At 45.8% G+C, this 72,089-nt stretch overlaps 1 long non-coding RNA gene across 5 annotated transcripts; it reads left to right on the plus strand.

Moving 5' to 3' along the window:
- Positions 1–17,586: 17,586 nt before the first annotated feature.
- On the plus strand, positions 17,587–53,401 carry LOC142496442 (uncharacterized). Of its 5 annotated transcripts, none has more exons than XR_012801991.1 (5): positions 17,587–17,672; positions 36,322–36,448; positions 48,166–49,133; positions 52,144–52,254; positions 53,025–53,401. It is a non-coding gene; the product is annotated as an uncharacterized LOC142496442 (long non-coding RNA). The 5 variants fall into 5 exon arrangements; XR_012801990.1 differs by lacking the exon at positions 17,587–17,672 and adding an exon at positions 32,015–32,129; XR_012801988.1 differs by lacking the exons at positions 17,587–17,672; positions 36,322–36,448 and adding an exon at positions 42,932–43,076 and having other exon boundaries at positions 48,166–48,249; positions 48,832–49,133.
- The last annotated feature ends 18,688 nt before the right edge of the window (positions 53,402–72,089 follow it).

Consider the following 72,089-nt stretch of genomic DNA (forward strand, 5'->3'; position numbering starts at 1 on the left):
CCCTTTGATGCCGGGTACCACATCCAAGTCATACTGAGCTTATCGGGACCTTAATAATAATAAATAATACGTTTATTTCATATAGTCGCTTTTTTCTCAACGGGAGCGCGTCACAATGACAGTATAGCGCGCAGGACGCAGCACACAGGAATGTTACAGCCACAGTCCCTGCCCAGATGAGCTTACAATCTATATTTTTGGTGCCCGAGGCACAGGCAGATAAAGTGACTTGCCCAAGGTCACAACGAGCTAACACCTGGTAATGAACCAGGTTCCCATTATTTAAACTCGTGCCATTGCTTCCAGAGTCAACATCTTTACTCACTGATCTGCTCCTTCTCCTTTATGCAATCAATGCTTTCAGCACCCCCCTCCCCGCCCCCTCTCCCCCCCCCCCCCCCCACACAACTAAGGAGTTAAACCGTGTATATTAGCAACATTGTTCCTGCGGAGGGCGAGTTCAGACTCCTGCTGTATTTTCAGTAACAGAGGCAGAGAGGGAGAGTTGTAGTAATTGGCAGAGAAGCGAAGTGCCGACGTTATGATTATTCATCTCATCTCTGAGCCGCTGAAAGCCATTGGGGAGACAGAGAAACACAGTCAGCTGCTGAAACTCTACATGGTGTATGCCAGATGGTAGAGGAAGAGGCCCAATCCCCTCACTGCCAGAGGGGCCCAAGTATAACGGACTGCGATGTAAAGCATTGCTGGATCCTCTTGCACTGAATGGGTTAAATCATGGCCATTTGCTTGGCATCTAGAAAGGGGCAGTCCCACTTAGCACCAGTGTGTCAATAGCAATGATATCATTGATAGATTAAACTAGGTACCTTTAACACACACATATTCCCAGTAAGCTCAAACTCCTACACCCGCCACATCATGAATATATATTTATGTCAAAATGAGTGCTACTGAGCATGGCAAATGTATACAACAAAAGACAGGGGTGCCCAATGCTACATCCAATTGACAAAACATATATGGTAATAAGTATAAAGTTAAATACATCAATAATAATATTTTCTTGGTTATTTAGTTAGACCCTTTGGCCAAAGCATCATAAACCTGCATACCAATGTCAAGGCATAACCAAATTTGCAGGTCCTAACACTACACTGTGGATCTAACTAAATAACCAAGAAAATATTATTATTGAAGTATTGTTGTATAGGTACCTTTAACCCTTTCAATGCCCCGCGAGGTAACGACCGCTTCATGGGCTCTGGATCTCCATGGTGCATTGCTCCGTCACGGGCTTTTAGCCCGTTTTCTAGCGCCGAACGCAGGGAGAGGGGGAAATACCTGCTCGCTCCGTTCACCAGCAACGCCGCGGCCAAGATGGGCCGGGGCATGCCGTGGCACCCTGCCGGCACTGACAGGGTTAACGAATAAAACCAGGTGCCGTATTTGTTTTCAGAATAGGATCAGCGGGAGGACGATTGTCAATCTTGTTTGTACCACTACAGTGACAAGGTAATCAGATTTATTGATGCCCGCTACGTGCCTGAGAGCCATTTAAGCAGGAGGACCATGTGAAGGGAAGATAAGGGCAGTGCGTGTTAATGTTCATACACGCACCATGGTTACAACCTCTGTTAAGGACAACTTTTATAACCAGGGTGAAAATACTGGATGCTTTTTTTAAAGGCCACACATGCCACCGAGGTCTCCTTGTACTAAATGATTAACCTTTACACTGCCCTTATACCAGGCATGACGTGGTCATGTGCTCGCTTTCTTGGGGGTCCCTGGCCAGACGCCAACGGAGTGGCCAACCAGATCGAAAATGGACGTAGAACCCACCTCCACTTCCAGTACCCCGAGCCTTGTGTGATCAGCCCTGGAGCGATCACCTGATGGGGAATGTGCCGGAGGTCCGGTAGTACTGTCAGAACCGTGGCACTGTACAAGGTAACCCTATCTTTGTCATTAGTGCAGTTGGGTTCCTCATGGGGCTGCACCTTTAAACCAGTGAATGCAGGGGTCCAAATGTGAAGGCAAAGACCCGATAATCAGGTTTCCAGATCACAAGCCTTGAGGTGGTCCCCCGGCCCACACAGTTGTTGAAGGGTGGAAAAGGGGCCAAGTTGATGGGTGGTGGGAGAAGGGGGCACCCTGAATCTAGAGGACCTCACTTTGACTGGCCTATTCAGTCATCAGGGACAGGGAGCCCGTCTTGCACCAACTTCCACAGTCAGCCGAACCCCTTTCTCCGCAGGCCTTCAGGACAGCTGTCCACTCCTGGCAGCCGCCCTGGGTATTGAGTATCACTACCTTTTTATTTATAAACCCACACATGACCACTACTAGTTATTTACACAATTAAACGGTTACACTTTTTCTTTAAGAAAAGGGATTTATTTGAGAAAGTCTTGTCTTTTCAGGCTCTGGTTCATATTGTAGAAATTGTTGGGGAGAGATTGTCCCTCCAAAGAGAGAGGGAAGAGAAATTACCCAATAGTGCTGGGGTGCGCAAACTTTTTGGTTTGTGCCCGCTCTCCCCCAGTGCTTGCCCCTCCTCCCCCTCCACCGCTTACCATTTCTCCGGCATCGGCTGCGTTATGTGACGTCGCACTGCCATTTGACCCCGTGGTGTCATTTATTTGACTCCACATTGTCATTCCTACGCGTCGCCAGAAGCCGTCGGAGAGAAGTAAGAGACGTACAAAGGCCTCGCGTGCTCCCCTGGCATGTTATTTAAATGTTGCAGGGCCTCTGTAAGTGCTGCTCCCCCTCCCGCCTGAAAACGTTGCCCCGGCAACAGAGTGCACTCTCCAAACCACAGATAATTACAAACAAATGGCACCCATGGGTGGTTTGAAGTGGATGTCGGGTAAACATGACCCCTAAGATAATGCGTAGGTAATTAATGAGGGATAACCTCTCCCCAACTACTTGTCACAATTACCATAGTGCACCTAACTACAATATCGGTCCAGCAGCTGGATTCTCTAAGTCTACACATATTGTACAAATCTTTATTTACTATGGGCCAGACAGCTTTGCCCTAATGATTAACACATTTACATGTATTTCTTTCAATTAGGCACACTACTTTTTAAGCCACTCTGAGCCCTGAGTGCATCCTGTTATCCTGAAAACGCTCTGTCTTCCTTGCTGCAAAGCAAAGAGGACTCACGTTTCCAGACTACGGAATAGATTTGTAAAATGATAGGTGTGTGTATATGTTTAGAGTGAACGCTGCTTCTGACTCACAGAGTCGGAAATGATCCAGTGCCCAGCCGGGCAAGAATGCTGTGTGAACCTGGCACAGGGAATGGAGTTGGCACAACGCAGCAGATCCCCAAATCTTTGACGTAACTTGGTAACCTGGTAAACTTGTGCATGAAACTCCGGAATCCAAACACGGCTGATCCTCAATGTACCAGACCCCAGAGGAAAGCACACTTTGTTATCGTCAGTATAGGTCACATCAGGACTTGGGGAAGGCAAAATAAACTATCTCCGTCTTTTACAGTGAATGGAAAAGCCAGAGATTGGAGCAGGAATCTGAGCTGCTGCTTTCAAAACAGCAACGTTTAAACGTCCTACACCGTTTATATCCATGCGCAGAGATGTCAACGAAGCGAAATCTGTGAAATAGAGTATGGGGGTTCTGGACAAAAAATAATATATGTTTTATTTGTATTTCTTTATAAAAAATGTTTTAGCAGGAAGTAATACATTGAGAGTTACTTCCCGTTTTCCAGCATGTCCTGGGCACAGAGATATGGTGACAATAAATGGTTACATTATATCAGCCGAGGTTATACATTATATTTACATGGGCAGTTAGAAATAATATATGTTAAAGGCAGTTAAAATGTGGAATTCATTACCCAGAGAGACTGTGATGGCAGATACAATAGATATGTTCAAAAAAAAGGTTGGAAATCTTTTTAGAAAGGAATGTTATACAGGGATATACCAAATAAGTAAACATGGGAAGGATGTTGATTCAGGGATTAATCGGATATTTGGTCAGGAAGGAATTAATTTTTCCCCTTATAAGATCATTAGATGATATTTCACTAGGGTTTTTTGTTTGCCTTCCTTTGGATCACTATACTGTAATATCAGATAAAGTATCTGTCATCTAAATTTAGCTTAGGTTGAACTTGATGGACGTATGTCTTTTTTCAACCTCATCTACTGCTGTATGTAACAGCGGTACTACAGTATGTACAGTAGTATGTTATGGGCGTATGTAACAGTTGCAGACAAGATTAAAATGTGAGACAGCTCAAGTCTTCAAAGAGCTTGAGGCGGATGTGAGAGTCTCCGGTACACTGTTCTAGTTGTGAGGTGCACAGTAAGAGAAAGAGGAGCAGCCGGATGCTTTGTTAAACCTCGGAACAGTGAACCGTCTTTTGGAGTCAGATCTCAGGTGATAACTGCTGCGTGTATTTAATAGAAAATAATTCATTTTCATCAGTAACGTCTACGATGCAGCTTTTGCCAGAAAACAGTGAGACTGGCTTCAAATCAGTGAGAGCTGATATGTCCCCTACAAAGAACAGCCTGCCAGCAGAGGTGGCGGAGGAAATGAAAATTGCTTTGAAAATGGGAAAACACAGGTGTTACGTGAGGTTTGAGGTTTTACTGCCGCAGGGAACAAGAACATCTTGACCCATTTCTTTCTGCCCGTTTCCCAAAGTTTTTTTTTTGGAAGCAATGCCTTGCAAGGCTCAGCGGCTGCTAAGTGGTTAAGGGACCATTGCAATCTGTGATTGTCTGGGTGTTAACACCCCTACAAGACTCCAGCCGTCTGCAAGATGGATGGGCGGCCGATTAAAGATGGGATATGAAACGCAACGCGGAAGGCAGACAGTAACCTCTCTGTTTTGCAATTACTTAGCTGAGTGCCTGGAAATGTCTAGGAACAATTTGATATCCCCTGTGTGTTCCCTTCCAAGCTGCGCTCGTCTCAACGGCAAAAAAAAAAAGAAAGAAAAATGGAGTGTAGGAAAAAGAGAATCGGATAAATAACTTAACACTTTTAGTTATAAATCTAATCTCCTAATCAGAGCCATTACACAGATGGTGAAGGAGAAAGGCTCAATATTATCGATCCGTTCTTTGTAACGTTATTGTATCTGAAACATGCATCCGTAGCGGTGGGTTTTGTGAGCCAGCGCTCTGCCGCTTGTGAATTAGTAACATATGTTCGAGTTGCAAAGGAAAGTGAACTCAATCAGCCATGTGACACCTTATGCACTGTTTCTAATTGCTGTTTCTTAGACCAGGGGTGCTCAATTCAAGTTCACAAGACCCTCCAGCAGGTCAGGTTTTCATGATATCCCAGCTTCAGCACAGGTGGCTCAATCAATCCCTGCTTCAGCACAGGTGGCTCAATCAGAGGCCCAGTCTTTGACTGAGCCTCTGATTGAGCCACCTGTGCTGAAGCTGGGATATCCTAAAACCCTGACCTGTTAGGGGGCTTGAGGACTGGAGTTGAGCACCCCTGTGCTAAAGGACCTGCATGCAGAATGGAAATGTTCACATGTATCAAAGCTTTTAACGGGTTACAGGAGGGAGAAATATTTCAGAGGAAAGAAGTGTTAGAACACAAATTCATGCTCCGAAACTAGTGGGTGGGAAGCAGAGAGGAGATGGTGGGGGATTTGTGGAACAGCCTGGGGATCACAAACACCAGGCAAAATGCAGAGATTAACCAAAAAGTTTATTTGGCCAGAGCCAACTGAGAACCACGTGTACAAAACACAGCAAACACCTTCCCAAAACGGCTAATACGGGGGGCTCGCTAGGTGCTAGCACTGCTGAAGCTAATTTACCCTGGATGCCGCCTCAATAGTCTGTTCCATGATCCTAGTAACTAGGAATGACCACCGAGATCTACATGATTCTCGATAAAGTTGGTCTTTCGACACCGAGACCAACCTAGAACAACCGTAGAGCTCTGATTAGCATCAGCTTGTATACCTTCCTGGCCTCCATATGGAAACAGTTAGAACTGTGTGCCGATCAATGGTAAGTAATGCACTCCGCTGAGCCAATCAGGAGCACGGAGACGTCCAGAACAGAGCACTCAGGAGAGGTGGTAGAGCCAGTGCCGAAGGACTGGGACTGTGGGAAATTGGACCTGATCAATGGGAACCTAGCCGATAGGGCTAGGACCTAAAACCTGGTCCCCGAATTCAGTTCTAGGCCTCCCCGCCAGGGAGAAAACATTGCTCCGGGCCTTTCAGAGTGTACTCCCCCAGCAAATGGGCATGTTCTTCCCTATTCTCCCATTGTCCCTGTGTACAGCACCTGGCCCCACACAAAGGGTAGCCCTCTGATTTAAGGTGTGCCTGGCACTCAGCCATTATTGTTAGCCCAGGCACACATAGTGTAAAGCACATAGAAATATATATATCAACCTAAATTAAACCAGAGCTGGGATATTTTCCAGTACGGAGATGGTAAATTAGCCCCCTCAGTGGATCGCCATCTTGACTGGCAGAGAGCAGAGTTAACCTTTATTTGGGAATGCGATGCTGCCCGTGCCGTCACACTTATACAGAGAGGTTATAGTCTGTGTCGGGACGGAAGGGATCCTTTGGGCCAGACGTAGTTGCAGAGTCCAGGATAGTCCAAGGAGAGGTTCACGACAAGCCCATTTGTTTACCCCGGGTGAATCTGAAGGTTTTTCTCTGTGCAGGCACTTTTCAATCTCCCACCGTGATAGAGAAACTTTGACATTAGTTTTTGTCCAATCAGAAAGGTCGAATTGTAACTGGATCGATCCGACGGACAGAGGGGCTCCCCCTCTATTGGCCCTTTCCAGGGCCTGGGTGCCTGCAGCAGCCAATGACAGAGCTGCTGATGGAGCCAAGAGCCAGAAACCCAGATCAGGAAAACTGTAGCACTATGGTGGGGAAGGGGTTACTGATCCCTTCAGGAGAGGGACAACAGCGGAGATTAAAGCACCATTTGGGAACGTTTTTTTTGTACATCTCAGCCAGGCACAGGATAGAGGAAGCACTGCAGGGGTCTCTGGTGTATGTTGGAGGGTGCAGACAGTCATGCCCAAGTGTGCTCCCTCATTTCTGATATCTGTATTGTTTAAACATGTGTATGCATTCTATAGAAAAAGCTATACAGTATGGAAATACATTTTTACTTCTATTTCTTGCCCAAAATGAATGTAACTGACAACTTTGCCTCCACTCCCCCACTCCTACACTACCCCACTCCTCCACTCCCCCACTCCCCCACTCCCCCACTCCTCTCTTTCCATAAACCACCCATAGGACAACCCTTGTACATAGAGTTTAGCTATTTACACATAAGTACAGCCTTTAAAGGAACAAATAATGCAATTTTTTAACATAGGTGAAAAGCAGGGGGTCTCTGGAGCTGAACCCCATACATTGCAGCCCTGGGGACCCCCTGCTTCCTGAGATACTTACATCTGTAGGGGAGCGAAGGGAGGTGTGTGTGTTTGTCTCTCTCTCTCGAGTGTGTCGCATCTTTCACCATTGTGTCCAATAATTTTGGAGAAGCCACCCAGCAACCCTATTTATTAGAAATAAACCATGCAGGGTAATAAAAGCAGTGAAAAACAGAGAGATGTGCAGTATGCTTGAGGAATATTTAGAGTAAGAAAAAACTTACAGTATGACAACTGTGCCCAAGGGAAATATTTATAGGCAAGGAGCAATTGTAGGTTTTAGTTATCTATAAGTAGTCCTATACACATAAAGGTATATACATACATACATACACATATATATATATATATATACTGCATGTTTAAGGTTTAGAGAACTGTGTATTATTAATGTGGATGTGATTGTGTATTTTGTTGCTCACTGGAAAATGTGTGTAAATATAAAACTAATACATTCACCTTTTTTTCCCCCATTCATGGACATTTGACATCATTAATTAACTCCGGCATTGCTGTCCCAACCATAGACGTGATAAGCTCGGTCTTTGTATAAATAAGGCCGGTATGTAAAACACCATTCATTATTGTGATATTATTACTATTATATACATTGACAAGATAGAATGCTTTTATTACCTGCCAAAAAGTATTTATGGTTTTTTTAATTGGATTGGATAGTGTTAGAAATTAGGTTTGGAAATCCAACCTCCTTCAGGTGTAGTTTTATATTGCGATGTTTTATCTCTTTCACTTGCAGAGGGACCTGCAAGGGACCTGCAGGGCCATACACAGTAGAGAGAAATTAGATGATTAGAAGCATTTGAAAATATTTCAAATATATGTTCCGTTTTTCACAGGGTAATGTGACACTTGGGAGGTGTATCCCTTGCTCCTGTATCTATTACATCACTGCGTCGACAGTGTGATGTCACTGACTCCCCCTTCCATGGGCAAAGTGCCCTCCACTGTTCCTGCTTTGAGTGAGCGGTGTGCAGAATTGTCAGGAGGGTTTGGTCGAGACGGGGAGGGGGCGTTGGAAACGAGTCATTGTCCAGCAGTCAGATAAAAGAAACACAGATTGTGTGTTTGAGAAAGAGCCAATGAACCCACAAAGAGTCATTGCAATTACATGACAATACGTATATGGTGACGGATGGTGCTCAAAAAATCACATGTGGCTCTATTAAGGAGGGAAAATCCTTTGTTCTCCATGTGTAATGAAGATTTTCTTCTTCGATTCTTGAATATTTAAAGGATGTCCAATATGAAACATGTATAATATAGCATAAGGAAGGGTCTGTGTCTAGTAGTGTCCACTTGACCACCCACAGAGAACAACACAGCAATAAATACCCAATCCAATGTAGCAAAGTAGTGTTCATAAAAATCTTCTACATGACAATAATACTGGCTGCCCGTATTACAATATCAACATATATTGCATTATACAGGTGTAGCCAGGTCTCCCCAGCGCTACCGCACCCCCCTCACCTGACTGCCGATCGCGGGGGCCGCCGCGTCCAATGGCGGCTCCGTTCGGCAGTGGCAGGGGAGAGGGCGGTCAGGTCCCGGCTCGGGGGTTGCCGGGGACGCGTGCGGCCGGTTGCAAAGGCCGCACGCGCATCTCAGGGCTCCCGGCGCTCCCGGAGCCGGGCGGATAGGGCGCCGCCATTGCGCTTCAACTCGCGCATGCGCAGTGAGTCCCCGGCGGCCCAGTTAGCTCGCACATGCGCAGGGAGGCTGCGAGAGACAGGGCAGAGTCGCGCATGCGCAGGGAGAACCCTAGAGCCAGGGAACAGTTGCGTGAGGGCAGGGAAGGCGCAGGAGAGTCGCGCGAGAGTAGAGGAAGTTAGTGAGAGGTTGCGGCGGCCATTACAGGTTTGTGTAGGCAGAGGGAAGGCACGCACGCGGCCTCAATGTTATTGTAGGGGCCTCGGGACTACAATTCCCATGAGGCATAGCGAGGCAGGCACCAGGTGCTTGATAGGAGCCAATAGGGCTGCAGGACTGCCCTAGAGGAAAGAGATACATTTTCCCGGGCTTTGCATGAGTCACGTCAGTTGGAGCAGCGGAGCTGAAGGGGAAGGAAGGATGCGGGGAGTGAGTGCAGCTCCTGCATCCTGATAGGTACCCTCACCCTCCAGGTAGGCCCCAACTCCCCACCAGGTTAGTGGGTAACTGATAAGGGACGGCCCTAGATAGGAAGGTCACCCTTAGTGTATGTAAGGTGCAGGTTTGGCAGTGCCACAGCGGGTAGTGCTGTGCACACTGGCAAATAGGCACAGTGTGTGCAGTGTGTTTGCTGCGGGTTCCAGGTTGCTGTGTTGAGTGTTGCATGTTGACGCTGCGTGTACTGAGTGCAAGTGCAGTGTGTGTGCAGCGTGTGTTACTGTCTGCAGGCTGACTGTGAGAACTGTGTCGGCTGCAGGCGTGTTAGTGTTAGGATTAGTGAGTTAGGAGCTGGTGGTTAGTGAGGTTTCTGGACTTGGGGTAGTAGGGGAGGGGGGTAGGTTATTAACCCCGCAGGCCCTAGAAGTTTCCCCAAGTCACCTCAGGTTGCGGTACATCAGGGACAGGCCCTAGGTTAGGGACCCTGTCATGTAGTGCCAAGGTTAGATAGGGATCAGCGGATGCTGCAGTTCCCATAAGGCGACTTGGGCTCAAGTCGGTGTTCAAAGATAAAGACTATCTCCCGGGTGGGATCACCCCTGGCGGACCCCAAGCAAAGATTCACAGCACCGGATCAGACGGGATCCAGGTCGACAGATCCTTTGAGAAGTAGTTGCAGGCCCGAGTGCAGGAGCACTCGGCAGGTACTCTACAAGTGCACCAACAGATCATAACATTCTATTAACACATAGTGGCAGCGCTGACCACGGGACAAGGGTTGGGCTGTGGGCACCGTGTGGGGATGTTATACTGTTGTGATGGTACTAGAGATGATGTAATAGTTGTCCTTATAAGTGTTTGTTCATTCAGTAAACCTGTTATCCCTAATACTGGTGTATCTGGTTTCTGAGTGGGTTCCTATGTTAGGGTCATTCTACATTTCCCTAGAATCCTACATAGGTGGAGGCGCTGAAAGAAGATTCGTTCCAGAGGATTCACCCCAGGCTCTCATTAGCGGAGGCTCAGACCTCCTGTGAGCCTGACAGGTATACGCACCACACCGGTAACACTACATGTTCTACTCACCCACACTACATATGAGATTGGGTGGGGTGGAATACCCGTTACACAGGATTTTTTTTTATAGCTGATACCCCTCCTTACATCTCAGCCCTAATATCTCGCTATACTGTACAACTGCCCAACTCGTGCTCTGCTCAAGGATGTCTTCTGTGTACCCATTTGTATCTAAAGCCTTGAGTCCCACCTAAAACCTTTCTCCCTCACTGTCCCACACCTCTGGAATGCCTTTCCCCTCAATATCCGACTGGCACCCTTTCTATCCTTAAGAAAGTCAAAACTTTAAGTCAAAACTTAAGACACCTGTTAAATGAAGTATTTGGGTAGCTCCGGGGCTGATACTATATATCGCATATTCACTGACCTTGGCCCCTTGCAGACGCACTTACCAAACACCCTCTTACTGTCTCTGTACGTTGTCCGCACTTACCACTTCGATTGTAAGCTCCTTTTCCTAAATGGTTACATTTATGTCAGATGTGATTATTCCTATTATTTATCCTATTATTATGTGACGTGTATTACTGCTGTAAAGTGCTACTGTATGTACCAGGTTGGTGCTATATAAATAGATATACATACAGTCATGTGAAAAAGAAAGTACACCCTCTTTGAATTCCATGGTTTTTCATATCAGGACATAATAACAATCATCTGTTCCTTAGCAGATCTTAAAATTAGGTAAATACAACCTCAGATGAACAACAACACATGACATATTACACCGTGTCTTGATTTATTTAACAAAAATAAAGCCAGATATGGAGAAGCCATGTGTGAAAAACTAAGTATACCTTATAATTCAATAACTTGTAGAACCACCTTTAGCAGCAATAACTTGAAGAAATCGTTTTCTGTATGACTTTATCAGTCTCTCACATCGTTGTGGAGGAATTTTGGCCCACTCTTCTTTACAACGTTGCTTCAGTTCATTGAGGTTTGTGGGCATTTGTTTATGCACAGCTCTCTTAAGGTCCCGCCACAGCATTTCAATCGGGTTGAGGTCTGGACTTTGACTGGGCCATTGCAACACCTTGATTCTTTTCTTTTTCAGCCATTCTGTTGTAGATTTGCTGGTGTGCTTGGGATCATTGTCCTTTTGCATGACCCAATTTCGGCCAAACTTTAGCTGTCGGACAAATGGCCTCACATTTGACTCTAGAATACTTTGGTATACAGAGGAGTTCATGGTTGACTCAATGACTGCAAGGTTCCCAGGTCCTGTGGCTGCAAAAAAAAGCCCAAATTATCACCCCTCCACCACAGTGCTTGACAGTTGGTATGAGGTGTTTGTGCTGATATGCTGTGTTTGGTTTCCACCAAACGTGGCGCTGTTCATTATGGCCACACATCTCCACTTTAGTCTCGTCTGTCCAAATGATATTGTTCCAGAAGTCTTGGGGTTTATTCAGATGCAACTTTGCGAACCTAAGCCGTGCTGCCATGTTCTTTTTAGAGAGAAAAGGCTTTCTCCTGGCAACCCTTCCAAACAAACCATACTTGTTCAGTCTTTTTCTAATTGTACTGTAATGAACTTTAACATTTAACATGCTAACTGAGGCCTGTAGAATCTGAGATGTAACTCTTGGGTATTTTGCAATTTCTCTGAGCATTGCACGGTCTGACCTTGGGGTAAATTTGCTGGGATGTCCACTCCTGGGAAGATTGGCAACTGTCTTGAATGTTTTCCACTTTTGAATAATCTTTCTCACTGTAGAATGATGGACTTTAAATTGTTTGGAAATGGCCTTATAACCCTTCCCAGATTGATGGGCAGAAACAATTGCTTCTCTAAGATCATTGCTAATGTCTTTCCTCCTTGGCATTGTGTTAACACACACCTGAATGCTCCAGACCAGCAAACTGCTAAAACTTCGGCTTTTATAGAGGTGGTCACACTTGCTGATGATCAATTAATCAAGGGCATTTGATTAGCAGCACCTGTCTGCTACTGAGCATCTTTATTCCTATTGAAGCAGTAAGGGTGTACTTAGTTTTTCACACATAGGTTTTCCATTTTGGCTTTATTTTTGTTAAATAAATCATGACACGGTGCAATATGTTATGTGTTGTTGTCCATCTGACGTTGTATTTACCTAATTTTTAGACCTGCGAAGGAACAGATGATTATTATTATGTCCTGATATGTAAAACCATAGAATTCAAAGAGGGTGTACTTTCTTTTTCACATGACTGTACATATATGTACACAGAACTTTACAGAGATAATGTGCAAGACATGATAAAGGGAAGAATAATACATATAGGTGCATCAAATATCTACATAAACATTGGGGGGGAAAGAGTCCCAGCCTTGAAAATCTAAGCAATACGTCAAAAATGAATGCAACCCACTCACCTCAAAGGACTCTATTCAGTGCGTTGTGAAGCTTCTTTCCTGTGCTAAAGCCGATTAATACCCATTCAGATGGAAAGAACTGAAATCTTCCTGAGCAATGGGAAGAAAGTTTCCCAGTGTGTTAAATTGGAGTGAAAATATCAGTCAAATCATATTCCACCATCTTTATTTCTAATTTACAATAATTATATAGTATATATATATATATATATATATCCTTTTCCCCTGTAAAGGGTTACTAGTTGGGTTAGCGTGTACCGGGCCCAACCCTGTGTTGCCATGGAATCATAACGTCACAGAGAGTATATTAAAGCAGGGTAAGATTCGAGAAGTTAGGTTCCAGGAGGACAAGAGGAGAGGAGCCTCGGAGAGCTTAGATAAGTAAGGTTTATAAATTAATAGCATAGACCATGCACCCTTGTTTATTATGTTGTAGATAATGACAGAACACTTTAAGTTAGGATCCCCAAAAGATGGAATAGAGTCCTGCATATTTAAAAAAAAAAAAAAAAAAAGATTAATGCACGCCACAGAGGGTCTCAAGAAAGAGGGATGTCGGTGGATCATCTCTAACCGCGATCTGCACTAATATTCCTCATCAGTCTGTATGGAAGTGGCAGTCCTGTAGGGGCCCAGAGTAATCAGATTAATACAGAGGATGATCTCGATGCAACAAGGGGGCCGGGTCCCACACCTACTTACAGCAACTAAGTCAACGTAAATAAATTCGAATGTTAAGAGTGGGCACTGGTGGAAGAACCATATTCATGTACAGTATGTCTGATATAAAATACAGTGCAACGTTGTCAACATGTGTATGAGCGGTCCCTGTGCTTGGGGACACGAATAAATGAAAGTTGTGCTACAAACGTTCCTGGAGCCCATATCTATACATCCTTGCTACCTCGTCTCCCAGCCGCCGGAATCCAGCCCCTGAGTCACGGTAACCCATGCGGAGAAGTCAACCTTTGCACCACAATGTAGGGATGGTTGTGTGTGTGTGTGTGTGTGTGTGTGTGTGTGTGTGTGTGTGTGTGTGTGTGTGTGTGTGTGTGTGTGTGTGTGTGTGTGTGTGTGTGTGTGTGTGTGTGTGTGTGTGTGTGTGTGTGTATATATTAGTATATATGATAGGTGTATATGTATTTATGGTACTTTTCTTGTTGTTGCTTTTTCTCGCTTTCATTTTCTTTGTCCTAGTCCTGGCTTGCTGGCCCCTTGGGCACTACAGGGGTAATTCAGCCTCAATTGCAGCATGGAGCCACCCTATGATTCCACCCAGACACTGGGAAAAAGCCACAGGGGAAGCACACTTCTGGATGGGGATCTATTTCCAGGTAACATCCCGAGCCTTTCATTTCTCGGCCCCCATAGTATTTCTTGTGTGCTTCCCTGAGTAAGTGCCTAGCAACGCACCTCCCGAGCAGCAGAACTGCCTCTCCCCATGTCCCTTTGCTCTCAGACATGTTTGGAAGCAGCTAACTGATGAAAGGGCTACCTGCCGGGGTTGCAGGCTTGACATGTTGTGGCCTAAAGAGGAACTAATGACCCATACTTATGAGAAGAAAAAAACATATAGAAATGAATCAAAGAATGTGACAAATTGGACATGCATTGGGGTTTCTTTGTTTACTGAGGCAGCAATTGCCAGCTCAAGCAATAATGTATACCAGGGGTGATCAACTCCAGTCCCCCCAGCAGACCAGCTTTTAAGAATATCCCTGCTTCAGCACTGGTGGCTCAATCAGTGGCTCAGTCAAAGACAGATCCACTGATTGAGCCACCTGTTCTGAAGCAGGGACTGATTTAGCCACCTGTGCTGGCAACCTGGTTATCCTTAAAAATTGATCTCTAGGGGGGTCTTGAGGACTGGAGTTGAACACCACTGGTGTATACTATATAGGGTTTTTTGTGACTTCTCATCTTTCTCACTGATGTAGCTACATGGACACATCAAGCTCCTTAACACTACCTATCGTATACAGTATATATTTATTTCCCTTCTGTCTGCCCCAGGTGCTCTGGCGTCTTACAATCAATTCATATCCTGTCAGAGGCGCTTAAGAAACGCTTGCCAAGCTTCAAGGCACAATAACTCCCTGCCCCGTAGAGCTTACACTCTAATTTTGGTCAATCAACTTTCGATACAAGCTTTCTTTCTTTAAGACCACGTGGAAGGTCTAGTTGATGGAGAAGCACATCATCAGTTATGGGGTCGTATTGGGACACTTTATCTTTTAAGCGTCTCTATTTTATACACGTTTTTGAACAATTTTATATATATATATATATATATATGTAAAAAGAATGAGGGGAGCGCTCTTTTAAGTGAGTATATGTGCAATTAAAGTGCTTATATAAAGTGCAATAATAGTGCTAATAAAGTGCAATAGACACTGTGCACAGTAGGTTTATATTCCAAGCGAATAAAGATACAATATTCTGCTTTGGGTCTTTTATATCTTCAGAATAAGGTCGTTTTCTCCTCCAGCAATCGCATGGAAAAGAGAAAGAAGGATCCACTTGTGGAAGCAGACTGGTTTATATTGAATCACATAAAAACACAACTGGTTGCACTCCTCCCATTTTGAACATGCAACACAGGCATAGCATGGGGGTCTTTGTCTGATGTTCCTCGGTGGTCGCAGGTACTCTGATGCATGCACTGTATTTTCCCCGTCTGGAAGACGCCAGGAAGCGCCGGATCGTGACATCACAAATCTCGTCTCACGATCTTTGGGGTCCTGGTGCCCCCGGCTGCTCTGCAGACTCCTGATACCTTTTCCTAGACATCAAAGGTAACTGGCTCTCTAAACTCAACACGTTTCGCCTTATGGCTTCGTCAGGAGTATATTTCACATTTAACAGTTCTGTTTATATATTGGTCGCTGCACTTATTATCCACTTTGAAGGTTAGGTGCGCTTTCGTCTCTTTGTCATTTGAGTCTAATTGTGTTGCCTGAGGCACAGGTAGATATAGTGACTATTCCCCAAGGTGACAAGGACCTGACACTGTAACCTAAGTTCAACCATTTCAATGGGAGCCACTTTAGCACCAGGCTTCTCCTTCCATCCTTAACCCAACGGAAATATTGCATTGTGGTAAAGAACCGCAAAGTATTCTCTTTTCTTTTCTACATCTGGTGTATGTTTTGCCCCCCCCCCCCCCCACCTCCCCCACAATTGCCCACACTGCACAAATAAGAAATGTTACAAAACTGAGCCACTGCACTGAAGCAGGGATATCCTGGAACCATAACCTGTTGGGGGGTCTTGGGGACTGGAGTTGAGAACCCCTGCTATACCGTATTTTAAAAACTATCAATTAAAATGCTGGTGCTATTTCCTCCACATAAAGCCGCTTTTAAACCTCCAATTAATTATAGTCACTTCAACTTTCTTAGTTGCTTTCTCATCATGTTAAACGAGGGGAAAAAATCAACTAAGAAACTTGAAGAGATTTTAATTAATTACAGCCTTTAAAGTGTCTTTGAGGGAGTGAGGAGCGCCCGGTATTATAATTGTGTGATCTTGCATGCCTTTGATCTCACACAAGTTGTATTCCTATAAACATAAAGGGAGCAGATCTTCCTAAACGCTGAATGCTGCAGCACTATATTACTAAAATAAACACTTCGGTTATTTTAGGATGCCCTGGTGCTTATAGCACTTCTGCATGATAAAATAACTAATTTTACTGCAGATAGCAACGTTTGCATGTTGGTGCTCAAGAATAAAGAAGAGAACACACGCTTAGTTTCTTCAATAAGAGATGCTGAGATCGTGGCCCTCGCTTGGGTGAAATGTATATTTTATTGGGCCTTATATTGCATTATTCCTAAGCGGTTGCTGCTTAACAATGAAAAACTAACTGCCGTTTTCTATTAATAAAGCCCCGGTCTTGGATAATGTAGCTTTGCAAATGATCTTCAGTAAGAAGATCAATAAGACATCAGGCTCAAATCATTTATATACTCGCTCTCGGTTCTTCAGGGATACCAAGCAAAACGCGTTGGGGGATTTTCTGCCTCCTTTCCTCCATGGCATAAATAAAGTTTTTTTTTTTTTTTAGTAGAACAACTATAGCTGGCCAACCGCTCAAGCTAGTCCTTGTCTTTGTTCACACACACATTCCCAGCTAGCTCAAACTCCTACACCCACCACATCATGAATATATATTTATGTCAAAAAGAGTACTACTGAGCGTGGCAAATGTACTGTATACGTACAACAAAAGACAGGGGGGCCCAATGCTACATCCACTTGACAAAACATATATGGTAATAAGTATAAAGTTCAAATACTTCAATAATAATAGTAATTACTTGGTTATTTAGTTAAACCCTTTGGCCAAAGCATTGTAAGCCTGTATACCAAACGTCAAGGTATAACCAAAAATTACTATTATTATTGAAGTATTTGAACTTTATACTTATTACCATATATGTTTTGTCAATTGGATGTAGCATTGGGCACCCCTGTCTTTCCCTGTCTCCGTTCGGCTGTGCATCACTTTTTTGTGATATCGTATTTTACTAAAACCTTCTTTTAGAGGAGGAGTTATAGGGAGCAGTTAGGGGAGGAGTTATAGGGAGTGGTTATAGGAGTTAGGGGAGGAGTTACAGGAGCAGTTAGGGGAGGAGTTAAAGGGAGCGGTTATAGGAGCAGTTCAGGAAGGAGACATAGGCAGTAGTTAGAGAAGGAGGAGTCCTGCATAACATTACAATGGTATGTATATAAATGTGTGTTTTTAACTTCCATTATTTAAATGTTTGTGTCACTTAAATTCGTCAGCTTGAAAGAAACTTAAAGAACTAGTTTCATACACTTGGCCCAGAGAGAATTCTGCCCTAAGGGGATTTCCCACAAATCCTTCGGGGAATAGCAGCTCTCGCACAGAAATCCAGTGGAATAAGAACTGTGAAACTACAACTGGCAAATGTCCCTTCAATTCAGGATCAGTTTCCTACCTGAGCCCATAGGCCTTAGTTTAGCTATATGCGTATTGTGCAAATAAGAACGGGGCTTATGCAACGTGTGCCCTTATCCTGGCTGCCTTAGGAGCTTCTATAGGTGCTGATTGTAAAAAAACAGTTATATACAGTACTGCAGACAGGGTATGTCTGCCATACGTCTCCTTTACCTATTTCATTCTCCCCATTCTCCCCATTGTTACATTGTTGTCTTCGACTGAACCTCTGATTGCGCCGCCTGTGCTGAAGCTGGGATATCCTGAAACCCTGACCTGTTTGTGGCCCTTAAATTGTCCACCCCTGCTGTAATCTAAATGGTGTCATGGGAGCAGGGTTGCCACCTTCTACTGAAGGCCAACCCAGAAACAACATTTTTACATTTCACGCTTACCTTCGGCGGCGGCGCCTCCCTGGCATCCTCTGGAATCGTTCCAACATCCTCCTGGCATCTCCCGCTGCAACGCCGTCACATGGCACCGCGTTGCCATGACAACGGGACGCCAAGTGACATCACGGCGTCAAGTTGCCACGACAACAGAACGCCTCATGGTGCCGAGGCATCACGTAGCGTTCCGTTGTCATGGCAATGGGTGTCACGTGATGCTGTGACGTCACGTAGAATTCCCGTTGACATGGCAACGCGGCACCATTCGGCGCCGCTCGGCAATATTCACAGGAGTTACTTGCAGGGGAAGATGCCGGGAGGACTCCGACGACGCCGGGAGACGACACCACCCGGAGGTTTACTAGGTACAGTAAACCCGGAGCCCGGAGATACATGGTCAAAACCCGTAGTCTCCGGGTCTAACCCGGAGTGGTGGCAGCCCTGCATGTAAGTAATACGTGTGTGCTTCCGGTAGCAAGAAAGGACTACGTATTAATACAATAACCAAGTGAAATCATCACCATGCAAGTGACTTCATGGCTTTTCCTCTGTGTGCTTGAAGCAAGAGGCGTTGGCACGGCCGATGTTTCCAAAAAGCAAGTTTGCTACCATGCCACGCAGATCCCACGTTTCAGTGGCACCCGCAAGCTTCCTGAAGGCGATGGCTGAGAGAACTAGTCAATATATACAGCTTCTCGTTCTTCACACAGTGTTCAACGTGAGAGCGTCAGGTTACTCTCATCTTACTTTACCTCCATGTGCTCCTGCTCCTAATTTTGCAAGTGTGTGTGTTTAAGGCATGTAAGGAGCCTTGTGGTGTAACACTGCTTAGTACACACGTGCCATTGTCTGGGCTGTAAGGTGCCTTGTGGTGTAACACTGCTTAGTACACACGTGCCATTGTCTGGGCTGTAAGGTGCCTTGTGGTGTAACACTGCTTAGTACACACGTGCCATTGTCTGGGCTGTAAGGTGCCTTGTGGTGTAACACTGCTTAGTACACACGTGCCATTGTCTGGGCTGTAAGGTGCCTTGTGGTGTAACACTGCTTAGTACACACGTGCCATTGTCTGGGCTGTATGGTGCCTTGTGGTGTAACACTGCTTAGTACACACGTGCCATTGTCTGGGCAGTAAGGTGGCTTGTGGTGTAGCACTGCTTAGTACACACACACCATTGTCTCCCTCTCGTTCTCTCACCCAGATGATCCTGTAAAACGTCCACCTCCAGCACTGCCCTGCGGAGATGCTCCTCCAGCAAACCTGAGGGGGGACAGAGACCCGTGGTATAACAGGTCAGGGTTTAAGGATATCCCTGCTTCAGCACAGGTGGCTCAATCAGTGGCTCAGTCAAAGACTGAAGCAGGGCTATCCTGACCTTCACACCTGACCTGTTGGTGGCCCTCGCGGACCGAAGATGTCCAGTCGTTGGTCTACATTAAATAATTATATATCCTCTCTCAAAATACATCTATTGTAATAATATCTTATTTAATAAAACTACTAGGGGATTTGAAGTGAACTTTTTAATGATAAAATAAAAGAAATTTATTTTTTTATATATATATATATATTATATATATAAAATGAAAAACGAATAGACGATACCGTTCTGTGGCTAACGAAATGCTTTTATTTGTGCGAGCTTTCGAGATACACTGATCTCTTCTTCCGGCAATGTTACAATGAATGAAGCAAAGCAGGTAGAAAGAGAAAAACGGAGCACTAAATCCATCAGCAAAAAGACCACCAGGAAAGCGTTCCCATAGTTAAAAAGCTAATTTAATGGATCCAGAATAAATACAACACACACCAACGCGTTTCGGACCTGTGATAGTCCTTTCTCAAGGTGAATGCACACATCATATAACAATTACAATTTATACTTATCGTGGCATAACGGGGACCAACCCGCAATCACTTGCCCAAGGTCACAAGGAGCCGGCATTGGGAATTAAACAACTCCTTCTGCCCAGGGATCTGCAGCATTACTGATATAGAGTCGGTTGCAAGCATCCCAGCACCAGATTCCAAACATCTGTGATCCAAGGAAAATACACTCCTATTTATTGTGCTGTTCACGTTAGTAATGTGCTAGTGAATGGCTATTCAGAATGAGCTGCAAACGTAGTGTAGATATTTCAATGGAGCATGGCTTCTGATCTTTAATTAGGCAGTGGGTGTAATCTAGTGTGTGGAGCTTATTAAACCGGCTATCAGCACAACGCAGAGCTGCCCGTCAGCCTTTATAAGGGATATGCTTTTTATTGCAGTTGTGCTGTCGCTGAGATTGGTAGGGTAGGATTTTTGCATAACAATGCAATGCTCCATATTTATACGGCAATGTTATAAGGAAATGTGAAATTAACGAGGTTAGCATTTGAAAGGCTTTTCGACTTTTGTTCATTAAACGCTGACGGCGGACCCTTTTTTGAATGTGGAGCATATCCTGGAAGTTTTAGAAAAACATGCAGTATCGGTGACAGGGGACGGACATATTGGGGTTGTGATGTCATTTTGTGACTCTGCAAATATCCGACTGACTTCAGTAGTGAAGCGGGTGTGTATACAGAGGGTCGCATCTCTCCTCAACACCAATGCATAGACAGGCTCTCACTTCTCCTATATATTGGCAATATATTGATATAATTTAACTACCTTTAAGGTGCAATCTTATGTGTATGCGAGAGCCCTCAATATACCTACCCCCATTATTTTGTTTGACCCCCCAAGTGAGCCATGCCCCCCCAATATAAGAAACACCACAGGTGGGTGGACGTGATGACAGAGAAGGAAAGTTGTAAATCATGGGCGGAATAAAGAGGGTTTACCTGTCAACTAACTCCCGATCCACCGTGTGGTAATGATCCAGGACGGTCTTTCTTCATACCTCTTACAACAGTCTAGTGAGTGGATCTAAAAAAACAGGTCTGGATCATTATCACGCTGGCCTGAAGCTGGTTGGCAGGTGCTGTATGACATGGGGATTTATTTATACAATATTAGCAATATACAAAGAGCAAATACAGGGAGAATTACCTATCCTTTTCCAGTATGTTCCCTGGTGCAGAATATTGTGACAGTATTAGATATTACAGTACAATTAAAATATGAAACAGCCAGGATCTTGAAAGAGCTTAAACAGGTGGGGGGCTTGAGATACTCAGGTAAATTGTTCCTGAAGTCAGGTGCCCAGAGAAAGAAGAGTTACTGGTTTATGGAACCTTGGTACCATGAGCAAGCTTCTGGAGGGTGATGTGATTGAAAACGGCGCCGTGTACAGTAGGGAAGAGAAACCAGCACAAGTAATTGGGAAACATGTCCAGAAAGTATGTGAGCATCGACAAGAAACATTTAACTTTAGGGACAGCCAACCTGCTCCTGTTAACATATCTCAGTGATGAGGGTTATAGTTATGTAATTAAACAAAACTGCATGTTGAGTTGTGTAGAAGGTTGTGTGCTGAGGTGAGTTTGGAGTGCTGTTACATACACCAGGTGCTGTCTCAGTCCTCAAGCCCCCCTCCCCTCCTCCTCCCCAACAGGTCAGGTTCTGAGCATATCCCTGCTTCAGCACAGGTGGCTCAATCAGTGGCTCAGTCAAAGATTGAGCCAATGATTGAGCCACCTGTGCTTTGACTGAGTCACTGATTGAGCCACCTGTGCTGAAGCTGGGATAGCTTCAAAACTGTACAAGGACTGGAGTTGAGCACCCCTGCCATACACTATGTCCTTTTAGTCAATAATGGTAAATCTGGCAAGAAGCTTACCTATCAACTAATTCCGTTAACAGTGTGGTAACAACCCCGGCCAGTGTTTCTTCAGATCTTATTCTGTTATACCAATGCTAATACAGACAGCAAATGGGAGTGCAAAGCCAGGACTGGGTCACTATCATTACAGCAATATTGACCTGGAGTTCTTTGCATGAGAGTAGTATTGATAGATGTAGTTTGAGATGCAGGGAAGAGCTATGTCATGGAGACATATCTTGGGGATATCTGCAGCCGGTAAAGGGACCTGCAGAAAATGATGTGATAAGAATAGTGTGTGTATTGAATTTCCTTTATACACAATGTGGTCTGCATCATGTTATGTATTGACTTACATGTATTGAATATTTCATGTACAGAACAACAGATTGGTATGCATTAACACGGCTCTTACAAATGAGCGTTGCCTTTTGATCACACACTTTTCTCTGTTAAGCGTATAAATATTTAACTGTTGCCTTTCAAGTGGCACATCCCTCCAGAGCCAAGCAGTACACTGCCACGCTTGGTTGGACAAACTTCACATTGTGCTGATGATTACAAAAGAGGTGTTTTGGTTTTGATCACGTATCAGTGTTTCTTTGGAGCTCAGTTACTGTTTGTCGGCCAACATCTAGCAACAGGTAATTGATAACGTCGCCAAAAACAGATCAAACACTGGTTCTATTTGGTTGTCAAAGCAAACATTAAATGTACGCTCATAAACCTTTCTCATGAAACGAGAGCCCATTTACTGGATACAGAAACAGTTTTGTTAGCATCCTGATAACACATGACTGAAATCTTATTTGTTCCAGATTTTTATTTATTCCAGAGAATCTTACAGTGTACCAAGTTTTCGAAACCTCACAGATGTAAAACTTGAAGAAGATACCAGTTTGGAAAAGTCTGTAACATAAGAATTGAATCTATGAACAAATCTCATGTTGGTCCATTAAAAGGTATCACAATCAGGGTCATATTCAAGACACTGATGGGAGCAGACTTGTAACCACGCGGTTCCTTGATATGTTTCCAGGGTAGATGTGCCTCCAGCAAAAAAAAGCAGTAGCTCAAGAAATGTCTGACAGCCAGACCCAAGGGCAGTCACAATGGCCGGATGATGGCACCTCGGGAGATCTGCAGACACCTACCAAGAAAGACTTTACCTGGTTTTTAAACTACATGAAAGTTGAATTAGGGAAACCATGTACTGACCTTAGAGTTATCAGTGCTAGATGAGCACACCAACGAAGTAGAAGAAAGACTAGAGCACAACACGGGTCAGGAGATCCAAGAGTAAAATCCTGGAACGATAGGAAGATGCTGACAATTGTTAAAGGAGGAACAACCTCAGGATCAGGGTATTCCTGAAACCACTGATTACAGACTATAGAAAGACTTCCTCCAGAAATTGTTCTCAGACCTTCTCTAAAATATGAACCTACACTACCTGTTGTTGGATTGCACTTATAGGCCCCTTATTCACTAAAGGGTGCTAAACTTTACCATGACCTAATGCCCATGGGAGTTAGGATGTGCTAAATCGTAACACCCTTTAGTAGATATGGGCCATAGAGTCTTCATGCCTCCAATGATGGACTCTTGAAGGATTAGAAATGTGTTGGTGACATTGCACTTCTATCTCTTCCTGGTCAGATCATGCCTCAGTATCTACAGAGCTGAACAACAAATGCTAAACCTCTTCCCTATCACATCAATTCATCTTTATTGCAATTTCTATACAGAAATCCTATACTATTTTAATACTAATGATGCAGAGAATTTATCCCCATTCATAATATGGGATATCTATAAAGTGGTTTTAAGAGATACATTAATCTCCATTAAATACAAGGTAAAATCATCCCATTAGGACAGTTGTTGACTGAGCCACTGATCGAGCCACCTGTGCTGAAGCAGAGATATCATTGAAACCTGACCTGCTGGTGGCCCTTGAGGACTGGACTTGGCCGCTCCTGCATTAGGCTGAGTCCCCGCTGGCGCTGAGCACGCTCATGCTTGGAGAGCGCTCCAAGCATGAGCGCCGGGTGCCCTGCATGTACGCGGGGGGGGGGCATTGCGGGTAGTTGAGCACGCGGGAAAGTATAGGTTTTTTGTTTACTTAAGTGCCGAGTGTGGGTGATCCTGTGTGCCTGCGCACGAGCGCGCGCTGGGACTTACATATAGCTATATACAGCTGCGGCACATCCTATTCTAACTTTTACCCGTCTTGCCCCGCGCGTCATTACGGGCTGGCGCCGAACGTGGCCGTGCGCCAGCCCCCCCTAGCCGCATCTTCCCCTCCCCCTTCCTTTCCCCTCGCGACCCCCTGGCTGTTCCGGCCCGCTCCACGCTCCCAAAAATAAAATACCCCCTTACCTGCAGCCTCCTTCGGGGATGCTTGGTGTTTTCGGGGATGCCTGGCGTCCTCGAGACGCCAGGCGCATGTGACTGGCGCCCGGCTGACACGCGGCACTCCGGAAAAAAAAAAAGTAAGCCGTGTCTGCCCGCACTTTGCGGTGGCGGCCGAGTTAGAATAAACTCTGCCGCCACTGTATGTAAGTAACCGCCGCAAGCGCCGCCCGCTCAGCGCTAGCGGGGACGCAGCCTTAGGATAACCAAACTCCGCAATGAAGTTTGAAACAAATTCAATAGATACTTCTCAGATCAAATAGAAAAAAAACATTTACACGGCCTCTTTGAGACTTAACGAGAAACCTATGACATAAGAAACTTTTGAGAAATACTACTCTAAACGTTACATCTCCCCGAATCCAGATTCTGCCAAACAAGGAGTACCGGTTCTCCCTCCCAATTTTGAAACAATGCAATCTAAAATAAATAAAATAGAGAATATAACAGATTAATAGTTCCTGTCTGCTATTAGCTTTTTTTTAAAGAGGACCAGCACCTTCTGCACCTGGACCTACTTCACCTGGACCAGCTGAACATGGACCTCCTGCGCCTGGACCTCCTGCACCTGGACCTACTGCCCCTCGACCTCCTGCACCTGGACCTCCTTCACCTGGACCTACTGCACCTGGTCCTCATGCACCTGGACCTACTGCACCTGGACCTACTGCACCTGGACCTCCTGCACCTGGACCTCCTGCACTTGGACCTACTGCACATGGACCTACTGCACCTGGACCTCCTGCACTGGACCATTCAGTAATTTATACAGTATTATAAAACTTGTCAGAAAGAATGCGTTCCTTACCTAACAAAACGTTTAATAATTTACATTCAGTATTAGTTCCACTACACACAATACAACAGTGGTCATCATTCCTTAGGAGGCTAAAGATCTTGTTCTCAAATTTAATCTCAGTCAGGAGGTGTCTCTAGATTATTTTACCTACCTATAAATAAGGCACTTTGCCAACACAAACTTTTATAGTACACTTACACAATAGGAGGGTCTTTGTCTTCATGGCTGGTTGTTGAAAAGGGCTTGGCTTTGCTTCCCTAATCAACATTAGCATCCTAAAAGACAGCCAATATGAGGGAAGTGGCTGAAGGAGTAGGGAAGGGAGTTAGATTTGAAAGCTAATCACTGGTGAGAAAACAGGTTTAGGGCCTCTCATTGACTGAACCACTTGTGCTGAAGCAGGGATATCCTTGAAACCCGACTGTGTTGGTGGCACTTGAGAACTGGAGTTGGCCACCCCTGTGTTCAACTCTCTATAGAAAGTAGAGCCCCAAGCACCAATCATGAATGGGAAACATGATTCCTGACGATGACCCCCCTGGTGGGGATTGGGTTACATTTCAGGTTCCGCAGTGGAATGTTTTATCTGTGGAGTCAGTGATTGGTGGGTTTCAAAATGTGGGTGGAGCTAAACTGGCAGTTGGAGTAACAGTCAGTATACGCGGCAGCCATTTTAGGTTAGCACAAGAGAGTAGCAGATTTCTCTCACCCACCCTATTAATATTTTTTTGTTATATGTTTTTCATGTAAATTTGTTTTATGTTATCCAAAATGTATGGAATGTATTAATATGGTGCGTTATCGCAGCGGTGCGCAAAGTGGGGGGCGCTGGATTTTTTTTGGGTGGGCGCGGGCGCTTGCAGAGGTCCTGCGCTCTTACCCGAGGCATTTAAATTAAATGCCGGGGGATCGTGTGAGGCCTCTGCAACTCCCTTACCGGGGTTCTGCCGAGCTGCAAAGATGCGTTGCCATGGCAATGCGGCGTCAAATGACATCACAGTTTCATGCGGAGTGACGTCACGGGTCTGTCTCCGTGGCAATGGGGTCACGTCACGTGACCCTTCGGCGTAATTTCATGCCGCCATACAAGGTGAGGGGGGCGCGAAAGCAAGGGGGAGCAAGCAGGGTGGCGCAGGTTAAAAAGTTTGCGCTCCTCTGTGTTATGGGACGCCTTGCCAATTATATGCTGTTAAGGTGTGCAATAGAGCTGTTGCCATAAATGGGCTTCGGAAGGTAGCGACAATGCCGGTTTGCGGCCCGGCTGCGCTAACCTTTGGTCAGTGGCCTGTTTCAGAAGAGAAAGGGGATGTGACTTTGTAAATGATTGTTATAGAAACAAAAATGCTTGTTACATTATAATACATTAAAAAGGTCATCTAAAGTTTTTTTTAAACACATGTAGGATATTGCTTGCTCTGCAGCTTTAATATGTAATGTTCATTTTCATGTTATAGATGGCAGGACGGTGTTTGGGTAATAAAAGGCGGTGGTCATTTTCATCCAAATGATGAGTCTGTCCAGGTATTTCTAATTTGGGTGGGCCTGTCTGGGATGAAGGGGGATGGAGGAATTCAGCAGCCAGGAACTGAACAAAGCTCCGAACCTGACCTTGTTGCCAGGCTTCCTGTGTTACCCGCACACGCGCTGCTTTTCCAATTAATAGATGACTTTCCGTTGTCATGGATCTCATGTGCAGAATCCGCGTGTAATACGCTGGTGGACGTGTCTCATTAAGGTAAACGCGCTGTTCAGTGGAGATGCTCGCTGTACCCTGGAGCCATCTTCTGAAAGGGACGCGAGACGCTGTGGGAGAATTCTTTGAGGGGAAACCGCGGCTAATAGGAATACAGGTAGATTGGCAGCTGAGACGCATGGATAATATTCTATACCATGAAGCAGCTATTCCAGAAACACTTGCTGAAACGAGTTAATGAGTTATAATGACTGTGTTCCCTTCCTGGACTGCACTGCTAAAGGATAACATAGCAAGAGGAACATTATTGCAAAGAAAGCTTTTTGGATCAGGGTTGTCAGACCGTAGAAGCTCCCTCAGCAGGACACAGTGTCCCATAGGCAGTGACATCGTGTTTTACGTTGTACTTATATTCCTTCTCTCGACCTAGTCATGTACAGTACAATCATTGAATACGCTTATTTTTTTGTGTTACATATATAGCTGGAAAATATTGCCCTGATCCGATTAACGATACCTGTCTTTGGGATTTTCTACTTGGGCCAAGGGTGGCCGACGCTAGTCCCCAAGGGCCACCAACAGGTCAGGTTTTAAGGCTATCAATGCTTCAGCACAGGTGGCTCAATCAGTGGCTCAGTCGAAACCTGTGCTGAAGCTGGGACTGACTGAGCCACCTGTGCTGAAGTAGGGACATCCTTAAAACCTGACCTGTTGGTGGCCAATAAAGACTGGAGTTGGCCACGCCTGACTCAGGCCTTATGACTGCAATGTTTGAATGTGTGTGCATTGTGTCCCGTGTAGCGTGTATTGTGTATTCTGTGATATCTGTTATTAATCTTTTGGCAACAGTAAATAAAAAAGGCCCCATGTTTTCACTCCAAGATTGACCCAAATGACCCTTACCGGGGCAGATTTACCATTACACCCGATAGGACCGGCCCCAGGGCGGCAAAATTTTGGGGCGACAAATGTTCCTGTTTTTTCTCACTCCCCCCCCCCCCCCTCCTTCTGCAGCATCGTGGCATCAAATGACAACGTGGCGTCACACGGTGACGCGTTGTCATGGAAACACCTAGTCACGTGACATTGCAGCAACATTTGACGCCGCAACGCTGCAGGAGGAGGCGGCCCGGGTGATAAAAAGCTAAGTGCCTATGGGTGGCAACATGTTAAAATCCGGCGCTGTGGACGCGCGTTGGGGTTTCTTTGCTTACTGGTGTATATTTAGGGCTCCTGCTGGCCCTATTAAGTATATGTAGCCCTGTGTGGTTTGGGCTATAGTTCTGCCCTCCTCCTGGCGGTAATCCCTGCATAAGGGCAGGTTTGCCAGGAGTAATCATGGGTTTCCCCCACGTCAGGTAATACACTGAGGCAGTGAAGGCAAGTCACCAGACTCTGTGTCCAATCAAGAGACACAGGGGCGGTGCCTTTTGGAGCTACTTAGGGTATGACCATTGTCTATTTTGTGTGAGTTAGTCAGTGAGAGGGAGAGGGAGTGAGCTGAGAATCAAAGAGTTCAAGGTTGTGTACCCCATACCTCCTGGGTAGGGGAAGAGCTAGACCCACTGTGGGTGGCCCTAGGCCTGGAGTGGAGTCAGGGACATCCTGCTTGCTGTGTGTACTGTATGCTGTAACTGACTGAGTGAGAAGAGGAATAAAGAGACTGTACTCTTATACAAGTTCCTGCCTGAGGGTGGAGTTTATCAGGAGGAGGGGGAGACAATTCTTCTGTAGGTACTCCACCCCATATTGCTGGGGGCTGCAGGAGATGGAGGCGCTGCACCAGTGAAGAGAACGGAGGCACAACCCCAGAAACCTGTCCTGTCTTCCCCCATGACATCGCGGGAGACTCAGGGCCCCCTGTTGCCAGCAGGTATGCACCACACAGAGACATGTAGCCTGAGCGTTAGGTCCCCTAGCGGACCCTATGTGAGATTGGGTGGGGGAAACCGGGTTACGTATATAATACTAGGGATTTGGGTTTTCAGCTTGCCAAGATTATGTATTTCTATATCTTTATTTATGTAGCGACCACAGTACACTCAGCGCTGTACAGAAGAGACAATATAATACACTAAGTGCAACACACAAAATCAGACGATAGGAAAGGAAATCTCTGCCCTGAAGAGCTTGCAATCTAATTGTACCTTGTTTGGAGGCGTGGCCCGTCCTGTTCTCTGATCTCAATAGCAATGTATGGATTTGCAGACTTTGTTTCTCAGCTCAGGATCCTGTCTTTCGAAGGCCGCGTCCATAGTAGAACGCGCTAGCTTCCGCGCTCCTCCGTGACCCGGCGGCGGGCTGCAAGTACAAACATGTTTGTATTGCGAAGTGCCACTCTCCCTGTAGCGCTTGTGCACGCGCCAGCACTATGCGCATACAGATTGGCGACCTAGCGTTTGTCCCGGCGGCAGCTACGTAGCTCGCGCTGTAGCCTGCACTATGGGTGCGGCCGAAATGAAAAAAGCGTGAAGATATGGAGATCGGGACCCGAGAAAGTGGGCCGTCGTTATGAATCAGAAACCCTGGCGGATTGATGCCTGAAGACATCAGTGCAAATCAGAGGCAATAATGTTACACGCTCAACACAATACATTTACAGCAGGGGTGGGGCAACTCCAGTCCTCAAAGGCCACCAACAGGTAGGATTTCCAGGATATCCCTGCTTCAGCACAGGTGGCTCAGCCACTGATTGAGACATCTGTGCTGAAGCAGGGACTGATTGAGCCACCTGTGCTGAAGCAGGGACTGATTGAGCCACCTGTGCTGAAGTAGGGACTGATTTAGTCATCTGTGCTGAAGCTGGGACTGATTGAGCCACCTATGCTGAAGCAGGGGTGACACGTGACCAGTCGGTGGCCTTTGAGGACTGGAGAGGCTCACCCCTGCTTTAGAGCCAGTTTGGGAGCAGATCACAGTTTTGTAGAACTTGATACAAAGAATTCCAATATATATATATATATTTGTAACCCATGTTCCCCCAGCCTAAGGGAGATCTCAGGTTGTTACCTGGTGTTTGTGCTACCTGTATCGCTCACAGGAGGCTCTGAGCATCCGCAGGTGGTGGTGGGGATAATCAGGACAGGCTTTCAGTGCTGGATTAGTTCTCTCGGTGGTACGGCGCCTCCATTCCCACAGGACCTATCGTAGCTAGTTGCAGTCCCCTATGGAAAACGCTCTCACGCTCTCCCTGAAGAACTGCAGCCTCAGGCAGGAGTATAAAACAGTAACTGGTTCTTTATTCTTCATACAGCAGACCAACATGCACACTTTTCTCTCTCTCTCTCTTGGTCCCTGGACTCAACCCCCAGAGCTTGAGGACCCAAAGGTCTATCCCTGACTCCCTCACTCCCTGGTGAGGTGTGGGGGAGCTGGTCCCTCTCCCCTGAGGGAGGGGATGGAAGGTGAACCAGAGCCCTGACTCCACACATCCAACTCTCTGAGAACCGAACTACATTTAGGCTGCAGACCCTTTTTGTTACCAGGGGAAGGGCCACGTATGGGCAGTACCCAGACCATAAGCCACCCCTCCTGTCACTTAAGGGGACTGCTTACTACAGCAAGGGCAGATTTAACCCTAACACTGCCTGCGCTGGTACCAGGACTTACGTGCTAGGCAGTGGAATTCCGTGGCCAGAGTTTACATAGCTACATATTGTTCTGCGGACGATTAGCATTATGCCATATGCTGGGATTAAACGAAGGACACCTGTATTAGCAATAAGTACTTGTGAGATATGGTCTGCCGGAGAAACCTCAGAGTATCACAATGTGGATTCAGAATGCTAATCTTCCTCGCTCTGCTGCAATCAGGACATCGACCTCCTTAAAGCTGCAGACCAAGCAATATCCTACATGTTATAAAGCGAAAATATAACTGCCACAAACTGTGTAATAAATGAGATTTATAGTGGAAACAATAATGTGATAGTAAATAATCTTAATAACAACCATAAAAATGGCCTTAAAGACGACACCCAAAGATTTGTGATAAATATCAAAAATACTTTGGTTTTTAAACCTCATGTGTTGAGAGTCTGCTGCCCGACACCATAAAGATCACATGAAAAGAAAGAGAGACAGCGCACGAACTCTCATTTTGTATAAATGTGTAATTATAATTAAACAATAATTAGTGGTATTATGTGTGTACAGAAAAAATCAATTAGGCAGGGCATGTTTTGGGTACATGTTACCGCTCAGGGATCCAAACGATCCACTCCGTGAATAGCAGTTGTCATTCTGGGCCCCCACTGTAGTCTCCACGGACGTTCCTGTTTCAGGCTGTCCAGGGCTCCAATGCAGGCACTCGGCAATGGCACACGTCCACACGGTGGTGACATCAGGGACCTGAAGAAGTTGACTAGTTCAACGAAACGCGTAGGAGTTTTGAAATATTGATATATTGGCACAAATTGCTTTAATCCCCTAATACTGCTGAAAGCTTATCCAATTAGCTTGCACTACACTGCTGAGCCAGCGTGAGTCGGTTGCCTAGGGTGGCGCAACTCAGTGCGTAGGATAGGAGCTTGCACAGGACAGCTCTGTAGTCTGAGTCAGCCACCTACTACAAGCAGTAGCCTCCTTAGGCCTCGGACATGGTCAGCGCTTATGCGCTGACCCGTGCTGAGGCGCGCTTATGCTCGGCACTTAGCCCCTGCAGCCGCAATGAGAGCGGCTTTAGCAGGGGCTCACGCACGCGTCAGCAAGCGTGCGGAAGCGTAAGTCTTAGCAAAATGTAAAATGTTTGCGCTTGCCGGAGCGCAGGGCCGGTCACGTGAGCGTGATGTCACTGGCCCGCCCCCAGACACGCCCCCAGACGGCGCGCGGTCTAAGGCCAGGGAAAGCACCCGCTTTCCCTCAGCCTCCGCGCGCCTCAACACGCAATCAGTAACCATGGACGCAACCTTATCAAGCTGGTTGTCAGCTGTCTCCGCTTACTTCCTGATTGCCCAAGTATTCTTACTATGTTAACCTTCTGAGTGCTGGATGAAGGACTCAGATGTATGTTTCCCAGGCATAATTATCCGTCCCTGACTTCCCCCTGTCACAGGGCTCCAATGCAGGCACTCAGACCTGGCACACGTCCACACGGTGGTGACGTCACAGGTGTGGATACCGGAGACACGGTGGACAATGGAACAAATTAACCCCAAACCGCAGGCTCTGGGGTAAGGTCCCAAAATGCAAGCCACAGCTCCACGGAGCTACCAGGCGATACGCTGACGTCACTGAGTTGGCTCATCAGTGTAACGCAAGATAACCGGATTATTATTTTCCATATTATTATTCATATTAATTATTGTTTATTTATAATTACACATTTATACACTATGAGAGGTGGTGCGCTGTCTCTTTTTTCTTTTCATAATATCCTACATGTGTTTTTTTTTTTAATAAATCTGTTCCGTACTATGAGAAAATACTTGTAGCATTTTTTTTTAAACAACTCTGACATTTTTAATGTATTATGATTTAACAAGCATTTTTGTTTCTATAGCAACCATTTACAAAGTCACATCCTCTTCCTCTTCTGAAACAGGCTCTGGCACACCCCTCTTTGAGCCCTGCCCTCTCTCTAGCAGTGCACCAATTCCATTTAGTGAACCCCCGAGCCAAATCTTCACCGATTTGATCACAGGAGAACGGATCGATCAGCAACTTAGCTAATTACTTCATTGTGTGGATTCCATTAATGCCCATATTAAAGTGGGAAATGGCAGCTTAGACTCCTGTTTTAAAGGCACAGTTCCAGATTTTTTTTAAAATCATTTAAAAAAAAATATTTGATCAAAGTAATCAGCTTCCTTAGAAATATGGAATCACCCATATTGTAAGCATACTTTTCATTTATTTCTTGTAGAAAATGAATGTGTTGCTATTTTCTTATCTATTAATTATCGTTCTTACTCATTGGTAGAGATGAGCGAATCCGCCCAAATCAGTGTCCCGGATTTTCTCACATTTTCCCCCCAAAATCCATTTCGCAAACGGATTTGGTCGGTTTTAATACGCACGGGTTCATCAAAAAACACCATTGGATACAACCCGTGGACGGATTTGTACAATCCACTTCTTTACGAATCCACCAACGGATTGTTGAATCTACGGATTGGAATCTACAGATTGGGGAATCCGCGGAGTGTATCGGTAATAATAATTTTTAAAATCCGCAAAACGCGAATCGCCCTTTTTAAGATTGATCCGCTGATATCCGCAGACCAGAGGAACCGTCCGATCCAGTGCGGATCCAAATTCACCAAAAACGTTTGCCCTTCTCTACTCAACGGCCCTTATTCTGTAGAGTGTGAATAGCGTCAGTCTGGCGTTACCACACGGGACGTCCCATTGAAGTCGAAGGACCTTTCCGTGCGATAACGCCAGAACATTACAGAATAAGGACCTATATTTTTCCCGCTAGGACAGGCACTATAATTACGATGTGCCTGTTTGTAGAAGAGGCTAGGCAAAGACCGTACAAAATACTCCAAAGCATTTGATTGCTGTGGAGAAATCAAAATATTAAAAATTATTTGACCGGACAGTAGTTCAAGTTTCTTGATTTTGTTGTAAACGAGCACCAATCAAATACATGTCACTTATTAAACATGTCACTGTCATTCGTTCACCATGTAAGTAAGCTCACTGCTTAGTCACTATGTAAGTAAGCTCACTGCTTAGTCACTATGTAAGTAAGGCTCACTGCTTAGTCACTATGTAAGTAAGGCTCACTGCTTGTCACTATGTAAGTAAGCTCACTGCTTAGTCACTATGTAAGTAAGCTCACTGCTTAGTCACTATGTAAGTAAGGCTCACTGCTTAGTCACTATGTAAGTAAGCTCACTGCTTAGTCACTATGTAAGTAAGGCTCACTGCTTAGTCACTATGTAAGTAAGCTCACTGCTTAGTCACTATGTAAGTAAGGCTCACTGCTTAGTCACTATGTAAGTAAGCTCACTGCTTAGTCACTATGTAAGTAAGGCTCACTGCTTAGTCACTATGTAAGTAAGGCTCACTGCTTAGTCACTATGTAAGTAAGCTCACTGCTTAGTCACTATGTAAGTAAGCTCACTGCTTAGTCACTATGTAAGTAAGGCTCACTGCTTAGTCACTATGTAAGTAAGGCTCACTGCTTAGTCACTATGTAAGTAAGCTCACTGCTTAGTCACTATGTAAGTAAGGCTCACTGCTTGTCACTATGTAAGTAAGCTCACTGCTTAGTCACTATGTAAGTAAGCTCACTGCTTAGTCACTATGTAAGTAAGCTCACTGCTTAGTCACTATTTAAGTAAGGCTCACTGCTTAGTCACTATGTAAGTAAGGCTCACTGCTTAGTCACTATGTAAGTAAGGCTCACTGCTTAGTCACTATGTAAGTAAGCTCACTGCTTAGTCACTATGTAAGTAAGGCTCACTGCTTGTCACTATGTAAGTAAGCTCACTGCTTAGTCACTATGTAAGTAAGCTCACTGCTTAGTCACTATGTAAGTAAGCTCACTGCTTAGTCACTATGTAAGTAAGCTCACTGCTTAGTCACTATGTAAGTAAGCTCACTGCTTAGTCACTATGTAAGTAAGGCTCACTGCTTAGTCACTATGTAAGTAAGGCTCACTGCTTAGTCACTATGTAAGTAAGGCTCACTGCTTAGTCACTATGTAAGTAAGCTCACTGCTTAGTCACTATGTAAGTAAGCTCACTGCTTAGTCACTATTTAAGTAAGGCTCACTGCTTAGTCACTATGTAAGTAAAGCTCACTGCTTAGTCACTATGTAAGTAAGGCTCACTGCTTAGTCACTATGTAAGTAAGCTCACTGCTTAGTCACTATGTAAGTAAGCTCACTGCTTAGTCACTATGTAAGTAAGCTCACTGCTTAGTCACTATGTAAGTAAGCTCACTGCTTAGTCACTATGTAAGTAAGGCTCACTGCTTAATCACTATGTAGGTAAGCTCACTGCTTGTCACTATGTAAGTAAGCTCACTGCTTAGTCACTATGTAAGTAAGGCTCACTGCTTAGTCACTATGTAGGTAAGCTCACTGCTTAGTCACTATGTAAGTAAGCTCACTGCTTAGTCACTATGTAAGTAAGCTCACTGCTTAGTCACTATGTAAGTAAGCTCACTGCTTAGTCACTATGTAAGTAAGGCTCACTGCTTAGTCACTATGTAGGTAAGCTCACTGCTTTGTCACTATGTAAGTAAGCTCACTGCTTAGTCACTATGTAAGTAAGCTCACTGCTTAGTCACTATGTAAGTAAGGCTCACTGCTTAGTCACTATGTAAGTAAGCTCACTGCTTAGTCACTATGTAAGTAAGGCTCACTGCTTAGTCACTATGTAAGTAAGCTCACTGCTTAGTCACTATGTAAGTAAGGCTCACTGCTTAGTCACTATGTAAGTAAGCTCACTGCTTAGTCACTATGTAAGTAAGCTCACTGCTTAGTCACTATGTAAGTAAGGCTCACTGTTAGTCACTATGTAAGTAAGCTCACTGCTTAGTCACTATGTAAGTAAGGCTCACTGCTTAATCACTATGTAGGTAAGCTCACTGCTTGTCACTATGTAAGTAAGCTCACTGCTTAGTCACTATGTAAGTAAGCTCACTGCTTAGTCACTATGTAGGTAAGCTCACTGCTTAGTCACTATGTAAGTAAGCTCACTGCTTAGTCACTATGTAAGTAAGCTCACTGCTTAGTCACTATGTAAGTAAGCTCACTGTTTAGTCACTATGTAAGTAAGGCTCACTGCTTAGTCACTATGTAGGTAAGCTCACTGCTTTGTCACTATGTAAGTAAGCTCACTGCTTAGTCACTATGTAAGTAAGCTCACTGCTTAGTCACTATGTAAGTAAGGCTCACTGCTTAGTCACTATGTAAGTAAGCTCACTGCTTAGTCACTATGTAAGTAAGCTCACTGCTTAGTCACTATGTAAGTAAGGCTCACTGCTTAGTCACTATGTAAGTAAGCTCACTGCTTAGTCACTATGTAAGTAAGCTCACTGCTTAGTCACTATGTAAGTAAGGCTCACTGCATAGTCACTATGTAAGTAAGCTCACTGCTTAGTCACTATGTAAGTAAGGCTCACTGCTTAGTCACTATGTAAGTAAGCTCACTGCTTAGTCACTATGTAAGTAAGCTCACTGCTTAGTCACTATGTAAGTAAGGCTCACTGCTTAGTCACTATGTAAGTAAGCTCACTGCTTAGTCACTATGTAAGTAAGTTCACTGCTTAGTCACTATGTAAGTAAGGCTCACTGCTTAGTCACTATGTAAGTAAGGCTCACTGTTAGTCACTATGTAAGTAAGCTCACTGCTCTCTCTCAACCCCCTCACCCTCACCAGTGTCTCTCTCAATCCCCCCCACCAGTGTCTCCCTCAATTCCCTCCCAGCTGAACCGCACACGTGACGCGGCCGTCGCCTGCCAAAAACATATTCCCCCGTCTCCTCTCCAGTCTGCCGCCCGCAGTTCCAGGCGGCGCGCACGTCGCTCGAGGTGTGTATCCCTCAATTGGATTAATGCATGTTGTTTTTGCGCCCCTGGCGTTTTTTGGTATAATTACGGCCTTTTAAGGACTATGCAGCAATGATAGAGCAAATAAGCGTATCTGCATGTCTTCCACAAGCCACCGATCTTCTTCCTTCACCCCATCGTCACATCTCATATAGTGGTTAAGCTGAGGGTTCTGGGTAGTGAGATGCAAATGAACTCCCAGTAGGTCTGTCACTTTTTGCTTCCATTTGTATGTGGGTTCTAGAGCTTTCTCCTCCTGCATTACCTAGCTCGTACAGCTAAGCCTGACACAGTGAAGGTAGTTTGCGTCGGTTTTTAACCCATCATGCACGTGTCTGCAAGAGTGTCCAGCTAACACAAAGTTTGCTGTAACCGCAGTGCTACAAACAGAGACTTATGACAATTTCACAAAGCAGGCAACACTGGATATTCGCCTCTCACGAGAATTCCCCTGCAGTGTTCCTTTCACAATGAATGAGAGTGAGAGTGAGAAACTAATTTAACCTATTCAACTTGTGGTGAGAACCAAATCGTGTCATATCTCACTAACAGACCACTTTTGTCAGGAAAACTGCATGCAAATGAGAGGCGATTAGTGTAACAGACTCTATCTTTCTCTACTCCACAGGAGTGGAACTGTTTATACTCCGAGCCACCAACATCTCTGGCTAGAATGTTATATTGAGCATTTCCCATGTGTTCATCCTACGTACTAATGAACAAATAATACAGTGCACTGAAGAAAATAGAAGCACTTGTAATCTTACAGGCAGCGCATTGAAGAAGAAAAGCACACAAACATATTATTTGAAAATAATCTATTTTTGGATTTTGATAAGTGCACATAGGGGTCTATTTACAGTATCAGGGCAGTTTGGGAACAAAACTGGATTTTCACTCTGCATCAAAACATTTTGCTCCAATTTTGCCCAATCTGCCCCAGCTTGCACCTTGGGGAGAGTCAGTAGGAGGAGTTGGGGGGATGAGTTACATGGGGCACAGATTATCCTGGAACCAGAGTCACGAATGATGTATGAATAATTCCAGTTAGCTTAACTCATGCCTTCCCTCTTCCAAAGCACAACAAGTCCTTTTGTCTTTCTTAGTTTTATTGAGGGAAAATCACAGGAAGAAAGGTATTTGCAGATGTAGTGTGGGTAGAGAGTGCTTCTCTGTCTGAAGTGCAGTGTATCAAGATAAGGCAGTGTAAAAACAGAAAGGCCTTGCTGGGGCAAATAGCAGGCAGGTACTCACTCAGAGTCCAGGGTGAAAAGGAAGTGAGGGGCAAGGGTCACACTAGAAGTGAAGTGAGACTATACTAACTCTCAGCAAGGACAGGGGGGTAGGAATAGCCCACTCTCAGCTAGGAGAATAGGAGATTACAGGCAACCAACCCTGACTAGGGCTGTGTAAACAACATGTAACAATAATGTTGCCTTTTCACATGCAGCTAGCTGCTGGGACAGGGAAAATAGCAGGCAGCTAAACTAGGGACACATGAATCATATGAGCTGCAAAGGGAGACAGAGAAATGTAAAATCCTGTTCCACGACACAGATTATAATGAGGTGTATCACATTCTGCGTCTCTGCCCCAGCTTGCACCTTGGGGGGAGTCAGTAGGAAGAGTTGGGGGAGGAGTTACATGGTGCACAGATTATAATCAGATATATCACATTCTGTGTCTCTGCCCCCGCTTGCACCTTGGGAAGAGTCAGTGATTGGGCCAACTGTGCTGAAGCAGGGTTATTCTGAAAACCTGACCTGTTGATGAAGGTCAACCTGAACACTTTGTTGACCACTCCTGCTGTAGATGCATTGCTAATCCACGCTTCTTTTCCTTTTCTGGCTGTGTGGCTTTATAGGATTCATGTAGGATCTCCAATAGCTTTTGCAGTTGAGAGACTCCTGTCTGAGATAACTCATACCTCCAGCCATCCTCATCCTGGGTTTTAAAGTACCATCTATTGCCCCAATGTTGGAATTCACATCTAAATCCAATATGTAATTTTCACCGGACTCCGCTTCTTGTCAGAGGCTTAATCCGTCTGATCCCAACCGGGAGACGGATGCGGAGTTAGATGGGGCCTGAATAACACATCCATGTTTCTGGGAATAATCCCTTTATCAAGGCATCCAGATAAAGAGTGGGATCCCAAATGGCCTGCAATGTCTTGATAAGGGGCTTTGAAAGCGGTTTAGGTTGGGGATCTAATTAGGGTGGGCAGCTGGAATAATTGGCAAACTGCAGCGAGAGCTTGTATCTCACTATGGAGAAGAGGCTGCAGGTTCCATTATATTCTGCGTGTGCCATGGTATCTTTTAAAGGTGTAATGCCATCTACTTTAAAAACAAATGTTTTCCTTACCTTTAAAGGTGCACTCCCACCTAGCCAGCCATCAAAACAACCTTTTGCAAACAACCTAAACCATATGGCTGAAGGAGTGGCTCAGTGAGAATACTATACTCACTGTATAAACCGGGCCGGAACCTGGTTCAATTCCTGGTGTCAGCGCTTTGTGACTTTACCTTCCTGTCCCCCAGGCACTAAAAATATAGATTGTAAGCTCTATGGGACAGGGAGCTGTTTCTGCTGAAATGCTATGTGCACTGTCAGTTCTATACAAAAAGAACATGGTTAAGTTAATGATATAGCATCCTTAAATTGATGTAGCATTAATAAAAGCAAAGATTTGGCTTATGTGGTTTCTCTAAAAATATAATTGTAGGGTAGTGATTTTCGTACCCCTCTTCTTATCCGAGAGTCAATAAAGGGAGGAGGGTGGAGGTCCTGTCTGTGCAACCCCAGCCCTCCCACATCATAGCTCACCACGTTTACAGACCCACATTTACTATGCATCGGTGTCAGATTTTGGTAAAAATGCATCATTCCCCCAGGTGTCACCCCTTACACATGTCAGGGCCATTAGTGTGTCACCCCTTACACATGTCAGGGCCATTAGTGTGTCACCCCTTACACATGTCAGGGCCATTAGTGTGTCACCCCTTACACATGTCAGGGCCATTAGTGTGTCACCCCTTACACATGTCAGGGCCATTAGTGTGTCACCCCTTACACATGTCAGGGCCATTAGTGTGTCACCCCTTACACATGTCAGGGCCATTAGTGTGTCACCCCTTACACATGTCAGGGCCATTAGTGTGTCACCCCTTACACATGTCAGGGCCATTAGTGTGTCACCCCTTACACATGTCAGGGCCATTAGTGTGTCACCCCTTACACATGTCAGGGCCATTAGTGTGTCACCCCTTACACATGTCAGGGCCATTAGTGTGGCACCCCTTACACATGTCAGGGCCATTAGTGTGTCACCCCTTACCCATGTCAGGGCCATTAGCGTGTCACCCCTTACACATGTCAGGGCCATTAGTGTGTCACCCCTTACACATGTCAGGGCCATTAGCGTGTCACCCCTTACACATGTCAGGGCCATTAGTGTGTCACCCCTTACACATGTCAGGGCCATTAGCGTGTCACCCCTTACACATGTCAGGACCATTAGTGTGTCACCCCTTACACATGTCAGGGCCATTAGTGCACTTTGATCCTAGAAGCAGTGGAAGATTTACCGTTATTCCCGGGCCTGGGGTGACAATATTTACGCCCCGATATGCCTTTGCCGCGCTCGAGAGCCTATCGGACCTAATGGGACGGCACTTGCCTGTGTCGGTCGCCTCTTTGCTGCCGCCCTCCTGCTCCTATCGTAGCGTCACACGGCATCTCGTTGCCGTGGCAACGTGACGTCGCAACGTCGAATGACGTCCCATTTCCATGGCAACACGCCACCGTGCGCCGTCACGCTGGCGACGTCCGCGGCGTCTTTTGACGCTGGGATTTCAAAGGAGCAGAAGGGCGGCAGCAAAGAGGCGGCCGACACAGGCAAGCGCCCAGGGCCGGCGGACCTTGAAATCCGCCGTTTGCCTAGAAGGGATTTCCCCAGTAAAAGTAAATCTCTCCACTTCCCACCAGGGAACACAGCAGCGATTCCTAAGGCCTCGGGTACAGTACAGGCGGAGCGTATGGCGTCGTGGGCGCCTGCACGAAAAGCGATCCGTGGCCTGTAGGATCCCTGTGACGTGCGCGATGGGGAGGCGTGGCCGTCACGTGAGCGGTTTGCCCTCATTGGCTGAACCGCGCACGTGATCTGTCCGTCATGCAAGAAAATGCACTTGCATTTTTTTTGCGCCTGCGGACTATGGACGCCTCCTATGTTGCAGTGAGCAGGGCTATACTAAAAATGTATTTTTTTTTTTTTACAAATCTGCAAATCTCCATTTTAAGGCCCTGCACAAAAACAGAGTCAATATCTCTCTCGCGCTGAAGCAGAATAGAAGGAAGGAAGGAATTTCACCTGTAATTGAAAGAGCCGCAAATGACTATATTTTGAATTGCCATATCTTCTCTGGAATCTGATATGTGACTTTTACTTACTTCCCTGGGAGACGACGAGCTCCTATTACCAATGCCAATTAATGAAATGTTCAAGGCCTGTGATTCTGCAGCTTAATGGAAATTACAAGCCATTATCTTTGGGCGAAGGAAGCAAATTGTTTTCTTTGAATGTTGGGTTGATTTGAAATGATACATGCCCATAATGGAATGAATTGTTAATGATGAGCTGAATGGCTGGAAGGATTCCTGTTACTTATTAAACATTTTGGTTAATTAGAAGTGGGGGGGAAAGAAAGATTTGGGGGCGGAGATTCATTTTAGCTCATCAAAATAAGGTCAAGATGTAACATTGGCAGTTATTCTGCTTGCGAAAACACCAGAGGCTTCTTATGTTGCGTATTTCTTAAAGGGGTAATCCACCCTACAACAATAAGCAGCAAATTCCATGTTTAAGGGGTTTCGTCTGAGTAATTGATATCTTTTTTACTCAAATCTGACACCAATAAGTAGTATTTTTATTTATTTTTTTACGTGAGACTTGGGAGGGGTTTGATTTTCTTTGGCAGATCCATTTTTCATGATGTCACTGCGTGATGTCACTGCGTGATGTCACTATGTGATAAGCAAGTGTTTGTACAGCCAGTGCCCCCTCCCCACCTCTTTACTGATAAGGACAGGGTGGAAAAAGAGCAAATAAAACAATTGATTGATAAACACTTATTCAGAGGACCCTACGAAATGAAACGGGCAGACTATGTGGGACTTCACATTGAAGCATGCATTTGGCCTGGAAACAGGAGCATTCAGATGCTGATAAACCTATTTAACTAGAATGCCATATACATTCTTGGTCCAGGGTTATGTGACTGGTAGTGTACCAATCAGACGGTCTCAATACGGACGTGATGCCTGTTTTACCACTATCTCTATCACTAATAACGTACGTCGGGTGTTACAACGTGGACATACGAATACAGGGAGTTATAACACAATAAGTGCATTACTTGCTAAAGAACATGAACGGAACTGGAATGGCTGTCCCAGAGAACTTACAATCTAAGACTCAGATCCACAGGGCTCCGTTAAATCTGTAACGTTACCTAAAACAAGAATACACGTTCTGTTCTACGAGTTAACCTGGTATACTCAGAGCTAAAACACTGGCCGAGCTACATCTCAATAACATCGGGTAACGTTACGTTATAAAATGATAACTTTATTTCATAGAGCGTTTCTCTCCCAAGGGGACTCAAAGCGCGTCACAATTACAGTAGAGAGCGCGACTCGCAGCACATAGGAATCTTAAAGCCGCAGTCCCTGCACCGCAGAGCTTACAATCTATGTTTCTGGTGTCTGAGGCACAGGGAGATAAAGTGATTTGCCCAAGGTCACAAGGAGGTGCCATTGGGATTTGAACCAGTTCGCCCCTGCGGTTTTTTTTTTTGGTTCTTGAATAGCGCTGCTAGTTTCTTACGTAGCGCTTTACAGAGACATTTTGCAGGCACAGTCCCTGCCCCGTAGAGCTTACAATCTATGATTTTGGTTCCTGAGGCACAGAGAGTTAAAGTGACTTGCCCAAGGTCACAAGGAGCCGACACCGGGAATTGAACCAGGTTCCCCTGCTTCAAACTCAGTGCCAGTTAGTGGCACATAATGCACAACGTTCCGCAATCTTGCAATAATGTGACATTAAGTATGTCTTAGCTACTCCGATCCTGAAATAGGTCTTTAACTCAAGTTGAGAAAAAGGAAAGGGAATTAACGCTATGTTGGTTAATTGATACATAACTGTGGTGGTTCACACATCCATGTGGTGTCAAAGACCCCATCTCAGGGTCTGGATAGGAGTAACGCCAAGTTTAGGTATGACCTAACTAACGTCATGTTAAGTCTGTGTGTTAACCTTAATGGACTTTAGTGGATATGTAATGCTATGATAACCCCCAATTTGCATGTCATTTGCATGTCGTTATCACTAGCACCCGTTATAGTAAATGCCACAGTCTTTATGGTAGAAAACTTAGCTTTATGTTATGTTATTGTCTTTTGCAAATACACCGTTGGTGTTAACATGATGGCAAGTTAGGTGAACGTTACGTTAAATGACGAATCACGGAACCTTGTGGATCTGAGCCTGAGTGTTATGTTGGGAAACAGAGGCAGGAAGTACAGTACATGGCATATGTTTTCCATATATGTAAGGGCAATCCTTTTACCAGCAGCACACTTCTAAAGGGAGGAGCGCAGTAATATGTACAGTCTAGTACAGGGGTGTGCAAATTGGGGGGGTACGCCCCCCAGGAGGGGCGCAAGATTTTTCTGTGGGGCGCAGCGGTTGCAGAGGCCCCGCGCTCTTCCCCGAGGTATTTAAATTAAATACCGGGGGATCGCGTGAGGCCTCTGCAACATCAACTTACCTTGACTCTGCCAGTGTCAGGACTCGTCTCCATGGCTTAGCAACACGGCGTCAAATGAGGAAGAGGCTGAATGGAAATAGCCTCCTTATCAAAGCGTAAATGTAAACATTTGCAAACATTTCCCCAAACTCAAAATGTGTGTACCTCCACCAGACCCCTCGTTCAATATCACATCGCTCTTCCCCACCTCCACCAGACCCCTCGTTCAATATCACATCGCTCTTCCCCACCTCCACCAGTCCCCTTGTTCAATATCACATCGCTCTTCCCCACCTCCACCAGAACCGTCATTCAAAATCACATCGTTCTTCCCCACCTCCACCAGACCCCTCATTCAAAATCACATCGTTCTTCCGCACCTCCACCAGAACACTTGTTCAATATCACATCGCTCATCCCGACCTCCACCAGAACCCTCGTTCAATATCACATTGTTCTTCCCCACCTCCACCAGAACCGTCATTCAAAATCACATCATTCTTCCCCACCTCCACCAGACCCCTCGTTCAAAATCACATCGTTCTTCCGCACCTCCACCAGAACACTCGTTCAATATCACATCGCTCATCCCGACCTCCACCAGAACCCTCGTTCAATATCACATTGCTCTTCACCACCTCCACCAGAACCCTCGTTCAATATCACATCGTTCTTCCCCACCTCCACCAGAACCCTCGTTCAATATCACATCGCTCTTCCCCACCTCCACCAGAACCCTCGTTCAATATCACATTGTTCTTCCCCATCTCCACCAGAACCCTTGTTCAATATCACATCACTCTTACCCATCTCCACAAGAACCCTAATTCAATATCACATAGTTCTTCCCCACCTTCACCAGAACCCTCGATCAATATCACATCACTCTTCCCCACCTCCACCAGAACCCTCGTTTAATATCACATAGTTCTTCCCCATCTCCACCAGAACCCTCGATCAATATCACATCACTCTTCCCCACCTCCACCAGAAACCTCGTTTAATATTACATTGCTCTTACCCACCTCCATGAGACCCCTCATTCAATATCACATAGCTCTTCCCCACCTCCACCAGAACCCTCGTTCAATATCACATCGCTCTTCCCCCCGCCACTAGAACCCTCGTTCAATATCACATCGCTCTTCCCCATCTTCACCAGAACCCTCGTTCAATATCACATCGCTCTTCCCCATCTTCACCAGAACCCTCGGTCAATATCACATCGCTCTTCCCCCCTCCACTAGAACCCTCGTTCAATATCACATCGCTCTTCCCCACCTCTACCAGACCCCTCGTTCAATATCACATCGCTCTTCCCCACCTCTACCAGAACCCTTATTCAATATCACATCGCTCTTCCCCCCTCCACTAGAACCCTCGTTCAATATCACATCACTCTTCCCCACCTCTACCAGAACCCTCGTTCAATATCACATCGCTCTTCCCCACCTCTACCAGAACCCTCGTTCAATATCACATCACTCTTCCCCACCTCCACCAGAACCCTCGTTCAATATCACACCACTCTTGCCCCCTCCACTAGAACCCTCGTTCAATATCACATCGCTCTTCCCCATCTTCACCAGAACCCTTGTTCAATATCACATCGCTCTTCCCCCCTCCACTAGAACCCTCGTTCAATATCACATCGCTCTTCCCCATCTTCACCAGAACCCTCGTTCAATATCACATCGCTCTTCCCCACCTCCACCAGAACCCTCGTTCAATATCACATCGCTCTTCCCCCCTCCACTAGAACCCTCGTTCAATATCACATCGTTCTTCCCCCCTCCACTAAAACCCTCGTTCAATATCACATTGCTCTTCCCCATCTTCACCAGAACCCTCGTTCAATATCACATCGCTCTTCCCCCCTCCACTAGAACCCTAGTTCAATATCACATCGCTCTTCCCCCCTCCACTAGAACCCTCGTTCAATATCACATTGCTCTTCCCCATCTCCACCAGAACCCTCGTTCAATATCACATCGCTCTTCCCCACCTCCAATCCTAAATAATTCAGGCAGAGTTGCTAATAAAAATGTTCCAGCAGAAGAAAGCAATAGCGTGTGTTTCCCGTGTGCACAATAGCATTCCATTTGCTTTCTGCCCCTGTGTTTCAATGAATAATGCATAGGGAGTGGGATAAAGTGCTATCTCCTCTGCACTCCCTATCGTTCAATGTTAGTCTTATTTAACCCCTTCGTACCCGGTGACACACTGCTCTGCAGACAACCCGGAGAGTTTCCAGGGGAAAAAGTAGTGACATCTGCAGCAGAAAGCGGTCGGTCCACCTCTGACAGTACTAAGGGACCCGGAGCATCGTGACTTTATTATTTTCACACCGCCCCAAACAATCACTATTTTTTACATTTTATTTCTAAACATAAAATGACATTTTCATTTTTGAAGGAAACGTGTAATTAGTTAATTAAAGCTCTTGCCTTTATATTTGAAAGTGGGAATATCGCTTAAAGCTGCAGTTCAGTCAATATCCTGCATTTGTGTTTTTTTTAATAAATCAGTTCTGTAGTAAGAAAAAATACTTTTAGCATTTTCTGTTTTTAAAAAAACAACTTTGAAAGACCAATTTTCTTGTATTCTATTTTAACAGCCATTTGCTAAGGCACTGCCCCTTCATGTCCTGTCACAAGCTCTGGCACACCCCTTTGTCAGCCCTGCCCTCCCTCTAGCACATGTCAGTGCAGGAGTGCTCATGAATATTTATGAGCTTCCACTGCCAGTCAAGCAGATTATAAACAAATCACAGCTTTTAATATGTCACCAAATTTCGACTTATCAATACATGGAAAACGAATTGACCTGCAGCTATACAGTTCTTTAGCTAATTAGAGATTGCCCACATAAAACTATTGAAGTAAAAAAATAAATGTAAAAAAAAAAAAAAGACTGAACTGCAGCTTTAAATCTATCATATAAAATACAACCCGGAGGGCAATGTCCCAATGTTTAATAACTGTAGCTCTTGTTGAAATCAGGTACACGTATTCCTGATTTATTATAGCCACTTTGACCACTGTGTATATTTTATATAAACCTTTTGATGACTTACTTACTGATCCAGGAGTGCAGGAACTATTGTTTTGGGTGGGGTTGCTGTACATACAATACCAGGAGTGCTTCAGCGACCGCCGCACCCTTCATTCCAGCCCCAATGTACTGATCCGTTATAAACAACACCAGATAAATACATTTTTCAGCACGGTCTACATACGTGCATAGAATGCGTGCGTGCGTGCATGTGTGTGTGTTAATATGCAGACAGAACGACACGTACGTGTGTGTGTGTGTGTGTGTGTGTGTGTGTGTGTGTGTGTGTGTGTGTGTGTGTGTGTGTGTGTGTGTGTGTGTGTGTGTGTGTGTGTGTGTGTGTGTGTGTGTGTGTGTGTGTGTGTGTGTGTGTGTATACACACACACTAAATCTGTATGGAATCAGTGTCCCAGTTGCTAATCTGTGAATGATTACAGCTCCAAAGCTATGCTAAAAATTTCTGATTGTTTCAAATTCGTGTAGCAAATGGCATATATATCAGCAACATATGTTAACATTTTCATGGTTTAACTATGCACACATGGAAAGTGTTGGGGAGTTAAAAGTGTTGCAAATTAAATCTGTGTTTTGACTATATAATTCATTACTCAAGGACAGGCTGGTGATTAATAATGTTATTTTAACATAGTGTTGTTGTATAAGGTGTCTTACACTTCCAAATTGTAGCCGCTATTCCAGATTCACACAATCTAGTCGTTTTTTTAATTTTCTTTTATTGAATTCCGGCATTTTATTTTATTCAAATGATGTTCTTCCTTTTAGGGATTTGGACTTTATGGAATCCCTTAAAAATGTGTTGTGACTGAGTAACCCCAAACCCGAGTATCTTCTGTTGGTAAAGATACTGCTACTGCGGGAAGGGTACATTCTTTTTATAAACTAACAGCTTTATATTACAGTATAACATTTCTGAAGTTTTTTTATTATTATTATTATTATTAACCTGGTCAAAAAATAAATGTTTGGGATCTTGAGGAGGATAAAGAGGTCCTTGAACCTTTAGGGAAGGGGCACATGACTTTGGCCAGAAGCCTTTGGTCAGTGGTGGGTGAATGTTGTGGGCTGGTTAGGCAGCCTGGAAGATGTCCTAGTTAGGGAAGGGTGGGGGAGTTAGTGAGGCTTGGGGGTGATACTCGCCCCTTTCCTGCTCTCCCTGGAGGTGTTTCCATCCCTTTGTTGGTGATTTTGGCAAGTTGGGAATTGTTGTAATCTGATATGGGGAATGGCTTGCCTGGGTCGGTTTGCCTGAAGGGCTCCGGGTTTGGCTAGATCGGTTTACCTGAAGAGCTCTGGGTTTGACTGGGTCGGTTTGCCTGAAGGGCTCCGGGTTTGGCTGGGTCGGTTTGCCTGAAGGGCTCCGGGTTTGGCTGGGTCGGTTTGCCTGAAGAGCTCTGGGTTTGGCTGGGTCGGTTTGCCTGAAGGCCTCCGGGTTTGGCTGGGTCGGTTTGCCTGAAGGGCTCCGGGTTTGGCTGGGTCGGTTTGCGTGAAGGGCTCTGGGTTTGCCTGGGTCGGCTTACCTGAAGGGTTCCTCCCCTTATTGCGGGTTGTACCCCAGTGATGGGTTTGACGTTGTCCCTGGTCGGGACAGCAGTTGGCAATCAGGTGGGAGCCACGGTATCCACGAGACTCGGTTTAAGTCTGGTGGAGCCTCTGGTGAAGTGCTGTGGGCCGCGTGAAATGCATTGGGCTTTTCTGAATGTTGGATCCATGTACACTATTTTTATACATGTAACCAATCAAGCTTGAAGATTTGTTGAACTCACTTGATCTGGGACCTCATCTGTGATGATATTGAATTTTGTCTCCCTGCACAGAGTGCTTCATATTACGTTTTTGTTTACTTGGTTGGACGAGCCATGGGAAGATCCGACATCAGCACCAGCATCGGCACAAACACCGTGAGCCACGTGGTGGAAAACTTATCATTATAAGATCTGGATATGAATGAGTACCTTTGTAACACAATAATATATGTTTAAGGGTTATGGAGCGTTAAAGACTTCTCTTTCTATCGTTTGTGTTCGGTCCGACCTTGCCTGGTTACCCCCCCCTCTCCCCCCCACCCCCCTTCATTTTTGGTGATATTGTTACAAATGGTTATTAATACAGCTGTGGCCTGTTTTACCCACAATTCATGGCGTGTGTCGTTATAGGGAGGGGAATTGGGTCAGGTTGGGGGTAGTTCCCTTCCCACAGCTCTTAGAAGTTCCAGTCATGTCCACTGTACCACATTTTCCACAGGGAAACCCTGGTAATCTCCTACAGAAAACTGTTTTACTGCATAGATTTGTTATAGGTGGTGATATCCTTTAATGATCCGACTTTATAATGTATTGGTGCTTAAACAATATGACCTGCTGGTTGCTCTCAATGGGATTACACATTGAACTGCAATAGTGCGATTGGGGCACCATCGTATGGAAACTCCCATTGATGTCACTATTGCAATTTAACCTCTTCAGTCCCTTCTGATTTACCAGGTACGTCCTCCCCACTTGCTTCGGTTTGTGAGGGCAGGGTCAAACTCCCCGATCTGACGGAGATGCCAGCCCCATGAAAACGGATACCCTGCTCTGCTTCCGTTCCTGGCATCCGGGCACCGGACGTGCCACATGAGCACTACCTCGAGAGGAAGAGCCAGGCGTTCCGGTCAGACTCTGGTGACGGGGGATCCCCAGCACTTTAAAGGTTAATGGACAACACCTTATAAGTCAACATGGGCAAACCAGGCTCACTGCCTAATCATTGTAGTGGGAAGGAAACAGACAGAGTACATTTAAGGGTAAGAGAATTTCAAGATCAACTTAGCAGCATGAATGCACTGAGAGCATTGGAGTATTCAGAGTAATTGTGTCAGGTGTAACAGGGAGTATGCTTAAGAGCAGTGGCCTGTAATTGCTTCAGGTCTGGCTAAAAGGGACAGGAAAGTAAGTTCAAAGCAATAAAGATATTGTTACAATTGCATCAGATGTAACAGAGGAGCAAATGAAATACAAGTTCTGTCGTTCACACAGAAACGGAGACCCTGACGCCACACAGAGAATAGTAATAACCCTATGATAAACCCAGCGCAATCCTTCATTAAACCAACATTGCTCAGGGTAGTTAGCATTCCGGTGTAAGTAAACCAAGGCAACGTGATTAGGTCAAAGGTTCAGTAACTAAAGCACTAAATCATTGCCAATTTTATTATTTAACATCTGTTACAGTGTATCCGCAGCTCTTCTATATGTGAATGGATTTGTAAAGTTCTTTTTAAAAGATCCTATGACCTCCTTATATTCATAATGTTACACATGGTGTATATATATATATATATATATATATATATATATATATATATATATATATATATATTGTGACAGAAACCAGGGGATGGTAATAAATTCCATATATAGGGCTCCCAGGATACTGAACAGTTTCTATCCTGTTTAGGCTGGAAAGTGCAGCCTCATAATACATGCACTCCATCCCACAGTTTGGCTGGAACTGAGGGATGAGGGATCCAGACCAGAGTTTGTCTGCTGCCTGATTTCTGTCACCTGTCCTGCTAGTTAGAAATCAGGTATTTAAGACTGATTTTCTGGTTCCTCTTACCTCTCCCCAAGAGCCTGGAGGCAGGAAGGCTGCTGGAAGCAGAGAGGGGAAAAGCCTCTCCCCAAACAGGTTAAACCAATCTGTTCCTTTTTTCTAAAAAAAACTGCAAAGTTCCTTATTTTGTTGTTGGAAGTGGAAAAGCCACTCCAACCCTGAGTCAGGGAAAACCTAAGTTAAGTTATTGCTCAGGTGAGCAGGCTTTTGTTTTGCTTGTGTTTCTTTTGTATGCAGTGTGGCAGTCTCAGTGCCTGGGACTGAATAAACCAGGCATAGCCTGTTTAAAGGAACAGCACGTGACGCCTCGTCATTTAACCTACCCTAAAAGACCGTGTTCTAACAGTCCCAGACAGGCGGCGGAGCCCCGGAGTAAGCCGTTTGTCACTATATATATATATATATATATATATATATATATATATATATATATATATATAATGAGTTCTTCAGTATTAGGTGATACCTTTTTTATTTGATTAACAATTTATGTCATAGGACAAGCTTTCGAGAGTTATCCTCTCTTCTTCAGGTCAAGCATATAAAAAGAAAAACAGGACAGGCACTTCTATACTCAAAAAAAGTGACATTCATTGACTCAACGTTTCAGTCCCCACTGGAACCTTTCTCGAGTGGGACCGAGACGTTGAGTCAATACATTTGCATACCATCCAGAAAGATTAAAAAAAAAGGAAAACAGGACAGACACTCCTGTACTAAAAAAAAAGTGAAATTTATTGAATCAAAGTCTCGGCCCCTCTCTTGAGAAAGGTTCCAGTGGGGACTGAAACTTTGAGTCAATAAATGTCAATTTTTTTTAGTAAAGAAGTGCCTGTCCTGTTTTTCTTCTATTCGAGAGAGAAAGAGAATAATAATGATCGTAGCTCACATCTACTTGTGTTACCAGTCAGCTTATACTCTATGAAAAAACATTCACATTCAAAGATATACAGTATCTATACGTCTATTTGACTAATGTGCAAGCCAAGTAAATTAAAATAAAAACCTATGTAGTGACTATATTACAATGTGAAGTAATTGCCATGTGTAATCTCCGTGCACTCACTCCATGCACTCACTCCATGCACTCTCTCCATGCACTCTCTCCATGCACTCTCTCCATGCACTCTCTCCATGCACTCTCTCCATGCACTTACTGTAGCGTCTCTCCTTTAGTACGTGATGATGTTGCCTAGTTGATCCAACCTGCAAGTCACGTGTCCTGACGCGTTTTGTCACCGCTGTGGTGACTTTCTCACAGGTCAGGTTTTATCTGCTAAATTATGACTGAGCCACCTGTGCTGAAGCAGGGATATCCTGAAAACCTGACCTGTTGCCTACCCCTGCTCCATAGTGTTCAGTTGTTCTGGAATTGCGGTCTGCGATTGAAAGCGAGTGTCGTTTTTCCTGTGTTAAATCAAGGGCATGATATTCAGGGCCGGCGTCGGGGAGAAAGGTGTCAGCGGCCCTGGGGATATTGCACTGTTTTTGCCCCAGGTTTGCAGCCTGGAGACAAAGTTCTGAAAGGTGAGAAGAATTTAGAGATATTTCTGGGTCTTTTTACCCAGAAATATCTATTTACTAGGTCTATGGGAATCACTACAGTCTGATCACTGTTACGGAAGGTTAATAGTGATTGGCTAACAACCTACAGCTGCAACTGCTGGTTGTAGACTGCTTGCCTTGAGAATTCTGTACTAAAACAATCCAATGCTGCGAGATCTCTGCAGCCAGACTAATGGCCCCATCGGATTAACACAGCGGGGGTCCCTGTATTTGAATGGGACTCACGCTGTTTGAATCCTACCAGGCTGTGAGTCCCATTCAAAAGCAGGGACCCTCGTTGTGTTAACCCGATGGGCCATTACAGCCTTCTGTGCACCATCTCATGAGTTACTGCGAGATAGTCTCAGATTTTCCTTGGCAAGCGGTCTACAACCGGCAGTTGCATCTGTACAATGTCTATCGCACGTTATGGGCCATGTTTACCAAGCAGTCTTCTGCCATAAGGTCAATAGCGGCAAGGTGTCTACCAGAACCAGAATGTATCTTATTGTGGAAGTCTGCTTGGCAAATACGGGCCTACATATCTTACTCATTGTACTGTAAAGCAAGTTCATATTTGGGAGTGGGTGGCGCATGCATTCAACATTAATAGCTTCTGTGAGAGGTTCATCTAAAGATTGTTATCCCATTTCTAGAGGATCAAGCAATGCCATCTCAGAAAACAATAAAGGAGACATTTCCATTCCATGTAAAGGTAACCTCATGCAAGATCGGCCACTCAATATTCTCCAAAGAGGGCAGCCTAGGTAAGAAGGAAAAAAATGGAAGTGTTTTCAATCAAGCACAGAACCTAAATAGAAATCTAAAAATCCTATTAAGGGAGAGCAGTGTTGACAGGTGAATTAATGTAAATGTCTATCATGGTTTTTTAACAGTGTGTAGACACCAGCCTAGAAACATCAAATGTGCATATACACAGACAATTTCAATCCACTCGTTCTCCTGTCTGATGGATGATTACTGAGAATACAGTAGCTATGTACATTTAGTCTAATCGCTTTCCTAGTGCTGTCTGAATGTTAATTTAATAGGGTGCTCAGGTGTTGCGTTACCCATTGCTGTCATGATGAGTCGCATCCATGAGATTTTTCGGACATTTCAAAGAGATATTCCTAACTTCACCCATCCAACACATCCAACTAGCACCCTCTTCCTCCACCGTTAGGACCGTTATTAAAACGCACCTCTTTAACGAAGCATATGTGTAGCTCTGTGGCTGATACTATACACTTCATACATTGACCTTGACCCCTTGCAGATGCACTTACCAGAACACCCTCCTACTGACTCTGTAAGTTCTCCCTACTTACCACTTAGATTGTAAGCTCTTCGGGGCAGGGACTCCTCTTCCTATTGTTTTATATCTGAAGCGCTTATTCCCATTATGTATTATAAAATGATGTCACGTGTATTGTAAAGGGCTATGTACCTGGATGGCGCTATATAAATAAAGAGATATATACATACATACATACTGTACATACAATATGTTATAAATCTATCTTCTCTTTGCTAGGGAAGATGTAAGGCTCATGGACTCGAATGGGGCTTAAATCTTCACTGGCGTAGGAATAGAGGACTTCCGGCATATTTATTAGAGGCTTATTATTATGTTTTATTTGTATGGTGCCAACATATTCTGCGGCGAAGTACAACGTGGGAGGGCAATAACGTTGTGTGACAAAAGGAGTACTTATAAATTAAGTCAATCTGAGGCAATAACAATGTCCCTGCCCCCATCTCCCCAGCAGCAGCCCGGCAGCTCCCCAGCTCCTCATATAGCAGTAGCCCCGCGGCTCCCCAGCAGCAGCAACCCGGCAGTCACTGCAATCTTCTCCCTCCTCCTGTCAGTGCCAGAGTCCAACTTCCGACCAACTAGAGGAGGGAGCTGGGGATTCCCCAGACCGGCGCAGGAACTTTTTTTTGTCCTGGGTTCTTCCTGCTCCGTTTGTGCTAGTGCGCTTTTTGGTCTCCCTTTTCCCTGTATTGCATTGAGTAGCTGCACAGCCTGCCTGCCTGCCCTACCAGGATGTGAGTACTTGTATATTTTTCAGGGGAACCTGCCAATGAGACTGATGGTGAGTGGGTTGCACCACACACCACCTGTCTTCAGGAGGATAGTACCCATTATATGACACAATAGGTACTATATCAATTGTTAGTACCCTGGTACAGTGGTCTGGCTTATTATCATTTTGAGAAATACCTGCATTTGAGCGCTTCAGCTATTTTCCATCCTGACCCCAAGGAAAGATTTTTGGGGTTAGGTGTGTGTTGGAGTGAATGAGTGGAAGAATGAGTCAGTGGAGGTGGAGGAGTGAGGGGAAGAGAGGGGAGACTGGAAGGGGGGAAGATAGTGAAGGAGAGAGTGTAAGGAGGGGGAAGAGAGGGAGGCGGGGAGTGTATGAGGGGGTTGATGGCGGTTCCATCGGTGCCAATGCACCTAGCCCCACGGTTACAGAGGACTTGCGCGTTTCCCATGACACATGGTGATGCGTCGCCATGACAACATGACGTCACAGTTGCTACAAGAGAAATCGCCCAGGCCAACATTTGTCTGCAATCTGCCCCTGTATGTGTGGTAGAGAGTTCCAGATTTGGAGTACAGGACGGGAAACATCTTGAAGGCGGGAGTGAGAGGGAGTAATGAGGTTAGGGGAGAGTGTAGACTGCATGTGGGAGAGCATTTGGAAAGTAAGATAGATGTACAGAGGAGCGAGCTAATGTGTAGCTTTGTAGCTGAGCATGTGTCTTTCATTTGTAGGGTATGGATGTCCAGTGTAGTGATTGGCATAATGGAGCAACAGAGGAGAAGTGGGTGAGGTAATGAGCCTGGAAGTGGCATTGACTGTTTAGGAGACAAATGGCAGAGGAGGAGACCAACTAAAACTAGAAGAAGTTGCAATAGTCTAAGAGTGGCCAACTCCGGTCCTCATTGACTGAGCTACAGATTGAGGCACCTGTGTTGGAAGCAGGGATATCCTTTTAACCTGACCTGTTGGTGGCCCTTGAGGAATGGTTTTGGCCACTCCTGCAATACTCAGATCGGGATATAATGAGAATAGACATTATGGAGAATTATTCAGATAGAAGGGGCGTATTTTAGCATATTGCAGTGGTGAAAACAACAGACTTTGGTGAGGTACTGACTATGCCGGGTAGTAGAGTCTTTTATTGCAAGTGAGAAATTAGATAAAGGTGTGCAGGGACGCCAACAAGGGGGGACACCCAGGACTACTGTCCTGGGTCTTGTCAGTCAAGGGGTCCTGCCGCCCTCCTGTCGACAATAATGTTTATGGACCGCACCTCCACTGGCTGCCACCAGCTCTTTAGGCACGGGCCTGCTTTCTGCATGCCTCCAGCGGGCTCATCCGCATGTCTGTAGGGCCCTTCTCTTTGACGGCCACCACCCACCCTGGTCATCCAACTCACCAACTACTAGTCCGGGTTCCCCTGCTGTGTGGCTTCAGCTGGCCCATCCGTGGAACATTGGTAACCCCATGCAGAGCCTCACTGTCCTATGCTCCCGGCCCCACAGACCCATTGCATCGCAATCCGCCATAATCAATACCTCCCTACCTCTCCCAAGCCCATTACGTTCCTACCCCCCACCCTCCGGACCATTACCTCCTTTTGCCCCCACCCGCTTCCCCACTATGGCCATAAATACCTTTACGCCCATCTCTTTCTCCGCCATACCCATATGATCCCCCCATGCCCATACCTCCTTTTTCCTCTCCCCACCCCAGGTCGTTACCTTCTGTTTCTCCCGCCCCAGTTTGCCAAGGATGGGGAGGGCGGGTGGCTTGCTTCTTATATTTCTCCTGAGCCCAACAATTTCTGCTGGCTGCCCTGCAGATCTATTTTTGACATGTTTAGTTTGGGATAGGGATGGAACATCCATGAAGAGATAGCAGAAAGACAGTTAGTGAAACTAGTTAGAAGGGGAAAAGTCCGAAGAAGAGAGATAGATTTGGGTATAATCATCATAGAGGTGGTAGTGAAAACCAAATGACTACTAATTTTCCAAAGGAGGTGGTATAAATGAAGAAGAGTAGAAGTCCTATTACAGAGCCCTGGGGTGGGTGGGATGAAGAGGAGGAACTGCCAGGAGACACAGAGGAAGTAGTCAGAAAGGTAAGAAGTAAACCAGGAGAGGGCAGTGTAATGCACGCAAAAGGAAAGGATGGTGTGCAGAAGGAGGGGATGGTCAACATTATCACAAGTTGCAGAAAGGTCAAGTATAATGAGTAGGGAGAACTGCCTTTGTGATATAGCCTTCAGAAGATCATTTTTGTTAGGGCCGTCTCAGTGCAGTGGCGTGGACAGAATCCAGACTGGAGAGTTAGAAGAAAGAAAATCCAGCATCCGGATATAAATGATTTGCTCAAGAAGTTTGTATGCAAATGGAAAAAAAGGGACACTGGGCAGTAGATGGAAGGGGAGGTTAGATCTAGAGAAGGTTTCTTTTGGATGGATGTTACCGCAGCATGCAGGAAGGTCGATGGAAATGAGCATGTGCTGAGAGAGAGGTGGAAGAGATGAGTTACAGGAATAATTGCAGTGGAGGGGGAGCAGAGGAGATGTGAAGAGATAAGTGCAGGTTGCAGAGGGGAGATTTCCTCCGCAGTAACTGGTGGGCAGCAACTGAGGCTTGCTTTGGTAGCATGGTGGGAGCAGTTTGGTGTTGATGGAGCTTGACAAAGTGCAATGTCATGTCAAATAGCATTGGTTTAATCTGTAAAGTTGTTGGCGAGCCACAAGAGCAATATGGTGAGCCGGTGCTGGTGGACGAATGAGTTGAAAGTTGAGAACAGATGCCTTGGAGTAGAGCAGGGGTGCGCAAAGTTTCTGAGCTGTGTATCAGCCGCAGCTCTTGCGTCGCCCCCCCCCCTCTCTCCTGTGACCGCGTTACCATGACAACACGTCACGTCACATGACGCCGCGTTGTCATGGCGACGTGGCCAGACCCTAACCCGGCTGAATCCCGGTAAATTGATGTTACAGTGGCTTCGCGCGGTCCTCTGGCATTTAATTTAAATGCCTCGGGGAAGAGTGCGGGACCTCTGCAACCGCCGCGCCCCCACAAAAAAATCCCGCGCCACCCAGTTTGCGCACCCCTGGATTTAATGTATTTTGGTGCACAGTAGTTTATAGTTTTCTTTCACGTGTACATATGGTGCCTAATGCCTTGCTGACCTCTCCGACACCATCGGCGTTAATGTTACTTTGCTACCTTTTCCGAATGTTGCTCAAAAGGGTTGTCAGTATGTCAGCAATCACATGATTCCCTTATCTTGTGAAATGTGTTTATTTTACATTATATTAAGAAATCCCCTTCGTCCCCTTTCCTTCCCCTTTTCAAGATGTTATTCTGGAAGGGGAGGACATATATAAATACGCTAACAATATTATTTGGGGGAAGTACCAAAATATAAACCATGTCTACTTCAGAGTCATCACAAATTAGATATCAGCACTGATTTATTTAATATACCTGCCTGTTTGTTTGTTTGTTTTTACAGCATACATCCCTGAATCCCCACCTAACCCACCTAAGCGATCACCCAGACCCTGCCAGCATTTAGTTTTGGACCCCAGTGGGACTGAACCTTTAGAGTGTAGCATGTGTTTAGGTCTCCGTGTGTGCCCATGTGTACAGAAACATGTCTGCCTTGGATATAGGATGATCTCACATTAAAAAGCCATGAACATCTGCTTCAATTCAACTCAGCTAATTGGGCCTGATTCACAATGGGCTCAGTTCCATTAAACATTGCGTCCCCACATCCTTTAAACTGTGAACAAAACCTAATTGGCAAAAGCTCCGGCACCAGTTATCGGAACTTCGGGACTCTCCCCTAGGATAATTAGGGGGGGCTCCAGAACACCACCTCCCCCCCTCCCACGGCAGTGAATGGGTTAAGTTCACCTCCCTAGCTGAGATGACATCATCAGCTGTAAAGTGGAGCAATCTTGTTTTGTTGCTTTCAGCGTTTCGCGGCTGCAAATAAATAATGTGGCTCAGAGTTCCCGTTGCTCACACAATGTTCTGCACATCTGCCTAATGATTTTTTTATTTTTTTATTATTATTGGCACGGCAGATGAATTAATCAGCTATTTTGTGGCAGTATATTCAAAGCGTGTATTAGGAAAATATAACATCTTTAAAAAGAGTTTAAAAAAATAAAAATTTAAGACAATTCTCTGGGGGGGGGGGGGGGGGGGGGGGGAGGAGGGGGGGGTCGATGCTTGTTAAAGATGCCAGAACACAAATCATAAAACCGCAGGTGTTCGGAACATGTTTTTGAGGTGTGTTACGGGTTGTTATATGGGATGTACGGAGGGGAGGGTTTGCACAGGCAGAAGATATTGGAACATAGGGGCTTAATCATCCATCCCCTTCCTCTCCTGCCTTAGATTCCATTTACATGTAAAGCATTTGGTGCCAGGTAGCCCCTGTGCCTTAAAGCTGCAGACCAATCAATATCCTACATGTGTGTGTTTTTTTTTTTTAATAATAATAAATCAGTTCTGTATTATGAGAAAATACTTGTAGCATTTCTTTTTTTTAAACAACACTGAATGACATTTTCTATGTATTATAATGTAACAAGCATTTTTTTGTTTCTATAGCAACCATTTACAAAGTCACATCCCCTTCCTCTTCTGAAACAGGCCCTGGCACACCCCTTTTTGAGCCCTGCTCTCTCTCTAGCAGTGCACTAATGGTATCTAGTGACTGCCTGGTCATATGATCTTCTCCACAGAAACTGGCATCTTCTTCTGCTGTACTGGCAGCCATTTAGTGAACCCCTGAGCCGAATCTTCACTGATCGATCACAGATCAATTGACAACTTAACTAATTACTTATCATTTTGTGGATTGTATTGATGCACATATTAAAGGTGGGGGGGCAGCTTGGACTGTTACTTTACTAAAGCAGAAAAAGCAGCTATGGTTCATCAAACTCCATGCTGTTCATATAGCATCGTCTGATTTGCACCTACTCTACATAGGCGCATTATTAAGAAGTCTTCTTCAATTAAGAAAGGCCGTTAAAATGACTCAAATGTATGTCCTGCCCAGGACACATACTCCTCTTAAACAGTGCCGGATTACCCAGTAGGCACACTAGGCATGTGCCTAGGGGCCCCCAAGGTTAGGTGGCCCATGTACGGTGCGGGGGCTGGTGCTGCAGCTCCCCATCACCCTATGCAACATCCCGGCAATCACTGTCTGTCATACTCCAACTTCTGCCCGACTAGAGGAGGGAGTTGCAGAGTCCCTGGACCTCCCCCAAGGTAAGGTGTGTGTGTTTGTGGGTGCTGCATCATATTGTCATGGCGACCCAACGTCAAATGATGCCGCAAGGCACCGCAACGTCACAGCGTCGCGACGATGCAGGAGGAGGGCCGTCTCCAGGAAAGGACCCCAAAGTCTTGGTGCCCAGGGGCCGCAGAAGGTCTTAATCCACCCCTGCTCTTAAACGTACTATTAAATAAAGAGACAAGACAACTGGATATGGTGGTAAAGGCCACCGTATTCTTTCATAAACAATCAGAACTCCAATATAAAGATAGCAAATGCTAGCCTTCCAGCCGTAAGGGATAAGAGAATCATGTAAAACTAACAAATAAACTCTGTCTCCCAACTAAGAGCTTAACTCATAAAAACCCACAAAGTATTATTAACCACCATAAACTCAAATACCTATGCGATGACAACCATTTAAAAAAAAATATATAACTAATAAATACTAAAGAACATGATACCATATAATTATACTATACCCACAAAAATGTATTTCAGCGGACACACTAAATTTACTACTATACTCATTGTTTTGCACTTATTTGAATATTCGCTACAATAGGGAGGGCAAGAAGGGAGCTATAAATGGTATTTATGTAAAACTGCTGACCCACTGCCATTCCATCCCTTTATATAAACTCCCCCCACTTACCTCACGCTGACCACTCAAAACCTTACCAACCCTAACCTACCAACTCCCCCCAGATCACCAATCAGAAAGTGATCACTGGCCAATGACTATTGGCCACCTGCCTCACTCTGATTTGCCCAAGGGGCAGAGTTTATGTGGACATGCTGTTCCTAGGCCAAAGGTCAAATCCCTGCACAAGACGGGCACAGTCTCGAAAGCTTAAGCACAAGACCAACTTGACGTCAGCGGGTCTGGCGTACCCCTCGGTACCTAAACAACCATAACTTCTAATAGGACGCGGACTCCGAAAATGGGGAACAGTGGCCACAGCATTTATTAATTTAACATTACCCAAATAGCAGAGTCAGATTGAAGATCCATCTGTGACACCCAAGAACCCACCAGCCGTACCAGCCAAGCAGGAAATGTATAATATACCCCCATCCAAACCGGAAGGACATCACCAGACCAGCCGCCTTAGCACAGCCCAGCAACACCTTCTATAAACTGCATCACTGATCCATCCTTACCCCATGCAATCTGACCACTACCCCCCACCCGCTGTGACAATAGCAACACACCATAATAACCCTTATTTCTCTTTGTTTTTCGTTATTGTTATTTATGTATTTGTTATATTTTTTTGTTGCTTTTTTTATACTCTACAAGATAACCATAGCACACCACAATACATACACACACACATATATATATCTACTATATATTTGTGAAATCACTGTATGTCTGCGTCCCAAGGGTCAATCGCATTGGACCTTGGTCCTGTCACTCCTGCTCAGGCCATGCCCGCCCCCGCACACCTCTCATTGGCCTACGTCCAACACCAATGCCACACTGTCCCACCCCTCACTGACTCTCATTGGCCTGCGTCCAATGCCCGCCCCCGCACACCTCTCATTGGCCTGCGTCCCACCCCTCACTGACTCTCGTTGGCCTGCGTCCAATGCCCGCCACCGCACACCTCATTGGCCTGCGTCCCACCCCTCACTGACTCTCATTGGCCTGCGTCCAATGCCCGCCCCCGCACACCTCTCATTGGCCTGCGTCCAACACCAATGCCCTAATACTTCCACACTGTCCCACCCCTCACGCTTTGCTTTTGCAACACCTAATCCTCTAATCCTCAACCTGCTCTGGGGCCACGCTTCACAGCTATCAAAACCTTCACGTCTGCTACCACAGACTGCCGAATCAGGTACAGCAGTGTTTCCCAAACTGTGCCAGGGCGCCGCGGCTTGGCTAGAGGGGCGCCGCGATCAGGGCCGCCAGCAGCGGGAAACAAGGGCTGCTAGCTCATTTAAAAAAAAAAAAAAAAACCTCTGAGGGGAAGCAGAGGAGCGGTCACGTGACCGCTCCCATCCAATGGGGCTGCAGCCTGCCCGGCATTGCAACTTCAGTGCCCGGCGTGTGTGTGTGTGTGTGTGTGTGTGTGTGTGTGTGTGTGTGTGTGTGTGTGTGTGTGTGTGTGTGTGTGTGTGTGTGTGTGTGTGTGTGTGTGTGTGTGTGTGTAAAACGGGCTGCAGGGTGTGTGTGAAAAACGGGCTGCAGGGTGTGTGTGTGTGTGTGTGTGTGTGTGTGTGTGTGTGTGTGTGTGTGTGTGTGTGTGTGTGTGTGTGTGTGTGTGTGTGTGTGTGTGTGTGTGTGTGTGTGTGTGTGTGTGTGTGTGTGTGTAAAACGGGCTGCAGGGTGTGTGTGAAAAACGGGCTGCAGGGTGTGTGTGAAAAACGGTGTGTGTGTGTGTGTGTGTGTGTGTGTGTGTGTGTGTGTGTGTGTGTGTGTGTGTGTGTGTGAAAAACGGGCTGCAGGGTGTGTGTGTGTGTGTATATATGTGTGGTGTGTGTGTGTATATATGTGTGGTGTGTGTGTATATATGTATATATGTGTGTGTATGTGTGGTGTGTATATATATATATATATATATATATATATATATATATATATATATATATATATATATATATAATGTGTATGTGTGGTGTATATATATGTGTGGTGTGTGTGTGTGTATATATGTATGTGTGGTGTATATGGATGTGTGTGATGTGTGTGTGGTGTGTGCGTGTGAATATATTTATCAAAGTTGCACAATGTTAATAAATAATTTATTCTCACATGTCTTTTTTTTTTTTCATTTTTAAATATTATATAATACACACACACACACACACACACACACACTGACAGCTACCAAGTGACAAACACACACACACACACACACACACACACACCTACCAAGTGACAAACACACACAGTGATACCCGCCTACCAAGCGCGCTTGCTGTCTCCTCTGCCAGGACAGCGAAAAGCTCCTGGTAGAGCGAGCGGCAGCAAGCAAGAGCGAGCAGCAGCACCTAAGCGCTTACTATGTCCCAGGCCAGAGGAACTATAGCAGCGCTGATTACAGATGCAGGGGCTTTGTGCATCTGTTCAGCCCGGCTCAGCGACGCTGAGAGAGGGAGGCCCGGCGCGCACGCTGGAGGAGCAGCACCGGGAGACTGAGAGAGAGAGTGAGGTCAGAGAGAGAGAGAGAGTGAGGTCAGAGAGCGAGAGAGAGTGAGGTCAGAGAGAGAGAGAGTGAGGTCAGAGAGAGAGAGAGAGAGTGAGGTCAGAGAGAGAGAGAGTGAGGTCAGAGAGAGAGAGAGTGAGGTCAGAGAGAGAGAGTGAGGTCAGAGAGAGAGAGAGAGAGAGGTCAGAGAGAGAGAGTGAGGTCAGAGAGAGAGAGAGAGTGAGGTCAGAGAGAGAGTGAGGTCAGAGAGAGAGTGAGGTCAGAGAGAGAGAGTGAGGTCAGAGAGAGAGAGTGAGGTCAGAGAGCGAGAGAGAGTGAGGTCAGAGAGAGAGAGAGTGAGGTCAGAGAGAGAGAGAGAGAGTGAGGTCAGAGAGAGAGAGAGTGAGGTCAGAGAGAGAGAGAGTGAGGTCAGAGAGAGAGAGTGAGGTCAGAGAGAGAGAGAGAGAGAGGTCAGAGAGAGAGAGTGAGGTCAGAGAGAGAGAGAGAGTGAGGTCAGAGAGAGAGTGAGGTCAGAGAGAGAGTGAGGTCAGAGAGAGAGAGTGAGGTCAGAGAGAGAGAGTGAGGTCAGAGAGAGAGAGTGAGGTCAGAGAGAGAGAGAGGGAGGTCAGAGAGAGTGTGAGGTCAGAGAGAGAGAGAGAGGTCTGAGAGAGAGAGAGTGAGGTCAGAGAGAGAGAGAGTGAGGTCAGAGAGAGAGTGAGGTCAGAGAGAGTGAGGTCAGAGAGAGAGAGTGAGAGTGTGTGAGAGAGACACCAACTGCGCACTGCAACTGTTAGGTATGTATATACACCTTTGTTTTTACTTTGGGAACCGCGTAAAAATCCTGATCGCCTTGGGGAGCCTTGAAAAAATTCTGATTGCCTTGGGGAGCCTTGAACCGAAAAAGTTTGGGAACCACTGAGGTACAGAATCTACACACAACGCACAAACACAGCACACACACACATTCACACAACACCAAACACTGCAGACTGCCTCTTCAAACCCCCCCTCCCCTCCACGCCACACATCTCCCTCCCGCAACCGGACCGCGAGGCCGCGGCCTCCACTCACACACCATGGCAACGATGTCCCTCCCCCTATCCCGCTACCTCACACAGTGTAGCTCCCGCGAACCGCACAGCACGCCACATCTCCTGCACCTCACACAGCTCCCTACCGCAACCGGACCGCGAGGCCCCCTACCCCGCTACACCATGCCACCAATGTCCCTCCCCCTATCCCGCTAGCTCACACAGTGTAGATCCCGCGAACCGCACAGCACGCCTCACATCTCCTGCACCTCACACATCTCCCTACCGCAACCGGACCGCGAGGCCCCCTACCCCGCTACACCATGCCACCACTGTCCCTCCCCCTATCCCGCTACCTCACACAGTGTAGCTCCCGCGGACCGCACAGCACGCCTCACATCTCCTGCACCTCACACATCTCCCTACCGCAACCGGACCGCGAGGCCGCGGCCTACACTCACACACCATGGCAACGATGTCCCTCCCCCTATCCCGCTACCTCACACAGTGTAGCTCCCGCGGACCGCACAGCACGCCACATCTCCTGCACCTCACACAGCTCCCTACCGCAACCGGACCGCGAGGCCGCGGCCTACACTCACACACCATGGCAACGATGTCCCTCCCCCTATCCCGCTACCTCACACAGTGTAGCTCCCGCGGACCGCACAGCACGCCTCATCTCCTGCACCTCACACAGCTCCCTACCGCAAGTGGACCGCGAGGCCGCGGCCTACACTCACACACCATGCCACCAATGTTCCTCCCCCTATCCCGCTACCTCACACAGTGTATGACAACACCTACCACTGGAAATCAGATGTTCGTTGAAATAAAATATGTTTTCCTAACTATTTTACTGTCTGTATAATGTACACAACACTCACCCACACAAAACCCCCTCATACACACACACACACACGCAAACATCCTGTCATTCTATGCCACACACTACACTCAAAAACATGCCATTTTTAACATGTGTATGACCAACAACACGCACTCACACACGTCACACACACAACATGCCTCATACACACACACGCCATCACACACCAGCAACACACACACATGCTCTCACACACACCACACACCATGCCACCGATGTCACTCCCGCTATCCCGCTACCTCACACACTCTACTTCCCGCGGAACAACCAGCACGCCTGACATCTCCTGCACCTCACACATCTCCCTCCGCAACCGGACCGCAACGCCGCGGACTACAGTCAAACAGCATGCCACCAATGTCACTCCCGCTACCTCACACACTGTATGACAACACCTACCACTGAAACTCAGCTGTTCCTTACAATAAAATATGTTTTCCTAACAATTTCACTGTCTGTATAATTTATTCTAAAACACTTCTCACACCACCACTCACACACAACACTCACCCACACAAAACCCCCTCATACACACACACACACACACACACACGCAAACATCCTGTCATTCTATGCCACACATAACAACAAATCACACCTCACCTTCACCCTCATAATACACACACTACACTCAAAAACATGCAATTTACAACATGTCTATGACCAACAACACGCACTCACACACGTCACACACACAACATGCGTCATACACACACACGTGCCATCACACACGCCACATACACACATGCTCTCACACATACCACACACCATCACACACAACACACACACAAATACACAAACACATGCACACACACACGCACTCAGCAACGCCACACGCCCTCAACCACGCAACACACGTACTCACACACACACACCAACCTCCTCTGCTGATACAACACACAAAACAACACTTCAACATAACCTTAACTACCACACACAACACAACCACCACTAAACAAACACACACACCCAACCCACTGTTCCAATTACCTACCCTTCACCATACACACTACACTGAATACAATGCACATTTACACGTCTCACCACCCACTCCCATTGCACATCAACATCCCACCACACACAAACATATACAACAACACAACACCTCCGCTACTAACACACCTAGCACAATAAATCACCTCTTCCTTTCAATAACATATTTTACACAAAACATTACTATTTACACATCTGTCTAATTTATTGCACACAAACACTCAACTAACCAACACTGACACACACACTCACACACCACACACTCACTATCATATCACACACTCACTCATCCACACACACACCCCACACAATCAACAATCACACACAATAATTACATACACAGTCACCCACCCACCCACTCAGTCACCCACCCACTCAGTAACCCACCCACCCACTCACTTAGTCACTCAAAAACTCACTTAGTCACCCACCCACTCACTCAGTCACCCACCCACTCACTCACTCAGTCAAGTCACCCACCCAGTCAGTCACCCACCCAGTCAGTCACCCACCCAGTCAGTCACCCACCCACCCACCCAGTCACCCATCCAGTCACCCACCCACCCACCCACCCACACACCCACCCAGTCACCCACCCACTCAGTCACCCACCCACCCAGTCAACTCAGTCAACTCAGTCACCCACCCACTCAGTCACCCACCCAGTCACTCAGTCACCCACCCAGTCACTCAGTCACCCACCCATTCAGTCACCCATTCAGTCAGTCACCCAGTCACCCACCCATTCAGTCAGTCACCCACTCACCCACCCACTCACCCAGTCAGTCACCCAGTCAGTCACCCACTCACCCACCCAGTCAGTCACCCACTCACCCACCCAGTCAGTCACCCACTCACCCACCCAGTCAGTCACCCACTCACCCACCCAGTCAGTCACCCACTCACCCAGTCAGTCACCCACTCACCCACCCAGTCAGTCACACACTCACCCACCCAGTCAGTCACACACTCACCCACCCAGTCAGTCACCCACCCAGTCAGTCTCCCACTCACCCACCCAGTCAGTCTCCCACCCAGTCAGTCTCCCACCCACTCTCCCACTCAGTCTCCCACTCAGTCTCCCACTCACCCACCCATTCAGTTTCCCACTCACCCACCCATTCAGTTTCCCACTCACCCACCCATTCAGTTTCCCACTCACCCACCCATTCAGTTTCCCACTCACCCACCCATTCAGTTTCCCACTCATCCACCCATTCAGTTTCCCACTCACCCACCCATTCAGTCTCCCACTCACCCACCCATTCAGTCTCACACTCACCCACCCATTCAGTCTCACACTCACCCACCCATTCAGTCTCACACTCACCCACCCATTCAGTCTCACACTCACCCACCCATTCAGTCTCACACTCACCTACCCAGTCTCACCCAAAACCACCCACCCAGTCACTGACCCCACCCACCCACTCACCGACCCCACCCACCCACTCACCGACCCCACCTACCCACTCACTGACCCACCCAGTCACCGACCCCAGTCACTGACCCACCCAGTCACCGACCCTGAAAAAGTCACCCAGTCACCGACCCACCCACCGACCCAAAGTCACCCACCCACCCACCAACCCAGAGTCACCCACCCACCCACCTACCCAAAGTCACCCACCCACCGACCCAAAGTCACCCACCGACCCAAAGTCACCCACCCACCAACCCAAAGTCACCCACCCACCGACCCAAAGTCACCCACCCACCGACCCAAAGTCACACACCCACCGACCCAAAATCACACACCCACCGACCCAAAGTCACACACCCACCGACCCAAAGTCACCCACCCACCGACCCAAAGTCAAACAGACCCAAAGTCACCGACCCAAAGTCACCCACTCAGTCACCAACCCACCCACCCACTCAGTCAAGTGTCACTCACCCACCCACACAGTCACCCACACACTCAGTCAACTCAGTCACCCACCTAGCTGTCAAGGGGGGGGGAAGCCTAACCCTGTCGTACGCCCCCCCCCCCCAAAATTACATCCCGGGCAACGCCGGGTCTCTCAGCTAGTTGTATATATAAAACACACAAAAAAGAACTAAGACAATCCCCTAAGAAGCACTCTAAAATATACCACAAATATGATTAAATTAAACTGATGTGAAAAGAACTGGATGCTCCTCAGGTGCAGACAATGAACATGATTTTATTAGAACAGCAATGAACGTGAACTTATTTAAAAAACATTAACACACAAATGGCAGCTCCAAAATAATGTGAAACAGGCACTGACTATGACTCCTAAAAAATATAACCAAAATTAACTAGTAATCATATAACTAGAATGTGTCCAAAATATAATGCTACACAACTCTAATGAATGCAAAGAAAAACCCTTAAAGTAACAAATATATATATATATATATATATACACATATACATATATATACACAGTGTATATGTATATGTATATGTATATGTGTATATATATATATATATATATATATATATATATATATATATATATATATATATATATATATCCAATACAGAATATCACTTGTGAGCACTTTCACATGTCTTAGACAGGTCTGCACCCCTGCCTTTCAACCATTATCACCTAGCATACAGTGCTCCCACTGCAGCAAGGGATTCAGGGAAATTACATGCAAATGAGCACACAGTTACTTAAAATGTAATGGTATATATATATACATACATTTTACAAGACCACATTAAATAACGGGCAGGAGGGCAGGATCCTCACTAGACAGGAGCAAGTAAGTCCCTTCCCTATTTACCATTCCCTTAGGCCAAGGCCCCCTTAGCTCTGCCCAACTCAACTTCCTTAACCCTATAAGCTCCGGCGTCTGGCCTCCACCCCCCTCTGTCATGCCCCCCTTTCCCCTTCCTGAGGGGTATAGGGGGCTACTTGTCACTTGTACGATTACCATGTTGTTTCCTTAAAAGCGGTGACAGCTGACAGAAGCCCAGAGTCACAAACGGGTGCTAATCTTTAATACACCCGTGATCCCATTCATACGTCAGCTGAGGCGTGCTAACCTTTAGTGGATCTGGGCCAAAGTATTTTACTCTATCTGGAAGCAATACAACTACTAACACCCTTCAATGATAAATCTGGTGGTAATTGAGCTTGCATCAAATGTCAAAATAAATGAGGACTTCAGTATGAGGTGACACCTTTTTTATTTGGGCTAACAATTGATCGTTTAGAACAGGAGCGGCCAACTCCATTCAGGATCTCCCTGCGTCAGCACAGATGGCTCAATCAGTCACTCAGTCATTATGATTGAGCCACCTGTGCTGAAGCAGGGATAGCCTTAAAACTTGAGCTGTTGGTGGCCCTTCAGGACTGGAGTTGGCCACCCCTAGGTTTAGAACACGCTTTGGAGAGTTCTCTCTGTTCCTCAGGACGAGCGATGCTGATTCACGGAGATCGCAGGAGTTCAACACAGATGTGAAATCCAAGACAACAATCCAATGCAGGTGAGGGAGAGAAGTGTTATTTTGTGTTTTACATCTGTGTAAAGTCATGGAATCTTTTGTAAATCAGCGTGTCTTGTTCCACAGGAAGAGAGAAGAACTCCCGGAAACTTGTCTTATAATATCAATCGTTAGTCCCAATAACAAAGGTATCAACTCAAACTGAAGTCCTATTTTATTCTGCACATTATTCGGAACTGGACTAACACGGCTATTTTGGTTATTTAAAGCAGAAAACCATGTAGCCCTGTGCAATGGTTTGTAATTTTATTGCAGGATTGAAGTAGGGGGTCTCCGGAGCTGAACCCCATTCATTTCAGTTCCGGGGACCCCCTGCTTCCGGAGATTCTTACCTTCATTAAGGGGCGCCGGTGTCTGCAGTCAAGGAACATGTGTGTCTACTGTAGGAGGGTCCACAGAGCTTAAATAACATAGTTCAGCGCTGGAGACCCCCTGCTTCCATCCTATGATAAAAAAAAAACAAATATTACAATCCTATATATGTGATTTAAACTCTCAGTCAGAGAACTTTACACCAGCACAGAACTAAAACAGGTAGAAGAAATAATAAAGTGTAATCTGCTTTATTTATTACAGAGCTCACTTTTAGAAGAGGCCATATTAATTGGAACACTCGTTTTAAAATGTCTGTGAAGGTAATATATCTAAAAACTGCTAGGTAACTAAGCCGTAACCATTGCCTTCCTCCCCTAGGTATAAGTGAGTCCCTAACTAATGCAATATGTATGAAATATTCCCCAATTCCTGTAAGGCTTCTCCTGGGCAGTTTTATGCGATTCAGCAGTCTTGTGGAGGCACGGTAAGGAGCTGCTCTACAAATGTATTATTTCCTGCTGAAACGTTTTATAAACAAATGTAACCTTTTAAATAGTTTAAATGCTTATAACTCCTAAATATATATACTATATATATATGCAAAAATATGTGGACAGCGAGAACTTCTGCTTTAACGGTAAGCCATAAAAACACAGCTCCTTTTTTACACGAGGTCAGAGGTTCCCCAGTCTCCCAATTACAGTTCCATAATAGACCTTGAACCACTGCTCCATAACATAACAATACTGTAATATTTATTCTTATACCGAGCTGAAAGTGTGTGCAGTGCTGTGCCTAGCATGTGACGTCACAAACAGTCCCTGTCCCAAAGCGCTTACATTCCGATTATGCTGCCTTAGGCCTCGGCCAGGGTGGCGCTGAGCGGGCGGGCGCGCTCACGCTGGCCGCGATGAAACACATTGCGGCAATGTGTGTGGCCAGCGTGAGCGAGCGCCTGGGCCCGCTCGGCGCTTAGAGCAAGCAAATTTGATTTGGCTGCTCGCAAGCGCGTCACGTGAGCGGTTCGCCCAACGCGCCCGTTCCCTGCCTGGCCGAGGCCTTAGGCATAGAGAGCTAAAGGGCCACGCAGAGAAAACGCCTTGCAGAAGTGACCTTATGGCAGAAGACTGCTTAGGGGATCTGGGCCAATGGGACTTGCCTAAGGTCACAAGTAGATATGACCATGGGAATATCGAACCAGGTCTAATTGCTTAAACGTCAGTGACATTTCCACTTCAGCCTCGGGGGTAATCGGGAAATGAATCTAGGGGCGGTGGAACCTAACACCTGCAGTAATATGTTTACAGAATGTTTAACATTAAAAGGTGTTTATAACTCACGCTGTGAATGAAAACAGAAACATGCTAAGCCTTTAGATATGAAGATGTTGTCTTTTACAGTAATACAGACAGTCAGCTATATTCACATCTCCTATCACAGGGGTGGGCAACCCTAATCCTCGAGGGACACCAGCAGGTCAGATTTTAAAGATATCCGTGCTTCAGCACAGGTGGCTCAGTCAACGAGTGGCCAACTCCAGTCTTCAAGGGCCACCAACAGACAAGATTTTCAGGATATCTCGGCGTCAGTACAGGTGGCTCCATCAGATGAGCCACTGATTGAGCCACCTGTGCTGAAGCGGAGATATCCTTAAAAACTGACCTCTTGGTGGCCCCTGAGGGTTGGCGTTGGCCACCCCTGTCCTACCTTCCATGCAGAGGTTTTATACCTGGAGTAATGAACAGTTTGTCAAAGACAAAACATGCATCATGCAAATTGTATTTCTTCTGCAAAAATGAGTTTAGGAAAAGCTATAGACACACACGGCAGGATGCTGTTAACTAGGTTTTTGCTCTGTGTCTCAGTTTGTGCTTTTGGGGAGTCAATCGAGTAATTGGGGAAGCGTTATTTAAGCGGTACATTTCTGGGACGTATTTGCACACGGCTGCTGCTAGAGTCCTTAGTTTTAATAAGCAATGTCTGTAATCCCAAAGTCTTTGACCTTTCCACATGCACCTCCGCGCGCCATGGCTGACATATTGTTATACAGCTGAATGTTTCAGCGTTTGGCTTTCTACCCGTAATGAAAAACCGTCAAACAAACCGAAGTCAAAACAGCTGTTTTATCTAAATATTGTTTGAAGATAAATTGCACACACACAAAACAAAAAACATTTTCACTCTTCTGGTTCCAATGAAACATTTCTTGATTTTTTTTTTCAATCTAAAGCAATGGTTGGTTTCCATGTATGAAGTGATGTCCATGTAGGGACAGGTTTACTAATCAGGGATACTTCTAGAAACCTCCGTCTGACGCTGGGGGGACACTTTCTGCTCCATTCAAGTGGTCTGATTTGGGTGGTAAAAAGTACAACAGTCACCCAGCTGGAACCCCTTAATATGTATGCGTATGTACAGTATATTTGTATTTATATCGCCCCAACAGTGTACTCAGCGCTTCACACAGACAATACTATACAGGGAATTATAATAATACAATAAGCGCAACAAAGTCAGACAATAGGAAAGGACATCCCTGATCCGAAGAGCTTACAATCTAAGTGCTGTGTTGGGAGACATACTGAGGGAATAATAGCAGTAGATGGCAGTGCTTGGCCACAATGGTTGGTAGGAGTGACTGAGTGTGGGACAGTAGCCACGAGTGCAGGCTATAGGGATGCTGCTTTTGAGAGGCGCTTTTTAAGGGTGGTCGGTATTAAATTAGATGGGTTAACCCATTAGCAGGGAAAGAGGTGGCAGGGAGGCGTGGGTGAGAGCAGGTGTGTGGATGGCTGGGTCGAGAAATAGGAGAGATCCCCAGCAGCAAGGAGGAGTAGGAGAGAGGAAGGAATAGAGGATTTGTGGGGGTGCTTTTTTTTCGAAGCGTGTAGAAGTTGTTGGCAAAGAGGTGTATAAATAGTGGTGCAGTGTATGGGCACAGGCACAGGTGGTGGGGAGGGGCGATGAAGAACTGTGGATAGAAGCAGAGTGGGGAAGTTGGAGAGAATAGAAAAGTTTAAAAAGGAGCGAGGAAACAGCAAATAGGGAGGGCATAATGAGATGCAGGGAGAGAGGTAGGAGGGGAGAGGACCCAGGTATTGGAGGATAAGAATAGGAGTTGAAAGAGCAGGTGTATAAATCGGGCCTGGGCAGGCAGTGTAGTGCTCAGAGCAGCAGCTTACAAACTTAGTCTCAGATGTGTACAAGTTGCCAGAGCATTTAGAAAGCCAAGTTCTCTCACAGTTGCAGGGTTGTTTGAACCCCAATATTAACTCCTCAGACACTTCATATGTGACCCTTAATATGCCATTAGTACACTGTGGTCCCAGAAGGGACTGTACATTATAGTAAAGATTTCTCAGTCTAAGTTCTCCTCTGTGTTATAGATTTACCGCCCAGTGATACAGCTTGCGATA

This window comes from Ascaphus truei, chromosome 6 (genome assembly GCF_040206685.1).
Source record: "Ascaphus truei isolate aAscTru1 chromosome 6, aAscTru1.hap1, whole genome shotgun sequence".
Classification (NCBI taxonomy): domain Eukaryota; kingdom Metazoa; phylum Chordata; class Amphibia; order Anura; family Ascaphidae; genus Ascaphus; species Ascaphus truei.